Below are 64,752 nucleotides of genomic sequence, written 5' to 3'. Positions count from 1 at the left end.
GGACATGAGTCTAAGACCTTGATCGCAAAAGAAATGAAATGTCGAAGGACAAAATATGATAAGAAAAAGGTTGATTGTGCAAGGAAAGACAGTACAAGAGAAAGTTGTCATAATAATTAATGAAAAAGCTGACATTGGTGTGAAGTGCATTAGACATAAAGAAAGAGTAAGCAAAGAAAGACTTATGTGTCAGAAGTGAAGGGAGAGAACAAGGAGATAGATACATACAGAGAAGGAGGCTTTGGTGTAACAGGACCTGTATTCAGGAGAATGGGAGGCATTCATGGGGTAGAATGAAAATGGATCAATGTGGCATCATGCTCTCTATGTGGTGAATCATAGAATGTGAAGCAGTTGAAATAAACCATAGAATAGTTTGTGGGGCTTGGCTGTGGATGTTGGCTCAGTAAACTGATGACAGTCAGAGAGTGGGTGTGTGCAATAGAAGCCACTGCCATCTGGTCCTGATGAGATCTCAACTCGGTGGGAGAAACAATAATTCTGTATGAGAAATCTAGAAAGCCTTAATAATCTTTAGTTATCCATTATGCAGTTGATTTTTTTCCTGAGTTTACTATGAGAACAGCTCAGAAACAAAGCTTTAAAGATTAGTATGGTTCAGAGATAACATGCAGAAACAAGCAGTTTCAAAAAGTTAGGAGCACCCTAAACATGTTAACAAATATGTTACAAACATGCAAAAAATAATGTTGATGTGTGAAGTTTCAGCTTATGCTGGTGAAGGTTATCAAAAGTACAATGGAAGATGGATATTCTCCATAAATAACCTAAATGATTAAAAAGAAAACGAAATACAACCTACAAACCTACTGTGACAGCTGGATGTAAATGCAAACCTACTCTAAACTGAATGACTCAAGAAATCAAAAGGCATCAGACTTACGTAAATGTATCTTCTCAGCAAGGGGTTCTACGTTGTAAATTTGAACTCCTGAGTCCATACAGCATATGAAGCAACCTGCATAATGAATATGTTCCATATCTTATACATATAGAAAATAAATATAATGAGTATACTCTTAGGAGGTACCATATCATAGCTAAAAAATGTAAAACTTGTGAACCTTTACAAGCCTAAAGAAAACTTATTTTCCAGTTGTCTATGATGAAAGTTCCAGTCACAGAGAGACAATCAATGTGGTCAGACCCTGAACGAAGTAATGAGAAAGAATAAAAAGGGATTAATATGCTGAGTGTTTGAGAAAGTGAAAATCTTGCCTTTTAAAAAAGAGGTCAAGTCACAGACCATGTTCAAGAACTGCTTCATTTTAATCCGTAATATGTGTACCAAAATTGATTAAACTTCATCTCATCTCGAGATATGAAAAACAGGAACATATAAATAACTGGAGAAAACTTGTTATATTGTAAAGAAACTGGCTAAAATCTAGATTTGCTGACAGAGAAATGGCAAAATCTCACAAGAGAGATCCTTTCCTGTATTGCTTTTGAAAAGACAGAACAGAGCAAGGAGCAAAACGAGGAATTTTTCCTCTCTCTTTCATCGATTCTTGACGTTACCTCATTCACGCAGGAAATGGCGAACAGTACAAAGATAACATTATCCAATGCTACTTTCCATGTATAGCTAGGCTGGTAATTCATACCCACATTTTCTCTGATCTTCACAATCATCCACACTATCTAGCAATATAAACATCATAAATAAAAAAAAATCCCACTTACATTCCCACGTAATAATCTAATAAGTAAACAAACTTCAACTATTCCGTATGGAAATCCTGTAAAATTTTAAAGTTTATCAAATGTTGGGATTAAACTGGATCAATACACAAAATTGACTTTTTGTGCTATCTTCGGAATTCTTTTACAATTTTTGTTGTTTTCATTGTGGGTGTTAAATGAATTTCCAAAACAATCTGTGCAAACAAACAATCGGTCAAACTTACGGTGAAGACTAAATTACTCTCATGAACATGAAATTATTCCCATTGAACTTCATTATAAATTGTGCTTACCATGGTCTTGGTTGAATCGTAGGCTGTGAACCTTTTCCCTCACAGCCATAATATTTTTCAGCTGCATCGGCTCATGTACATCGGACTGATACAAAACTACACCTTTGTTCTCACGTCTGCGTCGTGAGTATTCCAACTCTTGCCTTAATGAAATCCTGTGTTCGAGTGTTTGACATTGATCTTCGTCCATCTTATTTCCTCGACGTTTATGAAAATATTAATCTTTCAACAAACGATATATAAATGAATTAACTTTTATATACCTCTATGAATATGTATAGGTAAAATAAGAGGATATTCAACCTCTTCCTTAAATACACTCAACTGTAATATCTAAGTAACGGACAAAGACATGTAAGATCAGCTGTATTATCAAAACATTGGTGGCATTCATGTATACTTGAAACATTCTCTAGACGTTATTACACCAATCAACTCGAGTCTTCACTTATTGGATAATAAATATTTTTCTAGAATCATTTTTGAAACGAAATATTATCATAACGTATATTTGTTAATTTCACTGAATTTTCTTCAATTTGACATTCAGCTCATGTGACATGCCAAAACATTCCATTTATTTGTTCTCTATCAAGTATAGTTTTGCTGATAAGATCAAGACTGCCAGTGTTCTCTGTCGACCACTGGTTACGTCCGACTATAGGTAATGATAACTAAATGCGAGAAGTGGACTACTAGTCTAATCACAAAGAGGTATGGCCACCACAAGCGGGCAATACTAATACTTAAAACTTGAAAGGAAGTTCAGTTGTAAACTATTTTTCACAGTAACAGTTATCCCAGAAGACTGTATACTTGGTGTATGTGTTTGCAAGTTAGATACAGTGGTGGATGGGAGCACATGCAAGGCGGTTTGGGTAGTATAACAAGAAAAATCAGCTTGCAATAATCAACAAAAAACGCTGCACAAACCAATTCTACCTCTTAAACACGTTGATGAACTAAACAAAACTTCCACTTTAAAGGATGAAGTAGATTACTCCCTGAGTCTACTTACGTACGGGTAGCTTTTTTAAAGACAACAATCAGAAAGAACATGACCAAAATCTTTTAGACTTATGGAGAAGTAAAGTTAACACGAGCAGGTCCATCTACTACCACAATATCATGCAAATAGTCCCCGTGGACTCATAGGAATATACTTGATCACGCGCAAAATTGTGATACTATCCAATATATATATATATATATATATATATATTATATATATATATATATATATATATATATATATATATATATATATATATCACAATTCAGCGCGTGATCAAGTATATTCCTATGAGTTCACGGGGAAATAAAGCACGGTAAGTTCCCAAGTGCACTTTTGTGTAATAATCACATCAACAGGGGGGGGGGGGGATACATATGGCGTTCTAGCTACGTCTTTTCGTTGTATAGAAACTGACTTATAATTCTTTCTTTTATATCCCCTGATGATGTGATTATTACACGAAAGTGCACTTGGGAACTTATCGTGTTTCATTTCTAGCATCACGTAATGACTATAATTACTTATGATACATGTGTGAAATACAAGATGATGATTGTGCCTACGACAGGAATAATGATTCATAAAAGGAAATCATATACAAAAATAAATATTGGTCTCCACTAGTTGCAGGATAGACAAATTATCAAGAAGTTTTAGCAATAGAATGAGTAAATATGGGATGAATTTGACATATTCTTCATCAAAATGACCTCAGACACAGACTTCAGAGGGAGTAAGCGCAAAATTTGCATCCGTAATTACTGAAAAAGAAAGAAAATGTGTGTAAACAGTCAGTCAAGCGGCTGAAAACTGGACGTCTATCGTACAGTAGTCATGCCAGTTTGGTTTCTGTCTGTCTGAATGTTCTACTGTCCTCTGCCCCTTGTATATCGCCAATATAGCCATTTGGTTGCTGTCTGTCTGAATGTAGTACTGTCCTCTGTCCCTCGTATATCGCCAGTATCGGATATGACTGAAAACGTTATGAATATACAGAGTAGTGAATACTGAGAAATGGAAAATATACGTCTAGCATACCAGGTTTCATTATCACCTAATTTGGCCTTCCTATTACCAGAATACGAAATCACAGTTTTTCTAAAACCAACCTGTTTCTTAATTTCCAAATTCTTACCAATTTGGTAATGAAAATGACTAGTTGGCAACCAGATGATTTCAGCTTCGTCCATCGTTGCTGGAATCGTGGTACAACATCGACCAGTGCGTGCTGCTCCTCCCGAGTGTGCTCCTCCCGTCCTGTCGTACACATTCTTACTTTTACCTCACTGCCTCGAGCAGAGACAGATCTGTTGTATGCCTTGACCGGAGTTTTTCATTATTCTAAATGACATAAAGATTTGTGTTATCCGTGACCTAGTCACACTCTTGGTGTATCTCTTTTTCTGATCAGGTCAATTACTTGTGGTTGCGTGATCTAACCTAACCACATCTACCCTTTTTTGCAGTAACTAGGCACAGAAGGCAGTAGCCACAACGGATCTTCCAAACACTGTGACGAAAAATATATTTAGTTTTATGACGACAATCGCACTATCCCACGGAATTTCAACCGATAATTCCACCGACTTAGGGGAGCTATATGAACAGCTACATCATCCCGAAGGATATTATAACAACTGCTACATCGACCCACCGAAATTCTGACTTTGAATACACTCAAGCCACGGAGATTGTAGCGATATCTGCTCCAAACTTGTTAACACCTGTTCCTCGTGCCACTACTGCTGCTTGAACACTTGACACCAACCTCCAGGTAAGAAAGCACTTATGTTGAATTAATTGGTACAGTTTAATTTTTTTTTTATCAATTGGGTAATATTTTTTGTATTTATTGGCATAACTTCCCAATTGTGCACGCAGTCTGGTGTGAGCCAGGAGTTGGGATGAGGGGCCCATGTGGGATAAAAAAGAAACATTGTAAGAGAGAAATCAAATGATGAAGCTTCACGGATGCAAAACCCACTCCGCTTTTGCGGAAATAGATAACTGTAAATAGTTATCTCACAGACACCCACATCTACAACACACGGACCTCGGTCGGACCCTCAAGGGTTGAGCAAAGGTGGGGGGGGAGGTGATGATCCTCCCGTTAGGCGCACACACACACACACACACACACAGACGGGGATGATACCTGGCTCAGGGTGGGATATATATATATATATATATATATATATATATATATATATATATATATATATATATATATATATATATAAGAACGCTGGAATAGGGGAGAAAGAACACTGCCTATGTATTCCTTGCGTGTCGCGAAAGGCGACCAAGAGGGATGGGAGCGGGATGATGGAAAATCCTCACCTTAAGTCTTACTTTTCCTATAGAAGGAACGACAGAGAAGGAAGGGTTCAGATGAGGATTTCCCCTCTAAGGCTCAGTCATCTGTTCTGTTCTTGACGCAACTTCACTAACGCGGGTAATGGCGGATATATTTATTTATATCTATTATACTTAATCGCCGTCTTCCGCGTCAGCGAGGTAGCACAAGGAAACACGAAAGAATGGCTCAACCCACCCACATACGCATGTATATACATAAACGCCCACACACGCACATATACATACCAATGCATTTCAACGTGTACATACATATACATACACTGACATATATATATATATATATATATATATATATATATATATATATATATATATATATATATATATATACATGTACATATTCGTACTTGCTGCCTTCATCCATTCTCGTCGCCACCCCACCACACATGGAATAGCATTTGCCGCGAGGGGGGATTCTCTCTCTCTCTCTCTCTCTCTCTCTCTCTCTCTCTCTCTCTCTCTCTCTCTCTCTCTCTCTCTCTCTCTCTATCTATCTATCTATCTATATATATATATATATATATATATATATATATATATATATATATATATATATATATATATATATGTTTGAGGAAAGGAACCTGGATGTTTTAGCTCTTGGGTGAAACGAAGCTCAAGGGTAAAGGGTAAGAGTGGTTTGGGAATGTCGTAGGAGTAAGATCAGGGGTTGGTGAGAGAACAAGAGCAAAGGAAGGAGTAGCAGTACTCCTGAAGCAGGAGTTGGGGTAGTATGTGACAGAGTGTAAGAAAGTAAACTCTAGATTGATTGATATGGGTAAAGCTGAAGTGGATGGAGAGAGATGGGTGATTATTGGTGCCTATGCTCCTGGTCATGAGAAGGAGGATCATGAGAGGCAAGTGTTTTGGGAGCAGCTGAGTGAGTGTGCTAGCAGTTTGAAGCACGAGACCAGGTTATAGTGATGGGAGATTTGAATGCAAAGGTGAGTAATGTGGCAGTTGAGGGTATAATTGGTGTGCATGGGGTGTTCAGTGTTGTAAATGGAAATGGCGAAGAGCTTGTAGATTTGTGTGCTGGAAAAAGGACTGGTGACTGGGAATTCCTGGTTTGAAAAAGAGATATACATAAGTATACGTAAGTAAGTAGGGGAGATGGCCAGAGAGCGTTATTGGATTACGTGTTGATTGATAGGCGTGTGAAAGAAAAACTTGGATGTTAATGTATTGAGAGGGGCAGCTGGAGGGATGTTTGATCATGATCTTGTGGAGGCGAAGGTGAAGATTTGTAAAGGTCTTCAGAAAAGAAGAGAGAATGTTGGGGTGAAAAGAGTGGTGAGAATATGTGAGCTTGGAAAGGAGACTTGTGTGAGGAAGTACCAGGAGAGATTGAGTGAAGAATGGCAAAAGGTGAGAGCAAATGACGTAAGGGGAGTGGGGGAGGAATGGGATGTATTTAGGGAAGCGGAGATGGCTTGCACAAAAGATGCTTGTGGCATGAGGAAGTTGGGAGGTGGGCAGATTAGAAAGGGTAGTGAGTGGTGGGATGAATAAGTAAGATTGTTAGTGAAAGAGAGAAAGAGGCGTTTGGACGATTTTTGTTAGGGAAGTTGTGCAAATGACTGAGACATGTATAGAAGAAAGCGGCAGGAGGTCAAGAGAAAGGTACAAGAGGTGAAAAAGAAGGCATATGAGGGTTGAGGTGAGAGAGTATCAGTAAATTTTAGGGAGAATAAAAAGATGTTTTGGAGGGAGGTAGATATAGTGCGTAAGACAAGAGAACAAATGGGAACATCGGTGAAGGGGGTAAATGGGGAGGTAATAACAAGTAGTGGTGAAATAAGGAGATGGCGTGAGTATTTTGAAGGTTTGTTGAATGTGTTTGATGATAGAGTGGCAGATATAGTATATTTTGGTCGAGGTGGTGTGCGAAGTGAGAGGGTCAGGGAGAATGGTTTGGTGAAGAGAGAAGAGGTAGTGAAAGCTCTGCGGAAGATGAAAGCCAGCAAGGCGCGGATTTGAACGGCATTGCAGTGGAATTTATATAAAAAAAAAAAAAAATGGGGTGACTGTGTTGTTGATTAGTTGGTAAGGATATTCAGTGTATGTATGGTTCATGGTGAAGTGCCTCAGGATTGGTGGAATGCTTGCATAGTGCCATTGTACAAAGGCAAAGGGGATAAAGGTGAATGTTCAAATTACAGAGGTATAAGTCTGTTGAGTATTCCGGGAAATTATATGGCAGGGTATTGATTGAAGGCATGTACAGAGCATCAAATTAGGGAAGAGCAGTGTGGTTTCAGAAGTGGTAGAGGATGTGTGGATCAGGTGTTTGCTTTGATGAATGTGAGAAATATTTAGAAAGGCAGATGGATTTGCATGTAGCATTTATGGATCTGGAGAAGGCATATGATAGGGTTGATAGAGAAGCTTTGTGGAAGGTATTAAGAGTATATCGTGTGGGAGGTAAGTTGCTAGAAACAGTGAAAAGTTTTTCCCAAGGATGTAAGGCATGTGTACGAGTAGCAAGAGAGGAAAGTGATTGGTTCCCAGTGAATGTCGGTTTGCGGCAGGGGTGCGTGATGTCTTCATGGTTGTTTAAATTTGTTCATGGATGGGGTGGTTAGGGAGGTGAATGCAAAAGTTCTGGAAAGAGGGGAAAGAAAGCAGTCTGTTGTAGATGAGAGGGCTAGGGAAGTGAGTCGGTTGTTCGCTGATGATACATCGCTGGTGGCTGATTTGGGTGAGAAACTGCAGAAGTTGGCGACTGAGTTTGGTAAAGTGTGTGAAAGAGGAAAGCTGAGAGTAAATGTGAATAAGAGCAAGGTTATTAGGTACAGTTGGGTTGAGGGACATGTTGATTGGGAGGTAAGTTTGAATGGAGAAAAACTGGAGGAAGTGAAGTGTTTTAGATATCTGGGAGTGGATTTGGCAGCGGATGGAACCATGGAAGAGGAAGCGAGTCACAGGGTGGGGGAGGGGGCGAAAGTTCTGGCAGCGTTGAAAAATGTGTGGAAGGCGAGAACGTTATCTCGGAAATCACACACACACACACACACACACACACATATATATATATATATATATATATATATATATATATATATATATATATATATATATATATATATATATATATACATGTGTATGTGGGTGGGTTGGGCCATTTTTTCGTCTGTTTCCATGCGCTACCCCTCTAACGTGGGAGACAGCGACAAAGTGATAATGATAATAATGATAATAAAGGGACATAAATGTAAAACTCTTCTGACCAATAAAAAGTACTCACACACACACACACACACACACACACACACACCCAACACACAGTATTGCACATTACAGTACTGAACAATTTCCTGGCCAAGGATTTCTTAAAGAATGACTTGACGTCAGAAAGTAAATGTCAACACGCATCCTTCCATACTTCAGCAACAAAGTTTCGGTACACAAGCGATTCATGGAAACAGAAAATGGAATGTTTTTTAAGACATTTTACAATTGTTTATATTTCTTAATTTATTTTTACTGAATATTGGTTATCAGCGGCAAATTCTGATGAAAATATATATTTGATGTTTGCCTTGGCTTCCTTTTTAAATACCTAGACATGGCCTTGAAACGCACTTAGACCATCTCTCTTGGTGCAGGCTGTCAGTGTTACCAGATGAACAAGGAAAGAACAACATCTTGCACGTCCCGTTTTCAAAACGATTTTTTTCTAATGCTTATGACCTCTGACGTGTATTCTGGCGCATTCTGAAATACTCAGGCAGGGAAAAAGTTAAATGTGGTACTTTCTCATTTTTAAATTTCTTAAGATTTCCTCGTGCATTTTGATAAAACCGAAGTCAAACAGTAAATAAGACATTTAGCAATATGATCAAGACTTGTCCATCAGCACTTGGGAGAATATTAATGTGTTTATAATTGGATTATATATTATGACAAACCATTTTAGCTTTCTTCATCCCCAGTGATATGCCGAGTTTGCTGTAAATAAATATTTTGTCGTGTGAACTAATCATCATAAAGATAAGAAATGATATGAAATAGGAACAGGTAAGTTCACTGGTTTAACTTGGTCACGGTAGAGAATTGAAACTTGTTATTGGTCGTATCCTTAGTTTGATCATATGAAATACTAGTTGAGAATATATTTGTGCATCATATATATTCTTGTATGATGATTATTTAGATATTTCTTATCTTTTTTATAGACAACAGATTACGAGATTTCTTTTTATTCTGCTGATTATAAAATATGATATGGCAATACTGTGACCGACTAGAGTTGCCAATGTAGCGCTGTGTCGCTTGATTTAGCATCGTTCATGGTATGTCCTTAGATTTATCTGTAACATTTGAAAGAGGTGCTAAAGATTGTTTTACTGGTGTATGTAGCTTAACCTTAACAGCCGAATTTACTCTAGAAGTTGATATCTCTAAACTCTAAATCAAACAAGTAATAACTTGGTACGCTATGGAGCGTAAAGATTATTCAAAATCAGTAACAAATTTGGCGACTTTTGTGATTATTCACAGTACTGATATTACATAAAATTTTAATGGAAGGTGCAGTGATTGGAATGTATAATACTAATGTAGAGTCCCCTAGTCTTTCGAGTTTGTATGTTTGCTTCTTACTCGCCTGAACAATTTTCTATTTTCTACCTGTCTCTTTAGCTTTTTTTTTTTTTTGCAGTCCCCTTGCTGATCTTGTCCGAGTCGCAATACTTTGATTCCTCGCCGTTCCGTGTTGTTCAATCATTACCGTGCAGTGTTAATTTTAGGTAGAATACAGTGTCGACAGATTACTAGGATTTCAGGAAACTAAAGGTCTTTAGTGAAAGTAAAGATTTGCAAGAAATGTGCTATTCGTTGGTATCGTGTGGAATAACTCAGTGACGTGAGGTAGCTTAACAAAGCAAATGAGAATGATTTTAAGTACTTTTGTAAGTTTTTAAGTCAGGATACTAGTTTTTTAAGTCAGTATACACTAGTGATACTGGAAAGCATGACGGCATCGCTAAATACAAGATAGCGATAAAGCCAATCAGATTCGGCGATAAGGTATTCTCAGAAAAAAGAAGTCAACAGGGAATGAGAAGTGGCAGGAAGTCTGTCTTTTTATCAGAAGATTGTCACAGTAGTATACGGCGAGACGGAAAGGTTTGTTATAATAACGAGCTGCCCTAGTAATATGATATGGCATGGGATTACCCAGCCTCGTTCCATCGTGCACATTCCCAACAGATGATGTAGTGCACGATGAGATGAGGCTGAATTCGTATTGATATAGTAGTTCAGTATCTAACATCATGGAATAATGTATTTATACAGATTTTTTTTTTTTGCCTTGTCTGATAACTTATGTAGCGATACTTTCTTCGTGTCTAGCAATGTCCTCGATTTGGCTTGGCAACTCACTCGAGTGAACGGATGCGAGATTGTAAACACTGTTGATATAAAGCATCGAAAAGCTTCATTTCCACAACTATACGTGAATAGTTGGTGCCATCCATTAGCAAGTCTGTCGTTGGAATTCTTCCGTGTCAAAGCAGGTATGAGAGTAATAATGTAAAATCATTAATCATTTAAATACACTGGTGATCTTCAGAAATAGCCGATTGAGACGTGGCTATTGCCAAACACAGTGTGATTTTGATATTTTGATGCACAGGAAACTTAAGGGTTTGTTTGTTACCTTTCTTACGACAATCCTGCCAAGTGGTGTCCTTGGAGATCTGCTTGTATTAAGAAAAGCTAATTTATTGCTCGGAAACGAATTTTGAGCAGTATCGCGGCAGTTAATCAATCGAGACGGTGGCGTACTTAGACATGACTGGTACGGGTACAAAGGTGGGCAATAAATTTTATGTTGTAGGCTTCCGTCTCGGACAAAAGTCCTTATCTAGGCCTACCCTTAACAAAAGTATGGAGGGATTTGTGAAAGGGAAAGATATATACGAATTTTGGATGAAGTGAAAAACTAGTCTCTTAGAAACTGCCAGGTCATAGTTATTGGGAGAGAGATGAGAGGGTAAAGAATTCCAAGGTTTTGAGGTATATTGATGGATACAGGTATCAAAACGGCCCACTCTCGAGTTACCAACGGCCGCACGTTAAACGTGTGACTCATCAGCTTATCGAGTATTGTGTGGTCTAGCTAGTGGATGGGGCACACAAGCAGCCAGCTGTCGGGTGCAAAAGCCAAATACCTATAGGAAAGGGAAAATGAACCAACATTACGGCATAGGTCAAGTGGGTCAGATTTTGAAGTTATCCTGTGGGAGATAATGAGTCGGACCGCTTATGACTTTGTTTAGTAAGGATGCAGTTAGAACATCTTAGATATGAGTGTAGTACTCCATTCAAGGACTGATCAGTCCTTTTTATAACCGGATCAACTCTTCTGAAGAAAAGAATATTCGACATCTCAGTAGGACTCTCAGTTACTTAGAGGCTTACAAAGCTATTTCCGTAATATGGAGTTTCAAAGATAGTGTGGATGTTGCATTAATACCAAATATGGTTATCAAGTCTAGAGATGGAATTACAGAAACGTCAATGGAGAGAGCAAAGTTATGAAGAATTTTCAATAGAGAAATGGACAGTGGGTTTTGGAGGCATAAAACTTCCATATTTCGTTTACTCCACTGAGATATCCTGTCCAAATTCGAGTTTATTGAAGAAGTCGTGTAGATACGAAAAGCAGATCAAGTGATGGAAGAGAGTAGAACTGAAGGCTATGTTGGAATGCAGTGTTTTGTCAGCGGATGAGTGAATTTGATTATTTGTAAACGAAAGGAAATCGTTGATAGGCGAAATATGTATGAACAGAATATGACACTGAGGGACACCGTAGTTGATGAAGAAAGGGGGAGAAGCTAATCCATCAACAACAACGGTGATAGATCGGACAGAGAGGAAGCTAGCTAGATAAGAGGGAGCAAAGTGTGAAAGGGAAGCCAGAAGAGGGAAGCACAGAGATTAGACCCCGATACCACTCCCTGTCAAAAGCTTTTTATATATCAAAATTAACTACATAGGATTCCTCAGAATCTTTAAGGAAAGAATGTCACCAATGAATCTCATCTCAAGAAAGCCAAAATGGTAATCAGAAAGAAGAATGAGATTCAAGATGTCTGAAGATATAGGAGCTGAAGAGGGATTCAAAGACTTTGGAAATTGTAGATGGCAACAACAGGACAATAGTTGGAGGGTTTAGAACAGACCCTTCTTAGGGATGGGATGTATCAATGCATGCCTCTCAGAAAGAGGAAAAGTTCTGGTTTTCTGACAAATGGAACAGACGAGTAAGTACTGGTATAAGTTCAGAGGCATACTCTTTCAGTAGATGGGGATGGATGCCATCAGGTTCATAATCTTCGCAGGTGTCCAGAGAGAGTAGCGCTTTCAAACAGAAATTACAGTATGGTGAGGGTCATAGTACGGAGCTGCTAACCATTACGTTTTTTGTTGTTACTTTTTTGATAAATACTACTAAGATTTTTGTTCAAATTCTAGTCTCATGTTCATGTAATGCATGGGTAGTTTACTGGGGTGCACTGTTCGATATATGGTGTACGATCTCATCATCGTGCACGCAAGTGCTAATGCAGTGCACAAAATAACAGTCGGACATCGGTCAGTCTTCGACCATTTCCCGGAAATGACCACAAGTTGTCACAATGTCTGTCTTACCGTCCAATCAGATCTCTAGCAAGTGTAATCATGCTAGTCCTACTTCTAGGCCTAACCCTATGAGGCTTCAAAAAGTCGCGCAAAATTGTCATGTATAGAATTTAATAAGAAATTACTAGTTCTCTTCCATCTGTTGTTGTTCTTCAAAGTAGTAAAATTGACTTTACCAAGGTTTGCTAGCAATGACAGATGAAGAGTGACAACGAAAATTTTGAAAGAATAATCAAATCCTGAGCACGTAAGTTACTTCGTCACATCGTTTACCTAGGACTCGGCCAGTAATTAACGGGGATAAAATGAACTACTAAATAGTGTGGACAAACAAACATTAGAACATCTCTTTACTTAGTTCGAGGACCCATAATGACATACTACTAAGTAGATACTTGGTTGGTTTGAAAGTGAACAAGATGGACAATCAGCATGTAGATAAACGAATGGAGATAACAGCTTCAGCGCTGGACATCACATCTGTATTGAAAGTGCAATCTGTTTCGCGCGTGGTTATAAGTTTCGTTTTGCAAAGCTCCTTTTTTTTTTTTTTTTGAAAGGTCGGCAGCTCTGATAGTTTAAGATGAAGTCATTCAGGGTAGAGTTAGAGGAGACACGAGAACCAGAATTACTTTGTGTATGGGAGGGACAGCTGCACCGTCAAAATGGAAAAGTGAACGAAAGTTGTAGCAATTGAAGGTTTTAGCAATGCCTTTAGCTAAAGACTAGGGAGATCTAACAGTGGATGCGGAGGAGAGGTTATTGCACTTCTTTTCGATAAAGGAATTCTTTGCCTCACAGATAACATACTTCCTATGATTATGGGCAGTGATAAATGCTGAATGGCAGTTGAAGGAAGGAGAGTTTTTCCGAGCCCAGTGTACGCGAATGGTTTCAACAGGAATTGTTGAACCATGGATTAGATGGAGGAAGAGAGGATAAATGATTCCATTCCCGCATCGACAACCTTTGTTATGCATTTGGTGGATACAGAAGTATGAACACGTAAGAGACAGTGATATATCCAAGAAATAGTAGAAGAGGATTTCAGTAGGTTATTCCAGTCAATGTTGCGTGAAGTGTTAAGAAACTCTCTTTGGAATAATAAGGCACCAAAGGATATTTGTAGTTGATAATTACTTCTCTTGCCCATCTTCCCCTTTTACTGATCCTCCCGTTTGTTCTCATTTTCTTTGCATTATATACATTATATAAAAACATTTATTGATAGCCACCCACTCCAACCCTCTTTTGCCCTCTTTTTCAGTCCCTGCATCTTCCTCTTGATCTGCTGCTTTCTCCTGTACATCTCTCAGTTACCTGCACTCCTTTCATGCAGGTATCATCCTTAGACCTCACCATTCTCTGACATTCAACTTGCCTTCTTCATCCTAACACTTATCCTTTCTCTCCAGTCCATTTCCCGCCTTCCTCATGCCACATACTTCTCTCACATCTAAGCAATGCTTCCCTGAATACCTCCCATTCCTCACCTACTCCCTAAGCTTCTTATACTGTCACCTTTTGCTTTTTACCTTCAATCTCTTGGTATCTCTTCTCACAAGCCCCTTTCCTAAGCTGACACAGTTACACAATCCTCTTCCCAGCCATATGACTTCCTCTCTCTTAAAGCCTTTGTAGACTTTCACCCACATCTTCACCAAGCAGTGGTTAAATATTCTACCAGCTGCTCCATTCAGCACATTCACATACAAGAGTATCTCCTTCACATGCTTCTCAATTTGTATGTAATCCAGAAATGCCCCCTTACCATCTTTCCTACTCATCCATGGAAACCAATGTATGCTCCTGTTTTTAAACCAGGAGTTCCTAATCTCCAGACCTTTTCTGGCATAATTACACAAGCTGTTCACCATTCTTTTTCACAATGCTGGGTACCCCATGCCATTAATTATACTCTCAGCTGCCACATTACCCACTTTTGCGTTCACATCATCTATACATCATCTGTCTATGTATCTATGTCTCTGATGCCTTTTCCCACAAGGAACTTTCTCAAGGGGTGGCCATGGCAATAGAGTTTCCATATCTAATGAACTCCAGTACCACTTCTTAGCCTTTATGCCACACACTTGATAGGCCACTGGCAGAGGACAATTCTACTGCAGTGTTTGCAAAGGCTCCTACCTAATTTTCCTGCTGACCACATCTTCGTAATGCTCATGCCTAATATTCATACCTATTACATCTACCTAATGTTTCTATCTAATGTTCCTGCTTTAATGATCATACCTACTACTTCTATCTATTGCTCTTTCCATTTTGCGAGAAGATAGAGTTGTTGCACTTTGCTCGCTGTAGGAAAATATAGAGATTCGAAGAAAGTGCTGTGTAAGTTTAGTGTTGTCAAGTGTTACGTATGACAAGGAGAGATTGTATAATTGTGGACAGAATGCTAGTAGTCCACATGTGAGTAAGGCAGAAAGGAAAGACCTGTCTGGGTCAGTGGAGTGCAACTTGACATCCACTGAAGTGATGGTTCACTAAGCATAATTGCGGACAGAATGCTAGTAGTCCACATTTGGGAAAGGCAGAAAGGAAAGACCTATCTAGGTCAGTGGAGTGCAACTTGACATCCACTGAAGTGCTGGCTCACTAAGCAGCTGTTACTAATCTTCCCCATACTCAGTAAGGTAGTACTGGTAACATACCTTCCTGGGCTTTGGTTACCTGCCAACTACTACATGTCACACTCACTCAACTTCTCTCACAATGCTGGCATCTTTTCCATAGTTCTCTCATTTCTAGGAGTATTGATAGTCACCCTCCTCTGATAATCCTCTTTCTTTTTTACTCACATCAGTTTGGGGTTCACTTCCTAACACTCTTCCACACAGCTCCTTCAGCATCGACACTACTACTAAACCTAAACTGCACCCCAAAGATATTCCCAAACCATTGTTCCCCTTTCCCGATTATCTTTAGGGATGGTTTTCAGTCCTTTGCTCCTGCTCCCTTTTGTTGATTTATATAGAATGTGGGGAATATGTGGGAATTATTCTTTGTCCTTTATCTGTAAGAATCCTTCTCTCCTTTAGTTGTCTTCTACAACACATGGAAGTACTCTTTCTCCCTTATCCTCAGGGTCAGGTTAAAAGCTAATAGTGTTGAAGGTGTTTTGAGGTTTAAGAAAGTAATGATGATACTTTTGTTATGGGTGAAATAAAGTTTTTCTTGAGAATGATGTGACTAAGTTGATCGAGAGGGTGCTGTGAAGATGCCATTGTTGAGGGTAAAATGAAGATATGTTTGTTTGAGATGAAATAAGTTTAGGTTTATCAAGGGTGTAATAATGGGGCATATCAAGGTTTCTCCTTTTATAATGAACATGATAGTAACTTTCAGTGCTTAGGAAGAGACTGCATTCACTAGCCAGTGTAGGTGTTTCTTCTTGCTTATATTGATATTATTTTGATCATATTTATATTATTATTATGGTCAGTCTTGTTAGTAACATTTAAATACATAATATTTATCTCCAAAGCTCATTTTTTTTGGTAGGGACAGATATAAAGATGTTTTGTATGGAATAGATGTGTATATAACATTGTGTGCTGTTTGCATTTACTCACTTCTTGGCAATATCCTTATGGGCAGGATGAGGGTAGATAGCTTCTTGAAGCAGAATGTGAGGTCAGAACAGCAGGTCACGGCCAACATGACTGCTGTTATGGTTGATTCATCGCTCCAGCTCAGGGACAGCATCCCACAGCAGGGTTTTGCACAGGAGCTCGGAGACCCAGGCACAGGTCAAGACCCTAAACACATGGGCACTGGTTTGGTTCCTCAATCTACAGGCACTGGCTGGGACCCATTACACACAGGCAGTGGTAAGTACCCTCTTCACAGGCACTGTTGGGAACCTCTCCTCACAGGCATAGGTTGGGGCCCTCTGCACAGAGGCACAGGTCGTGACCCTCTACTCACAGACATTGGTCAGGACTCTACACTAAGGCACAAGTCAGGACCCATTACACACAAGCATGGATCAAGACCCTATACTTGTGGGCACAGGTCAGGACACTCTACACACAGGCACAGGGACTCATCAAGATCGACACATGATTGATGAAATTTAACCTAAACATATGTAATGATGTTGCGAAAACCCATTTACATCCCAAAGTTAAAAATGTTGTATCTATTGAGAATACTGACTAAATTTTAGTGGAAATTAAAGATAAACTTCATAAGGAAATAACAGTGGGACTAGTGTATAGGCCTTGCTCAGACAAGAAAAGAAATGTAGGACTACTTTATAGGCTCCTGCTCAAACACCAGAGGTAGACTAAAGATTTTTAATCAGTAAGCTGAAATTTATGATGAACAAGATTCCACCACTGGGAGATTTTAATATACCGATATCTAAATTGGGAGAATCCCTTTCTAGTAGCTACAGGCATGGACGACCTAAACCTGCTTGATAGTGCCCTTATCCAGTTACTCAAGAAACCTACTCATGAGAAAAATATATTAGGTTTAGTTCTGATGACAGATGAGGATCCCAATAATGTTGAAGTTAGAGAAAAATTTGATACAAGTGATCACTGACATTACTTCTGAGGTCACTTTCAATGTTGGTCAACACGACAGTTGCAAAAAACTGCTTGATTTTAAACGTGCAAATTTTAATGATTCTTACAGTGTTCTTGACAAGTACACTCAGGATGATATGGTCAATGAAAATGACATGAATATAGCTTGGAAAAGCTTCAGTAAAACCTTCAAAGAAGAAGAGGGAACAATGTTGCCAAAGCGTAGTTGATGGTCTGTTTCTAAATCGAAGCCAGTATGGTGGAACAATGAAATAAAAAAGTGCTTGCTGTCCAGAAAAGTAGCTCATAAGAAGCTCAGCGAGATCAATAACTAGCATGATAGATTAAGTTGGGTAGATTTGCAAAGAGAAAGTAAGAGAGGTATATGAAAAATTGAATGTCAATAAGAAGTATATTCTTTATTGAAGATAAGAAAAGAAACCCTAAGGAGTTTTATAGTTATGTTAGAAGCAAGAGAGTCCTTACCCAGTCAATTGTTTTTTTAATTAAAGAAAATGCTTACTTGTTTTAAGACAAGGAACCCATGACAAAAATCTTAAATGACTTTTGCATCTCTATGTATAATTGAAGACACAACCCATATCCTGAATTCAGTTGCATTTATAAGAAATGAAAATGTTCTTCAACAGATTGACATAAAATCTGAAAACATAGTAGCAGCAGTAAACAGAATGAAAACAAATAAAACTGCAGTCCCGGATAAGTTTTATCCAGGGACAATGAAAGAGGCAAAATATGTGGTAATTAAGCCCCTGACTGCCCTTTTTGATGTCACTTGCACTGGGAAAGGTTCTAGATGAACGGAAGTTTGCCAGTGTAACACTAATATTCAAAAAAGGTAATAAGTCACAGTCTGGATATTGCTGTCAAATTAGCTTAATGTCTGCAGTTGGAAACTTGTAGAAACCATCATTTGAGATGGACTTGTAAATCATTTAGAGGACCATCACTTACTAAACAATTCTCGGCATGGTTTTCAACAGAATCGCTTATGTCTGACAAATCTGCTTGATTTCTTTAATGATATCATCAGCATATGTGATGAAAGTAAAGCAGTTGATGTCATCTATCTGGATTTTCAAAAAGCATCCGATAAACTTCAGGCATCAAAGGTTAATAGCAAAGATTACGTCACATGGCATTGAAGGGGTTGTTCTTTGGTGGATAGGAATTGGATGACTAGCTGTAAATGAAGAGAAGTGAGTAATGTTCGTGCCCTAGAATGGTTATACAAATCAAATGGGGTGCCATGAGGATCAATTTTAGGACCACTTCTCTTTCTCATAGCTAATAATGATGTTGACAATGGGATGTATTGCAAGATATCAAAATTTGCTAATGATGAAAAGCTGGGAAATAAATCTGTGAAGGAACTTGAACATCTATTGTTTCAAACTAACACAAAAAACCAGATGGATTGGACTCGGACTTATTGGTGGCAAATGAATTTTAACATTGCTAAATGCAGAGCATTGATAATGCAGAGTTTTACATAATGGTGGTAAAATGATAAGCTACATTATGACCTCCATTGAATTGCAGAAGGAAAAAGACTTGGATGTGATAATCTCAGGTAATTTAAAACCAAGTAAGCATTGCATAAAAGCATTGAAAAGAGTATACAAAATTCTTGGATTCATGGTTGGGGCCTTTGAATTTAACTCCAAGGAAATCATCCTTACTCTTTACAATTCATTGCTTTGTCCCTATCTTGAATATTGTTTTCAGTTTTTGTCACCCTACTAAAGAATTACACCAGCAGAATGGAGAGAGTGCAGCTTCGAGCTACCAAGATGATTCATGGACTGAAAAACAATTCTTACGAGAGCAGGGTAAATAGCATGAATTTATTTAGCATAGTTAAGAGAAGGTTAAAAGATGATCTTATACAAATATTCAAAATTATCAAAGGCTTTGATGATCTTGATCAGTCAAGTTACTTAAGACTTGATTCATTCAATTTCTCTTGTAGTAAAGGGTACAAACTTATTTGCAAACATTTTACCTTGAACAAGTCAAAGTACTTTCAACAAGATTGTTAATGTATTGAATGAATTGCCATTTAGAGGGGTTGAAAGCAGGACTATAGATACGTCTAAGAAAAGAGTTATTAATGTTTTGCTTTGATTCGACAACTTCCAGTATGTGTTCAGGTTATTATCTTTCAGTTATTTGTATACCTTCTAACTATTACCACGCTAATTTGCGAGTTTCTGTCCTCTTCTAATATCACAAACAGCCTCAAAAGGACCAAATGGTCTGCTGCTGTTTGATTTCCTTTGTATTCCTTAACAAGATTATCACCTTGCAGGAAGTACGCTTCAGGATTCTCTGTGTATGAAGGTGTTGGGAGTTGACATCATCCTAACCTGTAGTCAGAGTTCCACATTAGGAGTATAGTTAAGGAGATAAATTGTCTTTAGACATTTATCAGAATATCATTCAAGTGTATGGTTAAGGAAAGAGATAGTAAACTGTTCATAACCCTGCATAAGGCCAAAACTAGAATATGTTTCTCAAGTTTGGTCATTACACTTAAAGAAGCACAAAAACTAATGGAGGTCCAGGGAAGAGCAAGAAGGATGGGACCAAATTCTGAGGGCAGAGTTACAGGGAAGTGTTAGAGGCTTTCAATCTGCTTATCTTGGAAGAGAAAAGGTTGAGGTGTACCATGATCACACCCTGTAAGTTTTAAAACTGATAAATGGCATGGATCATGAATAGTTCTTTCAGAGATGTAGGAATAAGGGAACTTGAGAACATAACATGAAATTAAGCAAGAAGCTTGTTGAAAGAGATGTAGAGAAGTACTCTTTAGTATAAGAGTGGTGGATGAATGTCATAAGGTGACTGAGGACATAGTTAATGTAGACAGCATACATAAATCTAAAAAAAAAAATTTCATCAGTAGAGAAGGTTAAAAAGATGGGACCCTATGATTGTTAGAATCTCTCCTCTCGAATTATGAATAGGTAATTATATAGGCATGGGTCAGGACCCTAAACACCCAGGCATAGATAAGGACTCTGTTCACACAGGAAGAGGTAATGGCCCTTTACACTAGGGGAAAAGGTCTGGACCCTCTTTATACAGGCATGGTTAGAGAGCCTTTACACACAGGCCTCTGAGCATATGGGGATGAGTTCTGCCACTGTTCCTACAAGGATGAATCTGGACCCTCTTTGCTCAGGCTTAGGTTAGAAACTTCTAAACTCAGACACAGGTCAGGACTTTCTGTACACAGGAATGGGTCAGGACCCTCTAGAGACACTGGCTTGGCTCTTAAGGAGACACGTTTCAGTTTCAGCTGAAAATGCGAGTCTTCAGAAGGTGCAGATTTGTGCCCCAGGCATAATAAGTGTTCAGCATGAACAGATTACTTTGTCATGCACAACTGAATGCTTCCAACAAGGACAAGTTCTGCAGATAGGTTGATGTTTTCAGCAAAGACATTTCCAGACTTCAATTCCAGGCTAAATTACTCCACATGAGCAAGATCCAGCTTTTCCAAGCACAAGCTTCAACCATGGACGAGCAGAGGTTCATGCTTTGAGCTCATATAGATGGCACCATCCAGCAAGATGGTAAAGCAGATGTTTCCTTTACAAGTATGATCTTGTCATGGTGGTTGTCATGATGGCGTGAGGGATCTCATGTTGACTTCCTCATTTGGTATATATGCTTTGTAGAAGAGAAAGAAACCCTTATGACTGTGTGAAAGAAGAAGGAATCATCTGATTCCATAAATTTTCCAGTTGCCTGAAAGTTGAGAAAACTTGTAAGGTGTAAGTAATGAGTCCTTGACTCATTGACCGCTGATATCCCATATATGGGATTCTTTGCATCTGGGAGTTGACTCTAGTGTCTCATATTTGGGATCTCATTTTTAAAAAGTCCATTAGGGGGTGTTGATCAATCAGAATTCACTTACTGGCTTATCAGAGGGTATTTCCTTACTTTAGTCCATATTTACTTTCCACATGAGCAACCAGTAACCATTTCAGTGGAACTACACAAGAGAAGCCAAATTATTACCTGAACTTATTGGGTATGCTTGCCTCGGGTACTTTAGAAGAGAGTGATAGTGAATCAAGCAGATTTAGTTTTCATGAAGATATGGAATAGGAAAGGCAGGAAGGAGACCATGATATTGTCGGCAGGGAGGGTGACATTGATCACAAGTCCCAGTGTGAGGAGGGGAGTTGCTGCATTACATTGGTCATCACCCTCATAGGCATGGATGGATGTTGCCCACTTCACTTCAACACTGTTTGTTTTTAAAAGAAGTAATTTAGGTTTAACAGGTATGTGTGGTTCTATCATTGAGAATTCTGAGGAGCTGGACCATTTCTTAGAGTAATTTGACAATGATTTGGTGGACATGGTACTGACTGAAACAAATTGCTTTTATAGATTTATGAGGAAAACATAGTCATCATCTCCAAGGATACCCCTTTGCAGGTTTCTTATTTATGCCAACACCACTAAGGAGCAGAGAAGAGTGCAAGTAAACATACTATATGTCTACTGAATGTGATGTGCCTCTTTGTATACACCCATTATTCTAGGTGTACCATATGTAAAGCAATTACTAACAATGGAAAATAGTATGGATAGGGAGCTGTGGTTTTGGTGCATTACATGTGACAGCTAGAGACTGAGTGTGAATGAATGTGACCACTTTTGTCTGTTTACCTGGTGCTACCTCACTGAAGCAGGGGGTTATTGATTGAGAGGGTGAAGGTATGTACAGAGCATCAGATTGGGGAAGAGCTATGTGGTTTCAGAAGTGGTAGAGGATGTGTGGATCAGGTGTTTGCTTTGGAGAATGTATGTGAGAAATACTTAGAAAAGCAAATGGATTTGTATGTAGCATTCATGGATCTGGAGAAGGCATATGATAGAGTTGATAGAGATGCTCTGTGGAAGGTATTAATAATATATGGTGTGGGAGGCAAGTTTTTAGAAGCAGTGAAAAGTTTTTATCGAGGATGTAAGGCATGTGTACGTGTAGAAAGAGAGGAAAGTGATTGGTTCTCAGTGAATGTAGGTTTGCGGCAGGGGTGTGTGATGTCTCCATGGTTGTGCATACTAACTCGCACCTTCATAGAACATACAAACCTCCAACAGCCAGGATTGAACCCAGGACCCCTGTGTCACAGGCAGGAATGCTACTGCTAGGCTATGGGCCTGGCTAATATGAAATAACTATCCGAATACTATGTACTCGAGTACCCTTCGTCTCATGTTGATGAGCAACGGGGTCTACACTGGTTATTTCCCAACAGGCGCACATAGCCAGCAGATAGCATTTTACCGAACCTAACTGTACAACGCGGAGGTATATGAATATGAATTAAGTGCATATGAATGCGCACCATAGCCCAATTACTTTCCTCTCTTCCTACTTGTACACATGCCTTACACCCTCGATAAAGACTTTTTACTGCTTCTAGCAACTTACCTTGCTCACCATATACTCATAATGCCTTCCACAAAGCATCTCTATCAAGTCTATCATATGCCTTCTCCAGATCCATAAATGCTACATATAAATCCATCTGTTTTTCTATATACTTCTCACACACACACATATATATATATATATATATATATATATATATATATATATATATATATATATATATATATATATATATATATATATATATATATATTTTCTTTTTCTATTAAACTATTCGCCATTTCCCGCGTTAGCGAGGTAGCGTTAAGAACAGAGGACTGGGCCTTTTTTGGAATATCCTCACCTGGCCCCCTCTGTTCCTTCTTTTGGAAAATTAAAAAAAAAAAAAGAGGGGAGGATTTCCAGCCCCCCCGCTCCCTCCCCTTTTAGTCGCCTTCTACGACACGCAGGGAATACGTGGGAATTATTCTTAATCATTATCCCCAGGGATAATATATATATATATATATATATATATATATATATATATATATATATATATATATATATATATATATATAGGGGGAAGGGGATGTTCTTTCATGTGTGGTGGGGTGGCAACGGGAATGAATAAGGGCAGACAGTATGAATTATGTACATGTGTATATATGTACACGTCTGTGTGTGTATATATATGTATACGTTGAGATGTCTAGGTATGTATATGTGCATGTGTGGATGTGTATGTATATACATGTGTATGTAGGTGGGTTGGGCCATTCTTTTGTCTGTTTCCTTGCGCTACCTCGCTATACACACATAAATGCCCATATATGCACATATACATAAATATCCATATCAACATATACATACATATACATACACTTATACATATATACACATGTACATATACATATTCATACTTTCTTGCCTTCATCCATTCCTGTCACTACACCCCACAGAAAACAGCATCGCTGCCCCCTGCTTCAGCGAGGTAATGCCAGGAAAACAGACAAATAAGGCCACATTCGTTGGCACTCAGTCTCTAGCTTTCATTTGTAATGCACCAAAACCACAGCTTCCCATTAACATCCAGGCCCCACAGACATCCATAGTTTACCCCAGGTGCTTCAAATGCCCTGGTGCAGTCCATTGACAGCATGCGACCTTGGTATACCACATCGTTCCAATTCACTCTATTCCTTGCATGCCTCTCACACTCATGAATGTTCAGGCCCCAATCGCTCAAAATCTTTTTCACTCCATATTTCCATTCTTTCCACATGTCCAAACCATTTCAATGCACCCTCTTCTGTTCTCTCAACCACACTCTTTTTGTTTCCACACATCTCTCTTACCCTTTCATTACTTAATCGATCAAACCACCTCACACAACATATTGTCTTCAAACATTACATTTCCAACACATCCACCCTCCTCTGTACAACCCTATCTGTAGCCCGTGCCTCGCAACCATACGATATTTTTTGGGTTAAAAGTACACAGTTGACAGAAGCGTTGTGCATGTGTAGACAAGAGGTTTTGCAGTTTTACAAGTGAAAGATATACCTTACAGTTGTTGTGATAAGTTCTCTGACTGTGAATGGAGAAATGTTCTACTTCTCCTGCTCCATTGTTTTTATTGACCTTAGAATTGGTCAAAGTTGATGACATGGAAGTTTCCCTTAGATTTTACACATATAATACCAAAGGCCCCTCTTGTTTATTATATAATACCAAAGGCCCTCCTCTTGTTTATTATATAATACCAAAGGCCCTCCTCTTGTTTATTAGAACTCTAGGACTCCAGGCTGTAAGAAGATAATGATTCTCACTTGTGTTTTGATGAAAATCCAAAGTCAGCCTTAAAAGAAGTATGGATTTTAACTCCAAGGTTCATTCCTTAACATGACATCATTCAGCATAGCAGTCTGTGCTGGGAGAGAAAGTGAGAAAGGGACCTTAACCTGACCAGTCATTATGTCCAGTCTTGTTTGGGTCTTCTGATATGATAGTATCCCTGAAAACTGTCAGGATTCACTGCAACTCATTTTTCTGTTTAAGGTGCATTCCTGTAAAATGATTTTCCAGATCAGCACAACCCCTTCCACTTTTAGTCAAGTAAAGTTTTCAATTTTTTTATAATTAGAAATGTTTCCCATACTTTTACAATACTATACTTCACATCTCAGATCATCATACCCTTCCCCACAGTCAGTTAAGTAAGGTTTATAGAAGGGGCCAATTTTTTATTAGGAATATAATCCCCAACCCCTTCTAACATTGGTCATAATGACTCATTTGATGAGATTCTGCTAGAACAGAAGATCTCCAGAAAGACAGTCCTAATATTCTTTGGGGACCAGATGCACTTCATAAAGCAAATTTTTTGAACTCCCTTGGCCTGGTGTTTTATGCAGATCAAGGGTTGCAGCACACCCTCCAGCAGCTTAACCTGACTGCTCCAAAACCTGAACTGAGATTCTTGTACCAGCCAACACCAACATTCCGCTTCCGGTACCTAAAGGAACCAGGTCTCCATGGTCCCCTGCTTGCCACAAACTCTACTCCTGAGCGACGGTGTTACCCTACCATTGAGGTAATCCTACACATGAGACTGCTTAAGCAACATAATCATGCAAGCACAAATATGTACATATATAGAGGGACCAGAGACAGAGGATTGCCATGTTGATTTTCACTAGTAAAGCTTTTTGCTGAATGTTATGTTTTCTTCAGCTCAAGAATTTTAGAGGAAAAGTGGAGTTTCGTGTCCGCCTCTACACTTGGGCAGAAAAATGCAGCCAGCGGCAACCGCATGATATTCTCCGTTTCCACGTAGGTCCACATCTGCATCTATGTCACATAGGTTGAAAGTGAGTAAAATATCCTGGTTTTTGGCAAGTACATTTATTTATTGTTGATCCAGCAGTGTCGAGGTAGTGGAAGGTGGACAAGCATAACCATATGTACCAACCTGATGTGCACCTAACCTGCCTTTTCCTTTCTTCACCTACCTCTTCTGTCATATGTTTCTTTCCCTTCCCCTCATCTTGGCCACATTTTATGTCTGTTCCTTTCCCAGGTGGTGGAGGGTCATGGTAGGGGTCGTCAACAGCAGCAGCAATCGAGCATGCAGGAGCGGATGTCTGGTCTAGAGGAGCAACTAGTGATTCCCTTCCCAGAGCAGGATCACCCCATTTACCAGTACGTCGCTTCTTTCAGTACCAGAAATTCTCAAAAGAAGAAGGACCTTCCTTGAATCATTTATTTTTTTTACATGTGTTTAACAATAAATCTTGATGTTTTTAAAAATTGGAAGACCATTAAATAGTCACAGATGTATTCTCAGTTAGAGATATATGGATACAAAAATGACAAAAGGAGTACCCAAGTTCATAAGTTGCTGCTAAGCTAGAATCAGTCACAAGGCCTCCACCCTCTAAACCCTCTAACTCTACACAAGGATGCCTCAGGGAGCAGTTCTTTCACCAGCCCTTCTCTGTGTTGTCAGTTGAATGTTGCACCTAGAATACCACATCACTTCACTTCATTCTATCCCTGCACACCTCACATGCTCCAGCATGTTCAAGCCCTGAACATGTAAAGTATCACTTCATCATTCAGCCTCCTTGGTTTCCCCTTTTTCCTTGTTGTTTCCACTTCCAACATGTATAGCCTTGTCGTTGTCTTTTCACTCAGCATCTCTTTGTGTCCAAATATTTTTAACCCATACTCTCACATACTTAATCCTCTTACTGCCACACCTATCTGTGACCCTGTCATTTCCCTGCTTGGTTAACCTTCCTTACACTGCATAATGCCATCAAGCATTTAATTTCCATCATATTCACCCCATCTTTACTTAGTCATGTAGGGCATAGGCCTTGCATCTATACCACTACTGTACCATCAGATATACCCATCTTTGCCCTCTCAGGGCCTTTACCTCCTCACCCATCCCATGATTCACTTCAGCTCCCAATGGTTCCATTCACTGCCTTGTCTTACTTTGTATCTAAACACCTCACTTCCAATTTCTCTTCCTTTAATTTCACACTTCATCTGATTTCTCCCTCCACTGTTAAACCTGCTGACCTTGCTTGCATTCACATTTCTCTGAAGTTTCTCCTTTGTCAAACTATCCTAAATTCATACACCAACTTGTGCAGTTTTTGATTCAAAGCTGCCACCAGCACCATGTTATCAACAAATATTAACTTGACCCACTTCCCAGAACCTCCTCTTGCCCTGGCTGACTGTGGACCTGCCCTTCTTCCCAAAACCATTGCATTTCCTCCTTCATTATCCCATCCATAAACAGATTATTATAGTCCCAGCTAAATACAGCATACACTTCATGGGCAGTGGTATGTTGCAGGAAACCTGGAAAAGGGCATCTTTCAAGCACTGTATTTGCAGAGTAGACTTATGAGGGGGAGTCATGTTAAAAGTAGTAAGGTATTTCCTTTTTCTATTTTCATGCCCTTATGAATTTGTTTGTGATATTTGTACATATGAATGTTTATTAACTTAATACAAGGAGATCAAAGTTACTTTTATAACATGCAGTGTAGTGAAAAAGCTAAAAGTACCTGCAATTCTACTATTCATCTGTTTGAAGACTGTAATCACTTCTTTCTGGTACAAGTATCTTCAGGTCTGACAGTCTATGTTCTTTGCAAATGCTACACAGTTGTTTTCACAATTTTTACATCTGAAAATGAGTGTTCAGCCATGGGTGTTGATACTTGGAAAATAGTATGAATGTGATAAATTCACAGAGTGGGAAACACTTTATAAAGCTCATTTTCTTTCTTGCACATCTTCCTGTGAATAGGGATATGCTGAATAAAAGATTTTGTTGCTTTTAGAAATATCCTCACTCAGCCCCCATCTCTGTTCCTTCTTTTGGAAAATTAAAAATGGGAGGGGAGGATTTCCAGCCCCCCGATCCCAACCCTTTTAGTCACCTATAACATGCAGGTGACACGGGAGACAGCGACAAAGCAAAATAAATAAATGAATAAAGATATATATATACGTGTATGTATATACATGTGTATGGGGGTGGGTTGGGCCATTTCTTTCGTCTGTTATGAGACAATGTTCTCGACTTCCAAACTTTCTTTAAGGCTCCCAGGATTTTCGACCCCTCCCCACCCTATGATTCACTTCCGCTTCCATGGTTCCATCCGCTGCCAGATCCACTCCCAGATATCTAAAACACTTTACTTCCTCCAGTTTTTCTCCGTTCAAACTTACCTCCCAATTGACTTGACCCTCAACCCTACTGTACCTAATAACCTTGCTTTTATTCACATTTACTCTTAACTTTCTTCTTTCACACACTTTACCAAACTCAGTCACCAGCTTCTGCAGTTTCTCACCAGAATCAGCCACCAGTGCTGTATCATCAGCGAACAACAACTGACTCACTTCCCAAGCTCTCTCATCCCCAACAGACTGCATACTTGCCCCTCTTTCCAAAACTCTTGCATTCACCTCCCTAACAACCCCATCCATAAACAAATTAAACAACCATGGAGACATCACACACCCCTGCCACAAACCATCATTCACTGAGAACCAATCACTTTCCTCTCTTTCTACACGTACACATGCCTTACATCCTCGATAAAAACTTTTCACTGCTTCTAACAACTTGCCTCCCACACCATATATTCTTAAAACCTTCCAGAGAGCATCTCTATCAACTCTATCATATGCCTTCTCCAGATCCATAAATGCTACATACAAATCCATTTGCTTTTCTAAGTATTTCTCACATACATTCTTCAAAGCAAACACCTGATCCACACATCCTCTACCACTTCTGAAACCACACTGCTCTTCCCCAATCTGATGCTCTGTACATGCCTTCACCCTCTCAATCAATACCCTCCCATATAATTTACCAGGAATACTCAACAAACTTATACCTCTGTAATTTGAGCACTCACTCTTATCCCCTTTGCCTTTGTACAATGGCACTATGCAAGCATTCCGCCAATCCTCAGGCACCTCACCATGAATCATACATACATTAAATAACCTTACCAACCAGTCAACAATACAGTCACCCCCTTTTTTAATAAATTCCACTGCAATACCATCCAAACCTGCTGCCTTGCCGGCTTTCATCTTCAGCAAAGCTTTTACTACCTCTTCTCTGTTTACCAAATATATATATATATATATATATATTTATTATCCCTAGGGATAGGGGAGAAAGAATACTTCCCACGTATTCCCTGCATGTCATAGAAGGCGACTAAAAGGGGAAGGAGCGAGTTGCTGGAAATCCTCCCCTCTTGTTTTTTTTAATTATCCAAAAGAAGGAACAGAGAAGGGGGCCAGGTGAGGATATTCCCTCAAAGGCCCAGTCCTCTGTTCTTAACGCTACCTCGCTAACACAGGAAATGGCAAATAGTATGAAAGAAAGAAAAAAAGAATATATTATATATATAAGTATGAAGTCTGTTGGGGATGAGAGAGCTTGGGAAGCGAGTTAGTTGTTGTTTGCTGATGATACAGCGCTGGTGGCTGATTCTGGTGAGAAACTGCAGAAGCTGGTGACTGAGTTTGGTAAAGTGTGTGAAAGAAGAAAGTTAAGAGTAAATGTGAATAAGAGCAAGGTTATTAGGTACAGTAGGGTTGAGGGTCAAGTCAGTTGGGAGGTAAGTTTGAATGGAGAAAAACTGGAGGAAGTAAAGTGTTTTAGATATCTGGGAGTGGATCTGGCAGTGGATGGAACCATGGAAGCGGAAGTGAATCATAGGGTGGGGGAGGGGGCGAAAATCCTGGGAGCCTTGAAGAATGTGTGGAAATCGAGAACATTATCTCAGAAAGCAAAAATGGGTATGTTTGAAGGAATAGTGGTTCCAACAATGTTGTATGGTTGCGAGGCATGGGCTATGGATAGAGTTGTGTGCAGGAGGGTGGATGTGCTGGAAATGAGATGTTTGAGGACAATATGTGGTGTGAGGTGGTTTGCTCGAGTAAGTAATGTAAGGGTAAGAGAGATGTGTGGAAATAAAAAGAGCGTGGTTGAGAGAGCAGAAGAGGGTGTTTTGAAATGGTTTGGACACATGGAGAGAATGAGTGAGGAAAGATTGACCGAGAGAATATATGTGTCGGAGGTGGAGGGAACGAGGAGAAGTGGGAGACCAAATTGGAGGTGGGAAGATGGAGTGAAAAAGATTTTGAGTGATCGGGGCCTGAACATGCAGGAGGGTGAAAGGTGGGCAAGGAATAGAGTGAATTGCATCGATGTGGTATACCGGGGTAGATGTGCTGTCAATGGATTGAATCAGGGCATGTGAAGTGTCTGGGGTAAACCATGGAAAGTTGTGTGGGGACTGGATGTGGAAAGGGAGCTTTAGTTTCAGGCATTATTACATGACAGCTAGAGACTGAGTGTGAACGAATGAGGCCTTTGGTGTCTTTTCCTAGCGCTATCTCGCACACATGAGGGGGGAGGGGGATGCTATTCCATGTGTGGCGAGGTGGCGATGGGAATGAATAAAGGCAGACAGTGTGAATTGTGTGCATAGGTATATATGTATGTGTCTGTGTGTGTATATATATGTGTACATTGAGATGTATAGGTATGTATATTTGTGTGTGTGGACGTGTATGTATATACATGTGTATGGGGGTGGGTTGGGCCATTTCTTTTGTCTGTTTCCTTGCGCTACCTCGCAAACGCGGGAGACAGCGACAAAGCGAAATAAATGAATAAATAAATAATTTTTATATATATATATATATATATATATATATATATATATATATATATATATATATATATATATATATATATATATCAGATTGGGGAAGAGCAGTGTGGTTTCAGAAGTGGTAGAGGATGTGTGGACCAGGTGTTTGCTTTGAAAATGTATGTGAGAAATACTTTGAAAAGCAAATGGATTTGTATGCAGCATTTATGGATTTGGAGAAGGCATATGATAAGAGTTGATAGAGATGCTCTGTGGAAGGTATTAAGAATATAAGGTGTGGGAGGTAAGTTGTTAGAAGCAGTGGAAAGTTTTTAACAAGGATGTAAGGCATGTGTGCATGTAGGAAGAGAGGAAAGTGATTGGTTCTCGGTGAATGTTGGTTTGCGGCAGGGGTGCACGATGTCTCCATGGTTGTTTAATCTGTTTATGGATGGGGTTGTTAGGGAGGTGATGCAAGAGCTTTGGAAATAGGGGCAAGTATGCAGTCTGTTGTGGATGAGAGAGCTTAGGAAGTTAGTCAGTTGTTGTTCACTGATGATTCATTGCTGGTGGCTGATTCGGGTGAGAAACTGCAGAAGTTGGTGACTGAGTTTGGTAAAGTGTGTGAAAGAAGAAAGCTGAGAACAAATGTGAATAAGAGCAAGGTTATTAGGTTCAGTAGGTTGAGGGACAAGTTAATTGGGAGGTAAGTTTGAATGGAAGAACTGGAGAAAGTAAAGTGTTTTAGATATCTGGGATTGAATTTAGCAGTGGATGGAACCATGGAAATGGAAATGAGTCACAGGGTGGGGGAGGGGATGGAGGTTCTGGGAGCGTTGAAGAATGTGTGGAAAGTGAGAATATTATCTGAGAGAGCAAAAATGGGTATGTTTGAAGGAATAGTGGTTCCAACAATGTTTTATGGTTGTAAGGCATGGGCTATAGATAGGTTTGTGTGGAGAAGGGTGGATGTTTTGGAAATGAAATGTTTGAGGACAATATGTGGTGTGAGATGGTTTGAGCGAGTAAGTAATGAAAGGGTAAGAATGATGTGTGGTAATAAAAAGTGTGGTTGAGAGAGAAGAGGGTGTATTGAAATGGTTTGGTCACATGGATAGAATGAATGAGGAAAGATTGACAAGGAGGATGTATGTGTTTTTTTTTTTTATATTGTGCCCACTTGCCCTATTGCACTTATGCAAGTTAGCATTAGGAACAAATGACTAAGACTTTGAGAATATGCTTGTGTGAAATTTTTCATTACATTTTTTAGAAAGTTAGCTAAGGAGGGAATGCAAGGGATTGGGAAATGTACAAAAGAGAGTGGCAGGAGGTGACTAGAAAGGTGCACGGGCTGATAAAGATGGTAATAATAGGTAGGATGTGACTGTATAGGCAAATTTTAGGGAGAACAGGAAAATGTTTTGTACGAAGGTGAAATGGTGTGAGTAGTTTGAGGGACTGTTAAGTGTGTTAGGTGGTTGGGTAGCAGATGTACGGTATTTGAGATGTAGTGGTATGCAGAGTGAGAACTGTGATGAAGAGTTCAGTGAAAAAAATGGTGGTAAAAGCCCCATGGAAGATGAAATTTGGCAAAATTGTTAGAATGAAATGGACTGCCCATGAACTTTTCAAGAAATGATATGACAGTGTTGATGATTGGATTTTTAACATATATATTGGTATGGTAATCAGATATTTGTTGATATATTGCTGGGAATATTTAGGTGAATTCTAACATATAACTTTAGATATGCTAATAATGAAAAAGTAATTCCCTACTATAGTAAACTTATTCATGCAAAACCTGATTTATGTAGAATTACATACTTCTTGCAGGTTGTCTGGCATCAGGATCTACAAGCTGACTAAGGACAACCTGCAAGTGCTTGGCAAGGTGAGTCTTAGGAACATGTCATAGGCTATGGGACAGTTATATGATGGAATTGAAGTTATTGCTGTAATGAAAATTGCATTCACAAATAATTGATAATTGTAGTAGTAATGAAAGTACCAGTTATTGAGCCCAACCTTCTTTCAACATCTTCGTGTGGATATGAGTCTGTATGTGAGCATAATTTCTTGTCATACCACCTGAGTATACTTGATAGGGGCGTGTTCTGTCCCCAGAGTTGGAAGGCGGCTGAGGAACTGCACCAGAAGTTACAGAGAATGGAGGTGTGTCTGCATGTGGAGGCAGTGCAGGAGGGTCGCTCAGTTGGTGAAGTATTCTCCAATAAGATCACCAATCATAGTAAGATGTCCTACGCTTCTCTTGTGGATGAATGCTCTTCCAGTGTTTGTCTCTTCAATGTTTGTTTTTGGTGATTTTTGTTTCCTGTGCTCTTGTATATTGTAGACCATGTTCTGCCTTTTTCCCATTTCCATTCACCTCATCTTCCCAGTCCATGCTCTTCCTGGCCCACACTTCTCCCCACTTCTCTTGTCAGTATCTCTCCCAGTCCATGCTTTTCCCCTTTTCTCTGTTCCATACTTCCTTCCCATCTCCTCTCCACCTTGCCAGATCATACTTCCCACTTACCAACAGTCCATACTTTTGCTTCCTTCCACAGTCCATATTTATTCCCATTTCCCTTGTCCATACCTTTCTTAGTCTTCCTAGTCCTTACTCCAACGTAGACCCCAGCACATACTTTTCCCAGCCTCCATATTCTCCCTGTCATTCCTTGATATTTTCCATCTCCCATATTCATACACTCCCAACCTCCCCATTCTATACTTTGCCCCTCCTCCCCATTCCATACCTCCCTTCCATCCAGTCCAGACCTTTCACCAGTCCATATATCTCAACTTCCATCCATGCTTCTCCCCAGTTTACAATTTTCCTGAACTCCATAGTCCTTCCCCAGTCTTTATATCTTTCCACCTCCCATACCTTACCTTTCTTCATCTTCCTCATCCAAACTTCTCCACCCTCCCCATTTCAAAGTCCTTCCTATCTCTCTAGTCCAAAAGTTTTTGAGGCCTTGACTCATACCTGCCATTACCTCACTTCCTATGGCTCACCATCTTTTCAGTCTATACTTCTCCCCATCTTCCCAGTCTTTACTCCTCCTTATCTTCCCTATCCATATTTTCCCTCTTATTTGTATATTGCACTCTACTCTGTCTCCTTCCCTGCCTCTCATCTTCTCTTATCATTCAGCTGCTCCTTTCTCTGCTTATCATCCTTCAATTTAGTAATTGCTTCAGTTTCATAACCATTGATGAAATCAAGTGGTTTGTGAGAAGTCAGAGCTAATATTTACTTTGTTGATATAACTGGTGTTTTAACTTCAAAGCTGTCAGTTTAGAGTCAGAGTACGACCTTGTCTTTGTATAATCTTGTAATTATTCTCCACATGGGAAGAGAAATTAGATATATACACTGATGCTATTGTAGGTTCTTGTCATGTGATTGTAACAGTTTTCTTGTCTTTATATTGTCTTCATCTTCCTTCCTTTCTCTTTCCTCTTTACCTATGCTACAGGAGACTCGGGAACGCTTCGCATATGTCGACGCTCACTCCTTACCTCATATGCAAGCGGAGATCAGGAACTATGGCTCATCACCTCCAATGTCACTAAAGGTCAGTCTTCTGCTTGATTATCCTGTTACTGAACTGAATGACTGTATGTCTTTTTCACACAAGGTTAAGAATTCATAAGGATAATGAGGAAATATGAGGGGATTTGAATGACATGTTCATAAATGTGTCACTGTGAAGGACAGTAATGCACCAGCATTATCAAAGTGGGAGGGGGATGAAGTCTTAGATTTTTTTTTTAATGATAGCTGAGATGGCATGGGCAGCTGAGGCCCTAATTATGGCCATCCCATTAATGCTATGTAATAAATGCTATATGATAAATATAGATATGAATATAATTTGTACCTTTTTGAAACAATAAACTACTCAGAGAATGAAACGTACATTTGAAGCCCATAGTTATCTGGCTTGCTGCTTGGTACTGAGAGTGTGTCGATCTGTCCTACTGTGTTAACATGAGATGCTCAAATGATGGGCAGGTTGAAGTTACTCCCAGTGACTTTGCACTTGATCTTTATTTAATGAAGCAGTATGCAGTAGTGGTCTGTTGCAGGAGTAATAAGTATGAATATACATATATAGGAAATAGGGTGTTTGAAGGTTGACAGATGGTGTGTTGTATTATTTGAATATTAACCTGTACTTAGGCTAGCTAATTCTAGGCTAAGCTAACCTACATCCTTGATTACCTTATTCCAATGTGGTAGGCTGAAATGTACTGTAAGTTCTGTGTATCTTGTATGAAAACTGAAAATATCTGAATGACTATTTGCAATTGGCCCCTAAGGTTTTCAGAAAAAAGATAATTGACCTGTATTACTTTTATTTTACATTTGCCATTTGTGTAGTTGGCTGCATGATTGTGAATACCATAATAAATTCACTAGTAGTCAAATGTCTCTTTATGTGTTAAATTTGATCCCTTACACAGGATTGTCATAGAGTATCTCACAGACAAGATCATCATAAGTTGATCATGTACTTGTATTTTCTTGCAGTGTAGTTGAATTAAGTCATTGTAAGGTATACCCTAACTCGGGCTTAGGTTCAGAAGGTGTACCTGCTTGCCTTTAGTCTGCAGTATGCCTTTTGTAAACAAGATCAGGATTTCCTAGATAAAGTAATGAGTAAACGTCAGTATGGTAGACTGCACATGTATTATCCTTGTTGGAATACATGTAACAGATTTAATGAATAACAGAGTTAGAATGGAGACATTTTACATCAGTCGCAATTAGTAGGAACGAAAATAGTATTGGTCATTTTATTAAAAGTTAAAGAGTGGTGTTTAAGACCTTGATGTGATAAGATATGACACTTTTTGCTGAATATATAAGTGGAAGAGCTTTTGGTCATGGGTTTCATACTCCCTGGGGTAGATGACATCGAGGTGAAGATATCAAATGGCAAGGGCTGGAGCAGCTTCTGCACCCACCTGGAGGTGTACCACAAGCACACCATCATCTGCAGGTCAGTTCCCTCCAGTATACCATTGTCTGTTTAGGTCAGTCCCCACCAGTACACAATCCTCTGCAAGTCAGTTCCATGCCAGTACACCATCATCTGCAGTTCAGTTGCCCAGTATATACAGTTACCTGTAGGTCATTCTCCACCATTACACAGTCATTAACATTTTAGACCCCCCCGCACATCATTACCTGGAGGTGTGCAACAGGCATACCATCATGTTGAGGTCAATTCTTGCCAGTACACTGTCATCTGCAGGTCGGGTCCTACCAGTACATCAGCTCAATCTTTGCGTGTACACCTTTGTCTGTATGTCAGTCCCGCCAGTACATCATTGGCTATAATTCAGTTCTTGCCATTATGGTGCAACATGCTGGTTATTCCCCCAGTACACCATTGTCTGTTGGTCACTCCCCACCAGTACACCATTGTCAGGTAGTCAGTCCTCATCAGCTCACCATATCTTGAAAGTAGGCCCTCATCTGTACACAATGGACTGCAGGCACCGTCACACCAATTCACAGTCACAAACTCATGGTTGGTTCCGATTTCGTCATCAGTACACATTTACATGATCACTTTTCCTTATATTTTTTGGCATATTATGTGCCAAAAGATAGTAGGAAATATGTAACTTGCTTAAGTTTGATGAGGAAACAAGCCTGGCTGAGTCCCTACCGTTATGCCAGGTAGGGTTAGGTGTAGATAGTTTTTTTACTGCCACAAAACTATGACAGTGTAAAATGAACCCTTGACAGAACACCAAGATACGAGATTCAGGACTTGTCTGATCCAGTGAGTGTGAATCTGTGTCTCTACCGGCCCTCTGATCAAGAGCATAGCAAGCCTCATGATATGCAGTACCTGCCAAACCAAAAATCAGGTAAGCCGGAGATGGACAGTATACCACCTGATACTGTAGTGGTGGGTGAAAACATTGACATCTGGTTTTGTGAGAACACCATTATCTACTGTGAGGGGTACTCTTACCTGATGTTGTGGGGCACAGTCACCTGATTTTGTTCAGGCACCTAATCTCTGATGTCATGAGAGGTACTTTTTTCTGGTACTGTATTGTGGGAAGGCATTATTAACTGGTGTTGTGTGGAGGCGCTGTCATCTGTTGTTGGGAATTACTGTCATTTGGTGTTGTGGGGGCACCATCACTTGATGTTGTAAAGGGCACTCATTTTTTGGTGTTAAGGGGGGATTGTTACTTGTGTTTGTGAGGTGTCACTTTTGCCTGGTGATGTCAGGGGTGCCATCATCTGGTGTTGTGGGTGGAGTGGGGGGGAACAATCATCTGGAGTTAGTTATGTTTGTATGTGTTTGTGTGTGTGTAGGAGGGGTGGGGGGAAGATTATCTAGTGTATGTGGAGAGACCATCATCTGTTACCGGATGTTGTGGATTTCATTATCACATGCTGTTTTGTATGTCCTATCATCCAATGTTTTGGGGTTAGTGTCATTGCCAGGTGTGAAAAATGTCCATAGTTTGGCATTGTAGAGTCATTTTCAGACGTGTGAGAAAATGTTTCTCAGGCAACGAATTGGAAAGGCGCCATCAATCAAGTAGGTTGATTGTTTCTTAGGGCCTTTGAGACCAAAATCCAGCTCATCTCTACTGATACTACCAGCTATCTCTGTGTCCATGTATACAGTATTTGCAGTGTTGGATCCAGCTATCCATTGCTGCTGTTCCTTTTCATAATCAAATCTCCAGGTGTGATGTTATTGTCATTTCCGCTTCAAAGATAGAGTTTGTGTCTACTGTTGTACAAAAACATGTTACTCACCCCATTAATGAAGAGTCTTCCAACTTTCATACCATTTGGCAAAAAATTTCCTGATCCTTTGCTTCTGTGTTTGATATATTTTCCTCCAAATTCTTTTAATTTATTAACAACTCTTTCAACAATTTGAATTCCTGTCATGAGGCATTGATCTCTTCACATCCACTTGCTGAAATCCTTAGTGAAGGGGATTTTCTTAAACACCACAATAAGATTTTTTTTAGTTGTACTCACAATTATTCTGGTGGTGTCAAGGCATTTCTTTTTTCTTCCGTTGTGTCTAGGATAACTAAATAAGCACCCAACATGAGGTCCTGATTGCCTTGGCCACTCTTCCAACTTTTTCAATGTTGTTGTGTCATTTGTTGGTGTTTGTAACACAAGTGGAATGAGTTGTCAGCAGTTTCTTTGAACTAAAGCTTGTTCATTTATTCATTGTTGTGATATCATTTATATTATTATTCTCCTCCAATTATTACAATAGAAGTCTTAGTTTGCTTTGCTTTAAAAGCCCACACACATCATAGAAGTGCAAGTAAACCAAGATATTATTGATGTGTGTGACATCCTTTGTGTCTCTTTCCCTGCCTCCATGGGTATCTGTTGCCAGTCTTTATACATAGTATGCTGCTATATTTGCTATGCTACTTTAGGAGTAATTTTTTTTTTAATTTTCCAAAAGAAGGAACAGAGAGGGGGCCAAGTGGGGATATTTTCTCTAAGGCTCGGTCCTCTGTTCTTAACGCTACCTCGCTAACACTGGAAATGGCGAATGTGTATGAAAAAAATTCATGGATTATGTCTTTTTTCACCCTTTCAAAAATGAGCAAGTGTGTATATCACTGGGAGAAAGAAAGAATGAGGGAGGAGGTATAATTCCATAATCAAATACTCAGTATTATTTATCTCGCAGTAATCTAGAACTGGAGTCTGTTCATTTTTTCTTTGTTTTGAGATTATTTGTATTACTGTTTTTACCTTTGGGTATTATAATAGAAATGCTTATTTTTCGTTTATTTCATTTTCTCATCATTGTGTAATATATTATGTATCATTATTTACTTTGCAGTATTACTATAGGAAAAATTTTTGTACATAGATTTATTGTTTTGTATGTGTCAGCCTACTGGAAGTAATTATGTAAGTAGTACTTTGGGAATGGTATTGTTACATAACCAATTAGTTATAGTTTTTTACCTCTGTAATCTAGAACTGAAGCTTATTTAGGTTTTGTATTTTATTTAATCGTCTCTCTCAATGATATGATAGATATGATTCGTATTTGTTTTTCCATTGTCTCATTACTATGTTATCAGTAACATATCATTATGTTATTTACATATTATTATACTTTGTCGCTGTCTCCTGCTTTAGCGAGGTAGCGCAAGGAAACAGACGAAAGAATGGCCCAACCCACCCATATACACATGTATATACACACACATCCATACACGCACATATACATACCTATATATCTCAACGTATACATATATATACCCATACAGACATATACATATATACACATGTGCATAATTCATAGTCTGCCCTTATTTATTCCCGTCGCCACCCTGCCACACATGAAATGACAACCCCCTCCCCCTACATGTGTGCGAGGTAGCGCTAGGAAAAGACAACAAAGGCCACATTTGTTCACACTCAGTTTCTAGCTGTCATGTATAATGCATCGAAACCACAGCTCCCTTTTCACATCCAGGCCCCATAAAGCTTTCCATGGTTTACCCCAGACGCTTCACATGCCCTGGTTCAATCCATTGACAGCACGTAGACCGCGGTATACCACATCGTTCCAGTTCACTCTATTTCTTGCACGCCTTTAACCCTCCTGCATGTTCAGGCCCCGATCACTCAAAATCTTTTTCACTCCATCTTTCCATCTCCACATTGGTCTCCCACTTCTCCTTGGTCTCTCACTTCTCCTTGTTCCCTCCACCTCTGACACATATATCCTCTTTGTCAATCTTTCCTCACTCATTCTCTCCATGTGACTAAACCATTTCAAAACACCCTCTTCTGCTCTCTCAACCATGCTCTTTTTATTACCACACATCTCTCTTACCCTTTCATTGCTTACTCGATCAAACCATCTCACACCACATATTGTCCTCAAACATCTCATTTCCAGCACATCCACCCTCCTCCGCACAACTCTATCTATAGCCCACGCCTTGCAACCATATAACATTGTTGGAACCACTTTTCCTTCAAACATATTCATTTTTGCTTTCCAAGATAACGTTGTCAACTTCCACTCATTCTTCAACGCTCCCAGAACTTTCGCCCCCTCCCCCACCCTATGATTCACTTCCACTTCCATGGTTCCATCCGCTGCCAAATCCACTCCCAGATATCTGAAACACTTCACTTCCTCCAGTATTTCTCCATTCAAACTTACCTCCCAATTGACTTGTCCTTCAACCCTACTGTACCTAATAACCTTGCTCTTATTCACATCTACTCTCAGCTTTCTTCTTTCACACACTTTACCAAACTCAGTCACCAGCTTCTGCAGTTTCTCACCCGAATCAGCCACCAGCGCTGTATCATCAGCGAACAACAACTGACTCACTTCCCAAGCTCTCTCATCCACAACAGACTGCATACTTGCCCCTTTTTCCAAAACTCTTGCATTCACCTCCCTAACAACCCCATCCATAAACAAATTAAACAACCATGGAGACAGCACGCACTACTGCTGCAAACCAACATTCACTGAGAACCAATCACTTTCCTCTCTTCCTACTCGTACACATGCCTTACATCCTCGATAAAAACTTTTCACTGCTTTTAACAACTTGCCTCCCACACCATATACTCTTAATACCTTCCGCAGAGCATCTCTATCAACTCGATCATATGTCTTCTCCAGGTCCTTAAATGCTACATACAAATCCATTTGCTTTTCTAAGCATTTCTCACGTACATTCTTCAAAGCAAACACCTGATCCATACGTCCTCTACCACTTCTGGAACCACACTGCTTTTCCCCAGTTTGATGCTCTGTACATGCCTTCACCCTCTCAATCAATGCCCTCCCATATAACTTCCCTGGAATACTCAACAAACTTATACCTCTGTAATTTGAGCACTCACTTTTATCCCCTTTGCCTTTGTACAATGGCACTATGCAAGCATTCTGCCAATCCTCAGGCACCTCACAATGAGTCATACATACATTAAATAACCTTACCAACCAGTCAATACAGTCACCCCTTTTTTGATAAATTCCACAGCAATACCATCCAAACCCGCTGCCTTGCCGGCTTTCATCTTCCGCGAAGCTTTTACTACCTCTTCTCTGTTTACCAAATCATTCTCCCTAACCCTCTCACTGTGCACACCACCTCGACCAAAACACCCTATATCTGCCACTCTATCATCAAACACATTCAACAAACCTTCTAAATACTCACTCCATCTCCTTCTCACATCACCACTACTAGTTATCACCTCCCCATTAGCCCCCTTCACTGATGTTCCCATTTGTTCCCTTGTCTTACGCACTTTATTTACCATAGAATATTATTATGGAGATAGATTGTTCATAGATTATCTTGTTTTATTTAAAAGTCTCTCAAAAGTAGATATGTGTTTGTTTCGACTGGCAGAGAGAGAGAGGACAGAGAGGAATAGATGCAAATACTAGACATATAGTGGTACGCATAGCTGGAGAAACCAGTTAGCAACATGGAGAAATGTAGATAAATGATGCCATCCAGACAACACTAGATATTTCCACACAAATTTCAGTCTACTTTTGGGAACAAAATATTTGTATGAGACATTTTGTAAAAGAAATTAGTTAATTCTGTGATAAAGAAGAACATGATAAAGAACAGGCACAGAAAACAAAGAAATTATAAACATGGTGGCAGCCGAGAACAGGCACAGAAAACAGAGAAATTATTAACATGTTGGTAGCCCACACCTGTCAGTAGCTTGTCTTAAGTGCTCAGTGGTGATGAAGCACCCCAAACTTTTATGCATTCCTAGAAGGGTGTTAGTAGTCTAAACATACTCTTGCTTGGTTTTCTCTATTGTTATATGAATATCTTGTTTAAAAAAAAAAAAAGCATGCTTAAACCTGAAAATCCCTGAATTTTTAATATTGTAAGGTAGGGAAAGGGAACCTACCCTTAGAGTTTCAGGGTTATTCCCTTCAAGCTTTCTCGCACGGAATTTTATTATTTCACCTTTTCACTTTACATGGCTTCAACTTGGGTATGCTTTTCTATGTAGTTTGTCAACTGCTGTGAAGAAGGGGTCAGGATATCACACCAACTGCTTCTATTTTTACTTGTTGCTTTGTTAGGGAAAATGTTTTAATTTTAATTTGAAATGATATATTCTATTTATATTCTGCTTATATATAGCCTTTTAGTATAATCCTTTTTCTTTTCTCTGTAGAACTAATGACCACCCTCATTATGCTTAGTTGCATATCAACCACCATCATCCTTGTGGCCATCAGTGGCTTCATCATTCTGTTAATCATCATTGTGAGTTTAACTTCTTGAGCGTGAAGGCACAACTTTTGGATATGATGGTGTGACCTGAAGGGTCAAATCATAGGATAGGCCTTTACATTTAAGGCATCATATAATGATTGTCAAGGATTAAGTTAGTAATAATTGTTTCATTATCAGTGAAGAAGCGGAAACACCATAGTTCTGCTGAGATACGTGAGAACCGCTGCAGCTACTTCAGCTCACCTTCACCCACACTGCAACACCAGCCAGGCAGTCCCATCAATCTTTTTAGATCCTTACAGTCTTCCTCTGGTCAACCTAGGGATTCAAGAACACCAGTTATACCACACAGTAGCTCATTTACTTCACAACAGCAAGAACAGCTTGATGCTTCCATAACAAGAATGGCTTCACACAACCACACATTCCAGTCTTTATTACCAACCTTGCAAGAAGCCCATACTTCCACAACAGGGCAAACACCATGTGATCAAACCTTCCATTCTCCTCCAACAACAAATGTTCAGGAGGCTCACTCAACCATGCCAAAGGCACCTTTCAACCATGCCCTCCATTCCCTGTCACCAAATCAGCAAGAGGCTTTCTTTACAACACCTCGGACACAATATATCCATACCAAAACTTCCCAATCACCAAACAGACAAGAGGCTTTCTCTTCTACTTCACAGGCACAGTGCAACTTTGCCTCTCATTTCCAAGTACAAACCATACAAGAGGCTCATTCTACATCAGAAACACAACACAACCATACCTTCCATTCCATACCACCAACCAGACAAGAGGCTCATTCTACAACATCACTCGCCCCAGACAACCATACCTCCCATTCCATACCACCAACCTCTCAACCATACCACCAACCTCACACTACCTCAGCAACACTGGTACCACACAAGCAGACAGCCATGATATCAGCAAGAGATCTTGGTGGTTTGCCATCATTATTGATGGGGCCAAGCAGTTTGCTACCTTTGCAGTGCACCCATCCAGAAGCCAATCATCATACATTAAATCATCTGCTTCCCCAGCAAGAAGAGAATGCCATGGGGTCAACATTGCCAGAACTCAACTTGGATGTGGAAAATTTCCCTATGACTGGTATGTACTATTACTTTTCAATAGAATAATTTGCATTTTCCTTTCTGGGACTAGTTAACTAAAAAGTATTGTTTGTAAAGTAACTCTTACTGAGGATATGTTTAATGTTTATGGAAATTTAGATAAGTCGTAGAGGAAGTTCAGAGATGGGGCTACACAAATGTAAAACTCCCTCCCCATACAGTACAAATTAGTATGCGCACACACACACACACACACACACACACACACACACACACACACACACACACACACACACACACACACACACACACACCATGCCATGTGCCTATTAAATCAGTTGGGGGTGGGAGCAGGGGCTGGAAACCCCCCTCCTGGTATTTACATTTCTAGAAAGGGAAACAGAAGAGAAGTCATGCGGGGAGTGCTCATCCTCCTCGAAGGCTCAGATTGGGGTGTCTAAATGTGTGTGGATGTAACCAAGATGAGAAAAAAGGAGAGATAGGTAGTATGTTTGAGGAAAGGAACCTGGATGTTTTGTCTGAGTGAAATGAAGCTCAAGGGTAAAGGGGAAGAGTGGTTTGGGAATGTCTTGGGAGTAAAGTCAGGGGATAGTGAGAGGTCAAGAGCAAAGGAAGGAGTCGCACTCTTCTTGAAGCAGGAGTTGTGGAAGTATTTGATAGAGTGTAAGAAAGTAAACTCAAGATTGATATGGGTAAAACTGAAAGTGGATGGAGAGAGATGGGTGATTATTGGTGCCTATGCACCTGGTCATGAGAAGATAGATCAAGATAGATCATGGTTTACCCCAGACGCTTCACATGCCCTGATTCAATCCACTGACAGCACGTCAACCCCGGTATACCACATCGATCCAATTCACTCTATTCCTTACCCTCCTTTCACCCTCCTGCATGTTCAGGCCCTGATCACACAAAATCTTTTTCACTCCATCTTTCCACCTCCAATTTGGTCTCCCACTTCTCCTCGTTCCCTCCACCTCTGACACATATATCCTCTTGGTCAATCTTTCCTCACTCATTCTCTCCATGTGCCCAAACCATTTCAAAACACCCTCTTCTGCTCTCTCAACCACATTCTTTTTATTTCCACACATCTCTCTTACCCTTACGTTACTTACTCGATCAAAGCACCTCACACCACACATTGTCCACAAACATCTCATTTCCAGCACATCCATCCTCCTGCGCACAACTCTATCCATAGCCCATGCCTCGCAACCATACAACATTGTTGGAACCACTATTCCTTCAAACATACCCATTTTTGCTTTCCGAGATAATGTTCTCGACTTCCACACATTCTTCAAGGCTCCCAGGATTTTTGCCCCCTCCCCCACCCTATGATCCACTTCTGCTTCCATGGTTCCATCCGCTGCCAGATCCACTCCCAGATATCTAAAACACTTTACTTCCTCCAGTTTTTCTCCATTCAAACTTACCTCCCAATTGACTTGACCCTCAACCCTACTGTACCTAATAACCTTGCTCTTATTCACATTTACTCTTAACTTTCTTCTTTCACACACTTTACCAAACTCATTCCCCAGCTTCTACAGTTTCTCACATGAATCAGCCACCAGCGCTGTATGATCAGCGAACAACAACTTACTTCCCAAGCTCTCTCATCCCCAACAGACTTCATACTTGCCCCTCTTTCCAAAACTCTTGCATTCACCTCCCTAACAACCCCATCCATAAACAAATTAAACAACCATGGAGACATCACACACCCCTGCCACAAACCTACATTCACTGAGAACCAATCACTTTCCTCTCTTCCTACACGTACACATGCCTTACATCCTCGATAAAAACTTTTCACTGCTTCTAACAACTTGCCTCCCACACATTATATAATATTCTTAATACCTTCCACAGAGCATCTCTATCAACTCTATCATATGCCTTCTCCAGATCCATAAATGCTTCATACAAATCCATTTGCTTTTCTAAGTATTTCTCACATACATTCTTCAAAGCAAACACCTGATCCACACATCCTCTACCTCTTCTGAAACCACACTGCTCTTCCCCAATCTGATGCTCTGTACATGCCTTCACCCTCTCAATCAATACATGCACATATACATACACATACATTTCAGTGTATACATACATATGCATATGCAGACATATACATATATACACATGTACATATACTTGTTGCCTTCATCCATTCCTGTCACCACCCCGCCACACATAAAATAGAAATAGCATCCCCCCATCTAGCGAAGTAGCGCCAGGAAAATACAAAAAAGGCCACATTTGTTCACAGTCTCTAGCTGTCAAGTGTAATGACCATAACCACAGCTCCCTTTTCACATCCAGGCCCCAGATGCTTTGTGGAAGGTCTTAAGAGTATATGGTTTGGGAGGCAAGCTGCTAGAAGCAGAGAAGTTTTTATCGAGGGTGTAAGGCATGTGCATGAGTAGGAAGAGAGGAAAGTGATTGGTTCCTAATGAAGGTTGGTCTGCGGCAGAGGTGTGTGATATTCCCATGGTTGTTTAATTTGTTTATGGATGGGGTGGTTAGGGAGTTAAATGGAAGAGTTTTGGAGAGAGGGGCAAGTATGCAGTCTGTTGGTTATGTTATAATTGAATTATGTTAGAAAATTAATGAGACTTAGAAGGCAGTAATTTATATATTTTTCACCTTTTTCCATACATTCTCCCCCACATAGTTAAAGCTCATTGTAAGTTTGATGCTGACACTTTCCTCTCACCACATGATCCCAGTCTAGTAATATAGAAAAGTTTTATGTATAAACTATATTGCATTGATGTTGAAAAACATGAAATATTTGACAATGAAAAGTATGTAATGCTCTTTTTTACATTTTTCAGATTGCTCCTTTGACTTTGATTCTGTTACTGGTAAGTAGACCCCTGACATGAAAAAAAAGAAATAATGATAATGATAATATTATTATTATTATTATTATTATTATTATTTTTTTTTTTTTTTTTTTTTCATACTATTCGCTATTTCCCGCAATAGCGAGGTAGCATTAAGAACAGAGGACTGGGCCTTTGAGGGAATATCCTCACCTGGACCTCTTCTCTGTTCCTTCTTTTGGAAAAAAAAAAAAAAAAAAAAAAAAAAAACGAGAGGGGAGGATTTCCAGCCCCCCGCTCCCTTCCCTTTTAGTCGCCTTCTACGACACGCAGGGAATACGTGGGAAGTATTCTTTCTCCCCTATTATTATTATTATTATTATTATTATTATTATTATTATTATTATTATTATTTTATTATTTTTTATTTTGCTTTGTCGCTGTCTCCCACGTTAGCGAGGTAGCGCAAGGAAACAGATGAAAGAATGGCCCAACCCGCCCACATACACATGTATATACATACACGTCCACACACGCAAATATACATACCTATACATCTCAATGTACACATATATATATATACACACACACAGACATATACATATATATACACATGTACATAATTCATACTGTCTGCATTTATTTGTTCCCATCGCCACCTCGCCACACATGGAATAACAACCCCCTCCCCCCTTATGTGTGCGAGGTAGCGCTAGGAAAGACACCAAAGGCCCCATTCGTTCACACTCAGTCTCTAGCTGTCGTGTAATAATGCACTGAAAACCACAGCTCCCTTTCCACATCCAGGCCCCACACACTTTCCATGGTTTACCCCAGATGCTTCACATGCCCTGGTTCAATCCATTGACAGCACGTCGACCCTGGTATACCACATCGTTCCAATTCACTCTATTCCTTGCCCTCCTTTCACCCTCCTGCATGTTCAGGCCCTGATCACTCAAAATCTTTTTCACTCCATCTTTCCACCTCCAATTTGGTCTCCCACTTCTCCTCGTTCCCTCCACCTCTGACACATATATCCTCTTGGTCAATCTTTCCCCACTCATTCTCTCCATGTGACCAAACCATTTCAAAACACCCTCTTCTGCTCTCTCAACCACACTCTTTTTATTTCCACACATCTCTCTCACCCTTACATTACTTACTCGATCAAACCACCTCACATCACATATTGTCCTCAAACATCTCATTTCCAGCACATCCACCCTCCTGTGCACAACTCTATCCATAGCCCATGCCTCGCAACCATACAACATTGTTGGAACCACTATTCCTTCAAACATACCCATTTTTGCTTTCCAAGATAATGTTCTCGACTTCCAAACATTCTTCAAGGCTCCCAGAATTTTCGCCCCCTCCCCCACCATATGATTCACTTCTGCTTCCATGGTTCCATCCGCTGCCAGATCCACTCCCAGATATCTAAAACACTTTACTTCCTCCAGTTTTTCTCCATTCAAACTTACCTCCCAATTGACTTGACCCTAAACCCTACTGTACCTAATAACCTTGCTCTTATTCACATTTACTCTTAACTTTCTTCTTTCACACACTTTACCATCACCAGCTTCTGCAGTTTCTTACATGAATCAGCCACCAGCGCTGTATCATCAGCGAACAACAACTGACTCACTTCCCAAGCTCTCTCATCCACAACAGACTGGATACTTGCCCCTCTTTCCAAAACTCTTGCATTCACCTCCCTAACAACCCCATCCATAAACAAATTAAACAACGATGGAGACATCACACACCCCTGCCACAAACCTACATTCACTGAGAACCAATCACTTTCCTCTCTTCCTACACGTACACATGCCTTACATCCTCGATAAAAACTTTTCACTGCTTCTAACAACTTGCCTCCCACACCATATATTCTTAACACCTTCCAGAGAACATCTCTATCAACTCTATCATATGCCTTCTCCAGATCCATAAATGCTACATACAAATCCATTTGTTTTTCTAAGTATTTCTCACATACATTCTTTAAAGCAAACACCTGATCCACACATCCTCTACCACTTCTGAAACCACACTGCTCTTCCCCAATCTGATGCTCTGTACACGCCTTCACCCTCTCAATCAATACCCTCCCATATAATTTACCAAGAATACTCAACAAACTTATACCTCTGTAATCTGGGCACTCACTCTTATCCCCTTATTATTATTATCGTTATTATTATTTATACAGTGCTGGGACTCCCTTCACAAAACGGTTTTGGGGATATAACCCAAGGGCCTCTTATTCCAAGGTTGCTGAAGTTCAAGGCTGTACTGCACTCAGTAGCAGAGATAAAATTGATTCCTTTCAAGCAGGAAGTTTTTTGATGAGACTGTATTCTGTTTCATCAGCTGATAATAGTAAATTTTTTGCATGAACTAATTGCCCTCAGAACATTAACTAGCACTGAACTTGCACACAAAAAAGAAGAAATCTCTTAGCATCCTCTTATAAAAGTTCATCCTTTCCAATGTAAACTATGCTTCACCTGTCTTGTCTTCTTCCTTCTCAAAAACAGATATAATAGACTTGCATACCCCACAAAATGAGCACTTACAATAACCACAGGCCGCATAGCAAACCATAGGTACTTTTAACACATACACATTAAAACAAAGATCCTCCCAGTACAATCGCAGCTCAGCATGCTCAGTGCTTTTTTCTTTTTTTTTTTTATTAGTAGACCTCTCTTTCCCAAACAACATAGCCAACTGCTACCCCCCCATTTTTATTTTTTTTTAACAGGAGGACCCCTATCTCCCAAACCACTTCAGAACTGAGAGAAAAAAAGGCTACCCCTGCCTCATACTTCAGCAGGCTCTATAGACATATCCCCCTCCCCAGTATAAGCTGACGAAACAAATAATAATTGCTATGACCCAACAAGCACTATACAGCTGCCCTGCCCTCCCAGCTCAGTCATAAACACCACTCCACCATATAAACATCCATATTAAACTACAGTTCCTAGATAAACATGACTTACCATTTTTTAACATTAGAAGCTCCAGTCACAGACAGAAGTCCACATCAGTTGAAATATAGATAGGTTGATGAAAGAGAGAAGAAGAGACAAGGGAAAGTATTTAAGAATTTTTGAGGTTTTGAGGATGTGAAAAACATGTCTTTCAAAATGTACCAGTTCATAGTTATTGGGAAAGACATGAGAAGATAGAGAGTCCCAGAGCTTTGAAATATAGGGAAAGAAACTGTTATCGAAGTGGCTCACCCTTGAGTTGCCAGGAGCCACGCAGTAACCATGTGATGCTGTGATTACTGGGTATTGCTTAGTCTAGGTAGTTATTAGGGTACACAAGCAGCCAGCTCTCAGGAGCAAAATCTGAAGTAATACTTACACATGATGGAAAGTGAACCAACTTTGCATGTTTAGGGCAAGCAGGTCAAGTTTTGAAGTTAGCCTGGGAGAGAGTATGAGTTGGATTGCTTTTGACAACTGTATCAAGTATGGATGCAGAGCTGGAGCCTCTCCAGGTGTGAGAGCAGTACTCCCAACAAGAGGAACAACTATTCAGAAGAAAAGAAATTTTGACATGTAAACAGGTCCCCCAGTTTCTTGAGGCAGACTTAGCTGTTTCCATAATGTGGGGTTTCTGAGATAGAGTAGATGTTACAGTAATACCAAATATGTTTATTGCATCAAGAGGTGGAATTACAGAATCCATCAAAGGAGAGAAGAAAGTTGTGAGGAGTTTTTGATTTTTGATAGAGATGGACAGAAACTGGGTCTTGAAGTCATTAAACTTAACCAGATTTCATCTACCTCAGTGAAATATCCTGTCCAAGTTTAAGTTTATTGAAGAAGTTGTGTTGAGTGAGATGCAGATCGAGTGAGAGTAGCAAAATTGAAGGATGTAGAGGAATGCAGTGTTGAGTCGAAAGCATATGATAAAACAATGTGTTGGGGAATAGTATCAAATGTCTTGTCACTGCCTGTTGCCTCTAATATTGTGAAGAAAGTGGGTATTGGTTGCTTGAAGCCATTTAGGACAATGTTTCTTAGTCAATTTTATTTTCATTTTTTGTTTGCTTGATCCTTGCAGCACACTGAATCATATTTTGCCAGTATTCTACTGTTATTAGCCATTATCCATTGAAAGAAAGTAAAGCAAAAGTCTTTGTTTACACACATGATAAAGATAGTAAAGCAAATGAAGTGCCTTTAATAATCTGATATGTTCATTCTAGTGACTTACAAAATATTTCAAATGATGCTCACAAAACATATTTTAAACTTATTAAAAGGTAGAAAGTTGGATATAATGTTAGCTGAGAGTGTACAAACGATTAATTGCATTTGCTAACCACTTCATTGTCTCTCATAGTTACAATACATGCTTTGAAGAATGACATAGTTTTAAAATATATTTTTATAAGATAAGTACCGTAATTATCCCTGGGGATAGGGGATTAAGAATACTTCCCACGTATTCCCTGCGTGTCGTAGAAGGCGACTAAAAAGGGAGGGAGCGGGGGGCTGGAAATCCTCCCCTCTCGTTTTTTTTTTTTTTTTAATTTTCCAAAAGAAGGAACAGAGGGGGCCAGGTGAGGCTATTCCAAAAAAGGCCCAGTCCTCTGTTCTTAACGCTACCTCGCTAACGCGGGAAATGGCGAATAGTTTAAAAGAAAGAAGAAAAAAGTACCGTAATTGTATATCCATTTTATTTCCCTTGAACCAGGGCATGTGAAGCGTCTGGGGTAAACTATGGAAAGTTCTGTGGGGCCTGGATGTGGAAAGGGAGCTGTGGTTTCGGTGCATTATACATGACAGCTAGAGACTGAGTGTGAACGAATGTGGCCTTTGTTGTCTTTTCCTAGCACTACCTTGCGCACATGAGGGGGAGGGGTTTGTTATTTCATGTGTGGCGGGGTGGCGATGGGAATGAATAAAGGCAGATAGTATGAATTATGTACATGTGTATATATATATATGTCTGTGTGTGTATAATATTTATGTATATGTTGAGATGTATAGGTATGTATATTTGCGTGTGTGGACGTGTATTTATATACATGTGTATGTGGGTGGGTTGGGCCATTCTTTCGTCTGTTTCCTTGCGCTACCTCGCTAACGCAGGAGACAGCGACAAAGCAAAATAAATAAATAAATAAATATATAATTTCCCTATTTAGGAATATACTGCGGCAAACTAAGACATTGTCAGGTGTGTCACAGCACACCATATTTGAAACACTGAGTCTAGGATATGTTGTGTGAGGTCACTGTGTAAACATAGGTGTTACTTGACTCTACCTGTGTGGGACTTTACCATGAGTGAAAAGTTACCTTTGGTTAGGCTGTATCATTAGGAGTGCCTTATCATCAAAGAACTTTTTCCAAAGGAGTCCATATTTCCCTGCTGCAAAAAGTAGTGCATTCATGGGCTGCAGGAGTCTCTGGAAAAATGCCATTGGGGGTAGCGATGCTGTTTCCTGTGGGCGGTGTGATGCCAGGAATGGATGAAGGCAAGCAAGTATGAATATGTACATGTATATATATATGTATATGTCTGTGTATGTGTATGTATATGTGTGTAAATGTGTATATGTTGATATGTATATGTATGTATATATGTGTGTATGGGCATTTATGTATATATGTGTTTATATGAGTGGATGGGTCTTTTTCATGTTTCTTGGCGCTACCTCACTAATGCAGGAAATGGCAGTCAAGTAAAATAGACGAATGATAATAATGATGTCTCTTTTTTTTTTTTTTAGCTCCAGTGAAGAAGGACCTCTCAGAAGACCCCAGTCTCAAGAGGAACAGCAACTGGGTTGATGAACAGTGCACTACTACTGATGATCATGGTAGATATGAAACGCAGGGTTTTGACCACATGTTGAAGAACAATAATGTTGCCACAGAGGAAGATATTAACGATAATGTAGTAATAGCCATGGGTTTTGGTCAAAAGGAGACCTATGGTATTGAGGAAAATACATTAAATGTAAAGGATAAAAGTAGGATGGTGAATGACAAAAGTGAAAGTGGAATATCAAAGCAAGTTTATGATAGCATTACAACGGATGATAGTGATGCATATATTCTAGAAGCAGAAACTGATGATGATAGTGATGATTATAGCTTGGAAGCAGGAACAGATGATGACAGTGATGAATATGCACCTGTAGCAGATTCAGCAGCAGCAGCAGCTGCTGCAGCAGTAGCAGGAGCAGTAGATGATGTTGAAGGACTGAAGGTTAATGATTTTAACGATAATGGTAAGCTTCTGTTTCTACTATCAGCATCCTATTTCATCAGTCCTTAAGTTGAATTTTCTTGTTAATTGTAACAATGGTAGATATTTCTAATGCCAATATTCTTACTTGAGCCATGTACATTCACCAGAATCTGGTGTAGTAGGGTATATATACACAAATGCATGCCCACTAGAGGCATGTATGGTAGCGTGTGTGCATACACATACATACACATATGTAGGCCCACTGGAGGCTGTTGTGGTGGGACATACACATTGATGCTCATCAGAGGCTAATGTGCTGGGACACACACACACACACACACACACACACACACACACACACACACACACACACACACACACATTATGTATGTGAATGTCCTCTTCAGATTCATTTATTAGGGGCACACACTTGTATCCTACAATTTAGATAAACTCACATACTCACAGCAGCATGTTATTGAGAGGTAAATATGGTCATGCTAGGGTGTATATGTGTATGTGTACATACAGACATACAGAGGGGTAAAGACATGGTATAAATATACAAAGTTAAGAGATGGGTAACATGGGTGTTAAAGTCTTTCCCCATAACACTCTTACATTCACAGAAACACCTACTAACATGCCCACCAAATTTCACCAACTTTACAAACTCTCTACCTTAGGCTATACAGCACTCCACCAAGCAGTGGCAGAGGGAGAGGAGGAGGTTGTGAAGGCCCTGCTGGCTGAGGGGGCTGAGGTTAACCTTCAGACCAAACTGAGTGGGGACACTGCTCTCCACCTGGCTACTAAGTATAACAAGAGTCACTTGTTGCCCCTGCTGCTGAACCAGGTAAGCTGTGTATTTGATTACCTAATTTTGATTAGCTATTTGTACAGTATGGGGAGTTTCACACTGGTGGACCTTATCTCCTGATCGCTTGTGCCATCAAGTAACTGTTTAGACCTTGTAAACTGCTCATTGCTTTGTTTATCCCACCCATCCACCACCTTTTCACTAAACAGTACTTCTGAAGATCCTTTCCAGTTAGCTTTTTGCCCAGCTTTTTGTCATTGCCTCAAGGTACTCTAGCACTATACCCATCTGATTTAGAAACTTTAATGCTATTAGCAGGTTCCCCAATCTCTCATCTCCTTTATGGTGGACAGTTTTGTAGGCCTCAGCCTCTTATTATAGCTTAGTTCTCTTGATTCAGGTACTATTTTATTTGCTCTTGTCCATACCTTCTCAATCAACTCTTTGTGCTTCATTAGGTGAAGTGATCATATGTATGAAGTCTGTCTGTCTATCTGTCTATACCTTTAATGCCCATTCCCTCCAGGAACTCTCTTCAAGGGGGGCCACGGAAGAAGAGTCTCCATTTATCCTTCTGTTTGAATTGTTTAGAGAAATACTAGCAAAGGTTGTAGAATCAGTAGTTGGATACAAGGTAGTGAGATACAGGAATAAAAAAAAGGGCAATGCATAGTGGACACAAGAGATTAGAAATGTTTTGGAAGAGAAGAAAAAGGATTATGTTAGATTGCTCAATAGGAATGTACCAGTGAAAGTTCAGCAAGGGAGGGAAGAATACAAAGTATGTAAGTTGAATGTTTAGAAGCTGATAGATGAAGATTTTGGAAGTAAGTTAAGTGAAAAGTTTTGGGATAATAAGAAACTATACTGGAAGGAGGTAGAAGAGGAAAGAGGTAGATGTAAGAGTGGAAACGATGATGTGAGAAGTAAGAAAGGGAATTGCTAAATCAAAAGGAGGAAGTGAAAGGAAGATGGAAAGAGTCTTTTGAAGAACTGATGAATGTGGGAGGAGGGGAGGCAGCAGTTATTACATCCATGGGTATAGAGGAGGGGGAAGAGGAGACAAGTGTAGGGGGCTATAGCAAAAAGAGAAGTAAGAAGGGCAGTAATGAGGCTGAAGGTAGGAAAGGCACCTAAAGTAGATGGGATTACGGCTGAAATGCTGAAGTATAGAGGAGAAAGTGTGATACAGAGTGGATGCATTTTATATGTAATTTAGCATTGAAACTGAAGGTTGTGCCTGATGATTGGGTGAAAACTATTATTGTTCCTTTATTCAAAGGAAAAGGTGCAAAGGATGTATGTAGCAATTATAGGGAAATCAGTCTGTTAAGTATACCAGGAAAAGTGTATGCAAGAATGTTAATTGACATAGTGGTGGAAGTGACTGAATGCAGAATAAGTGAAAGGAAGGGGATGTGTGGATCAGATTTTTGTGTAAAGATGACCGTGGAAAAGTATTTAGCAAAAAGTGAGAAGTTTTATGCAGTTTTTATGGATCTGGAGAAAGCGTATGACAGAGTTGAGTGGAATACTTTGTGGGATGTGATAAGGATATATGGTATAGGGGGACAAGTGTTGGATGGTGTAAAAGCCTTCTATAGAGGAGCAAATGCATGTGTAAGAGTGGATGGAGAGTTAAGCAAAAGTTTGGGATACATGGAGGTGTGATGTCACTGACTTTTTCATATATATTTATCAAAAAGCCACAGTGACATTGCTGGAGTGATAAGAGAGATGAAAGCAAAACTAGGGAAAAGAGATGCAGATTTGGAGTGTGGTGGTGAGATATGGTGGCCAATGGCAGGAGTTGCAAAAGGTTGTAAGTGTGTTTTTTGATGTGTGTTAGCAGAGGAGATTGAAGGTAAATGCAAGTAGAAATAAAGTAATGGTGCTTGAAAGGAAACAGAGTGAAAGTATATAATTTGTAAAACCTGTAGAGTGAAAGAAGAAAAAGACTGGAAGACGTGAGGGAATTTAAGTATGTGAGAGCTGTCTTGGGTAGGTGTGGCGATATGGAAGGAGAGATGAGGGAGAGAGCAGTACTGGGTAGAAGAGCCATTGGATCCCTTAATAGAATAAAGAAGGGTAGAGGTGTAAGTATGGAAGTGAAGGGGGATTAAGGGACATCATATAGTATTTCCACCCCTGACCTATGCAGCCAAAACATGGGCATGGAATGAGGCACAGAGGTTTAAAAATTCAGGCTGTGGAAATTAGCTATTTGAGAAGAGCATATGGTGTGACTAGATGAAATGAAAGGGAGTATGAGAGATGTGGTATGGCAAGGAATGCAAAGGAAATGAATTGTGGAGTGGGAGAATGGGTGAAACGTAATACTTTGAGGGGGTTTGGGCATATGGAAAGAATGCAAGACTGGGAGTTTACAAGGAGAGTGTATGATAGTACAATTAAAGGGATTGGTGTGAGTGGAAGACCATCTGTGGCATGGGCAAATAGGGTGGAGGAATACTGGAGGGAGAGAAACAGAGGAAGAATGTTTGGAATGATGTATGCGAGGGAGGCATGTAAGGACATATGAGGTATAATCCAGTTTTTATCTGACATGTTTAGTGTATTATTTACCAAACGTTTCCTTGTCTGTATACTTCAGTGCAAGTCTCATGTTAGCCAGCAGACAATTTTCCTAGTTTATGGTCCTCTGGTGATAGATTAGGCTCACAGTTTACTCCAGTTCTCTTTCACGTGCAGATACCTTTAATCTATTTTACGCTTTGTAACAGTCACACCAAGGCCTTTTCTTCTCTCTGTTTCATCCTCAATACTCTGCACTTGGATTGAATCTCATCATCAGTTTAGTTTATCAACTTTGGAGTTTGTCCAGGTCCTCTGGTTGACTGATTTTATCATTATCATTCTATATTTCTCTCATATTGTCCCAAACACGCTTAGATATGATTCCAGTCCAACAGGCAAGTCATCTGCATACTCCAAGAATAGTGTTGGTTCCAAAACTGAGTTCTGGAGCATGTCACTTCAAGGAAGCACCTTTTACCTTTGTTTATTGCTCCCTTCCAGTAAGGCAGCCATCATACAGATTTAGCTTTTTTATCATTCTCTGATGAGTAGCAGAAAGAAAGGCTTTCAGGCAGTCCAAGAATACAATTTTCCAATCCCTGTCTTTAATATGTAATGGAAATCACCTTGTTATAGAAGTCCAGGAGATAGGTTATGCATGACCTTTCCCTAAAACCTTGTTGTCTCTCAGTTGGAAAGGTTCTTCATTGCAAGAAGTCATTCATATGCTTTCTAATTATCTTTTCCAGTGGCTTACAAATCGCTTGTAATTGATCTAGCAAGTTCTCACATTCTTTCTGCTTATATGGGGAGACTTTATCAGGACTTTTTTTCTTATATGGGGTCAAATTGTTATGATAACCTGATTTTGTCATTTCACTCATGTTCTAAACCTTCATCCCCTACCACCTTGGTAATGCTGGTGCATTTAATCTCCTCCACAGTGAAACACTTGAATGCATCATTCAGCTCCTCAAGTTTGCTTTTGATGAACATGGAACATGGAAAAATTTTGAACTGTCTTATGCTTTTTTTTCCATATTGCTCAAAATCCCTTTGCTCCTCCTTCCTTACTTTTTGTGTATGAATGATTTGTGTTTGTTGTTGGGTATGTTTGTGGGTATTATGTTATTCCATTTGTTTTAGAATTTTTCTCTACTTCTGTATATTTATATTTACATATATCAAGTTTTATATTTATATATCTTTTTATCTCTTTTTATATTCTTTATTGCCTGTATCCTCCACTTTCTCCACCTCTATATCCTCTTTCCTTTTTCTGTCACCATTGTAACATTATCATTGAATCTTTATTCCATTTCTTCTTTTTATTATTATTATTATTATTATTATTATTATTATTATTAATATTATTTTCGAAAATCCTGGGAGCCTTGAAGAATGTGTGGAAGTCGAGAACATTATCTCGGAAAGCAAAAATGGGTATGTTTGAAGGAATAGTTGTTCCAACAATGTTGTATGGTTGCGAGGTGTGGGCTATGGATAGAGTTGTGCGCAGGAGGATGGATGTGCTGGAAATGAGATGTTTGAGGACAATGTGTGGTGTGAGGTGCTTTGATCGAGTAAGTAACATAAGGGTAAGAGAGATGTGTGGAAATAAAAAGAGTGTGGTTGAGAGAGCAGAAGAGGGTGTTTTGAAATGGTTTGGGCACATGGAGAGAATGAGTGAGGAAAGATTGACCAAGAGGATATATGTGTCGGAGGTGGAGGGAACGAGGAGAAGTGGGAGACCAAATTGGAGGTGGAAAGATGGAGTGAAAAAGATTTTGAGTGATCGGGGCCTGAATATGCAGGAGGGTGAAAGGCGGGCAAGGAATAGAGTGAATTGGATCGATGTGGTATACCGGGGTTGACGTGCTGTCAGTGGATTGAATCAGGGCATGTGAAGCGTCTGGGGTAAACCATGGAAGGTTGTGTGGGGCCTGGATGTGGAAAGGGAGCTGTGGTTTAGGGCATTATTGCATGACAGCTAGAGACTGAGTGTGAACGAATGGGGCCTTTGTTGTCTTTTCCTAGCACTACCTCGCACACATGAGGGGGGAGGGGGATGGTATTCCATGTGTGGCGAGGTGGCGATGGGAATGAATAAAGGCAGACAGTGTAAATTGTGTGCATGGATATATATGTATGTGTCTGTGTGTGTATATATATGTGTACATTGAGATGTATAGGTATGTATATTTGCGTGTGTGGACGTGTATGTATATACATGTGTATGGGGGTGGGTTGGGCCATTTCTTTCGTCTGTTTCCTTGCGCTACCTCGCAAACGCGGGAGACAGCGACAAAGCAAAATAAATAAATAGATAATTATTATTGTTATTGTTGTTATTATTATTGTTATTATTATTATTATTATTATTATTATTATTATTATTATTATTTTTTTTTTTTTTTTTTTTTTTTTTTTTTATACTTTGTCGCTGTCTCCCGCGTTTGCGAGGTAGCGCAAGGAAACAGACGAAAGAAATGGCCCAACCCCCCCCCCCCCATACACATGTACATACACACGTCCACACACGCAAATATACATACCTACACAGCTTTCCATGGTTTACCCCAGACGCTTCACATGCCTTGCTTCAATCTACTGACAGCACGTCAACCCCTGTATACCACATGACTCCAATTCACTCTATTTCTTGCCCTCCTTTCACCCTCCTGCATGTTCAGGCCCCGATCACACAAAATCTTTTTCACTCCATCTTTCCACCTCCAATTTGGTCTCCCTCTTCTCCTCGTTCCCTCCACCTCCGACACATATATCCTCTTGGTTAATCTCTCATCACTCATTCTCTCCATGTGCCCAAACCATTTCAAAACACCCTCTTCTGCTCTCTCAACCACGCTCTTTTTATTTCCACACATCTCTCTTACCCTTACGTTACTTACTCGATCAAACCACCTCACACCACACATTGTCCTCAAACATCTCATTTCCAGCACATCCATCCTCCTGCGCACATCTCTATCCATAGCCCACGCCTCGCAACCATACAACATTGTTGGAACCACTATTCCCTCAAACATACCCATTTTTGCTTTCCGAGATAATGTTCTCGACTTCCACACATTTTTCAAGGCTCCCAAAATTTTCGCCCCCTCCCCCACCCTATGATCCACTTCCACTTCCATGGTTCCATCCGCTGACAGATCCACTCCCAGATATCTAAAACACTTCACTTCCTCCAGTTTTTCTCCATTCAAACTCACCTCCCAATTGACTTGACCCTCACCCCTACTGTACCTAATAACCTTGCTCTTATTCACATTTACTCTCAACTTTCTTCTTCCACACACTTTACCAAACTCAGTCACCAGCTTCTGCAGTTTCTCACATGAATCAGCCACCAGCGCTGTATCATCAGCGAACAACAACTGACTCACTTCCCAAGCTCTCTCATCCCCAACAGACTTCATACTTGCCCCTCTTTCCAGGACTCTTGCATTTACCTCCCTTACAACCCCATCCATAAACAAATTAAACAACCATGGAGACATCACACACCCCTGCCGCAAACCTACATTATTATTATTATTATTATTATTATTATTAGTATTATTATTGTTATTATTATTATCATTTTTACTTTACACTTTCTAAAGCTGTAGTCTGCCTTTGTAAACCTACCTGTTAACAGGTCTTCTTGCACCAATTAAAATTTTTGACCATTTACTCACCAGGTTGAAATAGACTTATTTGTCCTCAACGATGCAGGCCACACCTTCTTTGACCTGGTACAACGTAACACTCAAGCCTTCGAGGTCATTTGTAATCACCAGGTAGGTCACTGCCATTATCAGGCAGTTGCGGGTTACCAGTTTACTAAATAGATGAAGATTAATTGGGCAAGATACCAGGTAATCCACAGCACTATGAAGGTCTGGCAGCACTAGGTAGGCCAGGATTACCATGTACCATGTAGGGGTAGGACAGGGGTACTAAGTAGGCCCAGTAACACCAGGCAAATCAGGGTTACCAGGTAACACCAGTAATACTAGGTAGGGAAGGGTTACAAGGTAGTTCCAGCAACATCAGGTAGGTCAGGGATATCTGATTACAACAGATAGGTAATGAATACGAGGTAGATTCATCTGCATCAAATAGACCAGTTTACCAAATAGGTATAGCAGCACTAGAGAGGTAAGGGGCACCATGTAGGTCAGGGGTCCTAGGTAGATCCGGCAGCATCTACCTAGGATGGTGTACTAGGTAGACAAGGGGCACCAGGTAGGTCAAGGATGCCAATCAGAACAGGGATGCAGTCTGTAAGGAATGAGAGGGCCTGGTGAGTGAGTCAGATGTGTCTTGATGATACAGCACTGATGGCTGATTCATTTGTGAAACTGCAGAAGTTGATGACTGAAGAAAGTGTGAAAGAAGAGAGTTGAGAGTAAATGTGAATAAGAGCAAGATTATTAGGTTCAGCAGGGCTAAGGGACAAATTAGTTGGGATGTAAGTCTGAATAGAGAAAAATTGGAGGAATTGAAGTGTTTTAGATATCTGGGGGTGGACTTAGCAGTGAATGGAACCATGGAAGCAGAAATGAGTCACAGGGTGGGGGAGGAGGCAAAGGTTCTGGAAGTGATGATGAATGTGTGAAAAGGGGGAATGTTATCTCAGAGAGCAAAAATGGGTATGTTTGAAGGAATAGTAGTTCCAACAATATCATATGGTTGCAAGGCATGGGCTGTAGATAGGGTTGTACAGAGGAGGGTGGATGTTTTGGAAATTAAATGTTTGAGGACAATATGTGGTGTGAGGTGGTTTGATCTAGTGAGTAATGAAAGGGTAAGAGAGATGTGTGGTAATAAAAAGAGTATGGTTAAGAACAGAAGATGGTATGTTGAAATGGTTTGGACATATGGAGAGAATGAGTAAGGAAAGATTGACAAAGAGAATACATGTGTCAAAGGTGGGGGAACAGTGAGAAGCAGGACACCAAATTGGAATTGGAATGATGGGGTAAAAAAGATTTTGAGTGATTGGGGCCTGAACAAACATGAGGGTGAGAGATGTGCAAGGGATAGAGTGAATTGGAACGATGTGATATGCTGGAGTCGACATGCTGTCAGTGGAATGAACCATGGCATGTGAAATGCCTGGGGTAAACCATTGAAAGGTTTGTGGCACCTGGATGTGGATAGGGATCTGTGGTTTCAGTGCATTACACATGACAGCTAGAGACTGAGTGTGAATGAATGTGGCCTTTCTTTGTCTGTTTTCCAGCTTAGTATTGAGATTATTTGAAATTCTGGAATTCAGATAGTTATGTTTGATTTTTGGTAGTTGGTACTTGGTAGGCAGCCAATGACCAGGGAGTTATATTACCAGTACTAGTAACTTGCCTGGGTATCAGGTGGATAAGTGACATCTGCTTAGTGAGCCAGCACTTAAGTGGTTGTCAAGTTGCAGTCCACTGACTCAGTTAGCTGTCTTTTCTTTGTGCCTCAGTAACATGTGTACTACTGGCACTCTGTCCACAAACATACAGTCTCAACTTGTCATATGTAACACTTGACAACGCTTAAACTTACGGAGCTCATTCTTTATAACTCTAGATTTTCCTATAATGAGCGCTAAGTGCTAGCCCTGCCTTTTGGCAAAATGGTAGGAGCAGTAGATAGAAGTAGTAGGTGGGAACATTTAGGCAGGATCATTTGCTAGAAATTGTTGGTAGGAGCATTAGATAGAATTAGTCATTAGGCACATTTGATAGGAGTCTCTGCAAACTCTGCTAGACTTGCCCTCTACAATTGGCATGTTAAGGGTGAGGCATTAAAGGCTAAGTGGCACTGGAGTTCTTTAGTTATGGAGACTCTTTTGCCATGGCCACCCCTTTGAGGGAGTTCCAATTGGAATAGGCATCATAGATGTGGGTAGAATAGATAGATGGTTGATTTTCAGTGCTGTAATATACATCATTATAAATATATTTCTTGCAGAAGATAAAGGACCTGGGGATCCATCCAGTGGAGTGGAGCAGTGACAGTGAGGATGAGGAGATGCAGTCAGGGGTTTATTGGTGGCACTGACCATTGAAGATCACTGTCCACAACTAAAGTATATCCATTAGTGGGAGAAAAGCAAGGATGGTAAGGTACCACATCTAGGAGGAAACCATAAGTGCTCTGATGTGCATGAACACGCAGGGTTTGGCATTTATTTTCACCTTACCTGAATTAGCTTCTTAAGAATGATAAGACCAAATGAGCAAATACAGCCAAGGAAAATGATGATCATACTCAGATATAAACAGTCTATGCAGTGTTAAATTTTGATTTGCCGGACCTTGAAGAAAATATGTTGGCCATATTTCTGATTCTATTACATTACCGTCCCATGTATTAATGATTTGAGTTTCTAAACTGAGTGTTAAGGGAAATATACACATTTGACCATGATAAACAAACTTTCAGCATTGTTTACTGTACTCACAATCACCTGTCACCTTTTAACCAATGACCAATAAAACTGCTTATTTAGGTGAAAAATGTAAGTCCTGACAGGCATTTCACTGTGAACTATGTGTATTCATATTCGAAACTAAAATGCATACCAAGAAGTCTTTGAGTATAATTGTTTAAAGATGAAAGTTTTATCAATTATGTATAGAGTATCACGAAGATAAAGCTTCCTTTAGGGTGGTAGGAGCTGAGCTGCCTGACGTGCACTGCAGTAGAAGTACACCACTGGCGACCACTCGTCTCCTTACCTCTGCGGCAAGGGAAACACCTCCCGAACATGTTCTCCGGCTACCGTACTATTTTGTCTGTGCCTCTGACTGGAGACGGTCTTTGATGAACACTCCAGTATCATTCGTAAAGCTATAAGCTATTTTTTTTTTTATCTGCTCTTCATTTGATGCTGTTACATGGCAGAGAATCTTTGCAGTTAATAGCCTAATTTCGAGCTTGTAATTGCATTTGCTATCCGCAGGGTAAGACTCGCAGATATTTAGCTCATGTATAGATGTTCATTCACAGTATACAGATGATGCCCATCATGGACTATCTCCGGGCCACCCCTACAAGCAATGGCATGTAATTTTGTTCGATAACTTTAGTAAATAATCATCAGTGGTTTGTTATGTATACTGAACGTTTTTCATATAAAAAGAGTCCCTTCAAAATAGAATGAGATGTAACGATTGCATTAATGATGGTAGTACTTCAACTGTAAAAGTTCTAAACTAGATATACCTCTCCTTTAGTATGTATCAAGCGCAAAATTTACAGTGATAACGAGTACGTCGAGGTAGATTGAACAATTACCTTTTATCCAGGTACTTAAGGTTTTATTTATTTAAATGCATGAGTTCCCGTGAAGTATGATGTCTAGTGGCTTTTTCCAATAAAACCAACACGCGCCAAGGCCTATGTAATGCTGTTATGAAGATGAAGTAAAAGTGATATCTGGCAACTTCTTAACTGCCGAGTTCGAAAGCAGTTAGGGCCTTCCTCGCCGCGCCACACATTCGAAATAGGATTAATTTTAATACTCTGAATGTTTAAACAAAGGACAGGTTTTCTTGATTCTCTTACCTCGAATTATTGATATTCACTAAAATCCAACAACTTTGATAAGATTTTTTGAATATTATGATAGCCATGTGCAAGAATTAGAGTAATTGCTAGGCTTGGGATGACATTTCCCATCATGCTCAGCTTGTAAATCTGAAGTGAATGATCATGCGTAATGGCTCTCGGATGTGAAGTGACGTACACGAATTTCTGAACTTTATAGCAAAATAACGATACCAAGGATTGTGTGTCCTATGAAGGTAAAGTGAAGATCGATTTGCTCTTGTGTATTATTTACTGAGGAAAACAGTTGAAATAAGGGGTCGAAGAATCCAGGCCGTATTGAAGTATCGGTCAAGAAAGTGTGTGTACAGTCCTACAGGTACTTTATATGAAGTGCAATATACGTGCAAGTGTTTGGGATACCGAGAATATAGCAAGAAATTTGATTGAAGTTGCTGTAGAGTGTTTACGAAGATTTCATGATCACCATCAAGATTTTGCAAGTGAGTGCTGAGCTCTTACTGAAAAATTTGTATTGTTTTTATAGGATTACGATATGTGTTCTACTTTTGTAGCCTATCTAAAGTGATTTCATTGTGATTTTACGTTTGCATTCTTTACGCTGATCATGATGTTAATGGTAGAGATATGAGGGAGGGGGGGGAATGTGGGGGTTAACTAATAAGTACGTGATGTAAAATTCCAGTAAGTATTAAAACATGAAGATAACCTGCCTTTATTAAAGCATTAGATGTCTTGTTGGTTCTGTTATTAGTGAAAATTATAAGTTATTAAAACGTACTCCACTTGAAATCACCATGGTCCCTTGAGAATGAAAGGTAAACACAGATCTCTCAGGTGTTCTTGGAGAAGTGGGAATTGACTCTTTGTGGGACGAGATCTCATGAACATTTAATAAGATCTCTGTATTCATATAGAACTCTGAGGTCACCTGATACATGCAAAGATATCAGTTAGTCGTATTCAAACGTTACGGTTCGTTAAGTGTTACGATTTTATTACTTTCAACTGTTCATTTTGTGTGATTTTGTTCCACTATTCTTCTGTGCTTTAAAACCCTGCCCATTTTGTGAAAACTTGTTGAAGGATTCCCTTGGTTACAAAATAGTTATTTTCATTCATATTGTACGCGCTTCCTTACCCTACAATTTATGTTAGGCTAGGTACAACAACTGTTTGGTTCGTGTTCAGCATTGTACGCAGTGTCGTCATCCATGGTATTAATTGATTTATCTGTGTTTTTGTTCATATATGTTGAATTGCAATTATCTGAAAATATTTATAGTATATTCTTTCAATTGTGCCGTATGGTATCATGAAATGACATACCTAGTTAGCTAGGTATGTCATATGAACGATGTGATGGCTGTTGTGCTCGTTGGCAAGGAACCACTTGTTCATCTGGTGCTCAGCATGCATAATTAGCATAACAATTATGTCATAGTCAAGAATTAAGTTTGAGTTTCTCACGAGTCCATCTCAGTTTCATCATCAAGCATTTACAAGTGATTAGATTAGATTACGACGTAACTGATGAGTGTAATTAGTTAACTCTAGTCTGATTTGAATACTTCTGTTTCAGTTCTGCTGAACAGAAAGTC

At 39.7% G+C, this 64,752-nt stretch overlaps 2 protein-coding genes across 7 annotated transcripts in view; one reads left to right on the top strand and one right to left on the bottom strand.

Moving 5' to 3' along the window:
* The window catches only part of LOC139747383 (WD repeat domain phosphoinositide-interacting protein 4-like), a 10,170-nt gene extending 7,823 nt beyond the window's left edge, over positions 1–2,347 (bottom strand). The window contains exons 1-2 of the mRNA XM_071659657.1: positions 2,001–2,347; positions 905–979 (exon numbers count right to left, since the gene is read on the bottom strand). Of these exons, the coding sequence (XP_071515758.1) occupies positions 905–979; positions 2,001–2,190 (265 nt within the window). The 5' untranslated portion in view covers positions 2,191–2,347. The remainder of the gene's footprint in view (positions 1–904; positions 980–2,000) is intronic.
* Positions 2,348–4,650: 2,303 nt separating this feature from the next.
* LOC139747430 (uncharacterized) lies at positions 4,651–62,169 on the top strand. Of its 6 annotated transcripts, none has more exons than XM_071659769.1 (16): positions 4,651–4,789; positions 16,669–16,901; positions 25,452–25,630; positions 25,771–25,869; positions 26,117–26,238; positions 32,592–32,649; positions 32,883–33,006; positions 34,244–34,342; positions 35,683–35,773; positions 36,529–36,653; positions 42,228–43,169; positions 45,997–46,026; positions 51,758–52,261; positions 52,911–53,080; positions 59,287–59,385; positions 61,550–62,169. In XM_071659769.1, the coding sequence occupies exons 2-16, from the start codon at positions 16,670–16,672 to the stop codon at positions 61,637–61,639; spliced, it is 2,964 nt and encodes a 987-aa protein (XP_071515870.1). In that variant the 5' UTR covers positions 4,651–4,789; position 16,669; the 3' UTR covers positions 61,640–62,169. The 6 variants fall into 6 exon arrangements, with proteins under 6 accessions (XP_071515870.1, XP_071515871.1, XP_071515869.1 ...); XM_071659770.1 differs by lacking the exon at positions 4,651–4,789 and adding an exon at positions 10,040–10,524; XM_071659768.1 differs by lacking the exon at positions 4,651–4,789 and adding an exon at positions 10,778–10,916.
* The last annotated feature ends 2,583 nt before the right edge of the window (positions 62,170–64,752 follow it).

This window comes from Panulirus ornatus, chromosome 68 (assembly GCF_036320965.1).
Source record: "Panulirus ornatus isolate Po-2019 chromosome 68, ASM3632096v1, whole genome shotgun sequence".
In the NCBI taxonomy this organism is placed as follows: Eukaryota; Metazoa; Arthropoda; class Malacostraca; order Decapoda; family Palinuridae; genus Panulirus; species Panulirus ornatus.
The sequence above is the reverse complement of the archived record's forward strand: the minus strand, read 5'-3'. Positions and strand labels throughout refer to the sequence as shown.

Excerpts from the sequence above, each read along its gene's own strand:
- LOC139747430 (XM_071659767.1), top strand. Across the intron at positions 36,654-42,227 it reads CCTGCCAAACCAAAAATCAG|TGAAGAAGCGGAAACACCAT; the intron begins GTAAGCCGGAGA and ends TTTCATTATCAG. Across the intron at positions 59,386-61,549 it reads AGGTCATTTGTAATCACCAG|AAGATAAAGGACCTGGGGAT; the intron begins GTAGGTCACTGC and ends TATTTCTTGCAG.